The sequence below is a fragment of the Rhopalosiphum maidis genome, chromosome 3 (genome assembly GCF_003676215.2).
Source record: "Rhopalosiphum maidis isolate BTI-1 chromosome 3, ASM367621v3, whole genome shotgun sequence".
NCBI classification, from domain to species: Eukaryota; Metazoa; Arthropoda; class Insecta; order Hemiptera; family Aphididae; genus Rhopalosiphum; species Rhopalosiphum maidis.
This window is the reverse complement of record NC_040879.1, coordinates 49,037,225-49,107,669: the sequence shown is the minus strand read 5'-3', so window position 1 is coordinate 49,107,669 and position 70,445 is coordinate 49,037,225. Positions and strand designations below refer to the sequence as shown.

Sequence of the window (70,445 nt, the reverse complement as noted above, 5' to 3'; positions counted from 1 at the left end):
CAATATTGTCTACAACAATTAGCAGCATTGGTTTCAATTTCTTGTTAAATAGATATATTATTTATTGGGAAATTAAGTGCATGTTTTAATTTAGGTAAAATATTATTACGCATTAATACAAACGATTTTATTTTATTTTCAGAGTTTATTGATATAGAAAAGGCAATTTTTAACCACATATATAAAGACAGCAAAATAAAATACATTTAATATAAACGTATATTCAAACGTAATCATTTACCTTTTAATTAATATAGTATACCTGTGTGGCGGTGTATAATATGTATACTAAATATGCATTAATTATATATTATAGACAATTTTAATAATATTATTGTATTACAAAAAAATTATAATTAAAAGCTTCAATTTCTCCATCTTTTTAAATAGACAAACGCCTTTGTAACATATACTAACTTCTAATATTTTAAATATTCATATTTATGATGATGGTGTGTGTTGTCCTTCACAGTTATGGATTTTGAATTTCAAATTCTGAATTCTGAAACTATAATTCAAAGTACAAATTCATATACCAACGAGTATTTTTATTCGTGTTACAAAAAATTATTTTTTTATAGATAATATAATATTGTTCCAAATTGACATTATAATATAAAAAATATAAGTTATATAATGAAACTAATGAAAGTTATAAAAAAAACACAGACTTAAGTTTGAAATAATAATAATTCAGAAATATTAATGATGATTGATGAAGGATCACTTGTAACATTGTTACTTATTTTTTATATTATATAAAGGTCACTTGATTTAAGAATTTGATGTGCTCCCTTGGCCACTAAAGTTTTGCTTGTTTACGCGACTACGCGTAAGATAAAATGTAATTATTCAAAAAAACTATTGCTACTGAAACAGTGTGCAAACCACAATATCATTACCGCCTACCGTTATATCTACCGTCGTGTATTAGGCGGCTCACCTGGAACAGTGTCATTTGACCATGAGACCCTGGTGGTTCCAGAGGCTAAATTGGACGTCCTAAGTATCTCTTGTCCCCACTCTATACCACAACTGGACTGCTCTGCTGCGTCGAGAGGATTCAACGCACTATATGTTTCTTTTCTTTCTTACTCGCTCACTCTCTCTCTCTCTAGTCCACACGCACATAAGAGTATAGAAAAAAACGTAATAACGCAAAATAATTTATTATAGGTTTTTGAGTAGTCTTACGGTAAAATTACTAAGTAAAAACATTTTAGAGAATATATTTATAGTTTGATTAACTAGAGAACGGATTTTATTGTAACAAAAATTTAATGTATGTACATGTAAATATATATCCAATTTTTCTTAAATATGGAATAAAAATTCCAAAATATGTAAATATGAAGAAATATATTAATATAAAAATTTAAACAAAAAAAATATTTTATAAATTAAATATTAAATAAATTAATACAAATTATGTAAGAAACTCTTTTAAATAATAATTCACCTTCAATTTGATTTCACAGCTTTGGGATTTAAAAAAATATAAATTTAACGTACATGTGATTAGGTAAATGTGACTAGTAATTAGTGACGAATATTACCAAAAACGATTTTCGAGTACCACTTTCTTATTTTATATTTTTATCGTCCGGCAATTTTATACATACTTGTGCGATAATTGAATTAGTCATAAAGCGGTATGTCGGAAATAAGAACTATGTATAAACGGAAATAAGTAAATGCCATTTAAATAACGTAGAATATTAATTTGATGGTCGTCAAAAATTACTTATCTTGTTGTATTAAATGAAGAGGATAATGTTAAACGTCGTCAAAAAACAATGAAAAAATCAGAAATCACTAAAATCAGGGCCGGCGATAGCTTTTGCGAGGCCCTGTGCGAAATCATATATCGTGAGGCCCTTTTATAAGAATGGCGTTTAGGGTACTCTACGAAAATTGATAAAATTATGAGCTATGAATTAACTCTTTTACAAAATTAAATTATTTATAAGGATTTTATAGTGGTAATTAGTTGTTATATTTTATTTATGTTATGTAAAAAGTTAAACAATGAAATCAACCTTAAAAACTAAAAAAATATAATATACATTTTACAATATTATTTTCTTATACATACGTAATCAAATAAAGCGAATAATTAAATGAAATGTATTAGTCCTACTAATATACTATATAAGATATTAAACAAACATAAGCTACTTAAATAACAAGTTGTCAAGTTAATTAATTAATATTTTTTTTTTTTGCAAGACCTCATTAATACAATATAAACAAATCAATAGTCATTATAAATATTAAAAAGTTTTTTTTCTCGATTTTTGTGAAGCGAATGTTTCAATAATACCGTTGTAATCGATAATTGAAAATAATGGATCTGACTAAGAAAAAGAAACTAAATAAAAATGTAAAAAAAAATGAAATTTTACCAATTTTTTTGAAAAAAATATTTAAGTTAAGACTGTATGCAAAGTAAATGAACACCAGTGTATATGCGTGTTAATGCGTAATACGTATAATATATAATGTACATAATTACTATCTAAATTTATTTATAAATGTAAAATGAAAAATCATAATGAATATTGAATAATGTAAATGTTAGACAAATATTACATAACGTAGGTACCCATATTTTCCATTTTTCAGAATAAAATACGTATGAAACTTTTCGGTAATTACTGATTATTAGGGAACGGATTTTATTATAATAAAAAATCAATAAATGTACAAATTTTTCTTAAAATATGGAATAAAAAATCCGAAATATGTAAACATCAAAAAAATATATTAGTATTAAAATTACAAAAAAAATATTTTATTTAAAAAAATGTATTAGTATCATATATATATATATATAACTATTAAGTAAAAGTAATAAAATGATTTAGATATTTAAAACAAGTATTAGTCTGGAACAAAGCAATAGCGGCCTGCTAGAAGTTAGTACGTAATGCCATTTAGATAATACAGTACCTATTTGGAGATCGTCGAAATTTTTTACAAAGCTGATAATATTTATCGTCGTCAAAAATCAATAAAAAAAATCAAAAATTACATAAAATATATACAAAATATGCACTTTTTTACCAAATGTGTAAAACTTTGAATTAATACCAAAATATGTAAAGTAAATTTGAGTTTATTTCAATTTGAATGATCTAAATCGCACACATTTTTTATCAGATTTAAAATATCTCATTCCAATAAAATATGTATTAAAAATTAAAATCCGTTCCCTACTTATAACATACAATAGACAACATTCACAATACACTTGAGATTAAAACATTGTAAAAAATATAATGCGGTCGCTGGTACAAATTACAGGCACCGCAGCGACCGGTCTACTCCTTACCAACCGTCGACACCGTCGACTCTCCACTCACAGCGCAAAGGCACATGGCGGGACGGGAAGACAATTAGTTCCGACGAGGACTCTTGCGCGAACCGTCTTACTGCCAACGGCGACAAGGTATTATCATCGCAAGACCACGTAAACCACAATCAATTGTGTTTTCTTTTTTATGTCGTCAATACCTGACATTTGATAACTAGCTATTGTGTAATTTTATTTATTGTCAATAAGAACACGTTGTACTAATAGTAAAATTCGTGTTGTTCTTTTATTCTGACCGGCTCAACGCGGATTCACCGAGCATGATTTAAAAAAAAAAACTAAGCTTTTACAAATGAAAAAAAAATAAGATTACAAACCAATAGAAACTGCCTACAAACGATTGGTAAAAAAAATTCTAAATTCGAACTTAAGGCATTTTAAACCGGTATCACAGCCGTCGCGGTCAGCTGCCGCGCGAGAGCGTTGATCTAATTACGATATAATTATTGATGTTTATGAATCTAATACTAATTAATTCTAATAATTTAATAATAAATTTAAAAATGTAGCTCTTGAGTTAGGGTTCGTGAAATTGTATCTATGATTAACTTGATTATGTTTAAATCCGTGTATTTAATATTTTTATGGATGGCAGGGAGATAACAAACCTTAGTGGTGGGGCTATAAAGTTTTCACTTGTCGCCGCGGGGTTATAACAAACCAGGAAAGATCGGTAGACGGTATTAATATTGTACGACTATAGCGCACAACAAGGTTCTCGCTACCCGAGTTCGCCGGAACTAGGGCTGAAGACCCTGTTATCTAACGGATATGCTATATATACTTATATAGAAAATACCGAATCCATCTTGGCGCAAGCTCGTGTATACTCAACGGGTTGATGTAGGGCGGTCGAGTCGCAATTAAAAGGAACGGCGGGTAAATGGTATACTTCTATCGAAATACTCAACCTATCCTGATTCCTAAGAAGAATATAGGATGGCATTTTTCGAAAATTTCAATAACTCCGAAATTTAATCTCAATTGCGCGCCGCGTAAATACTGGCCCATCCAAATCGGAATTGGTAGGTATTATAGCCGGGTTAATGTGCAACACATTCCGTACGCCCATTCGTTTACATCTGCCTTTAACGTTCAGCGAATTACGACGCATTGCAAGCGTTTTGGACCAAGTAACGACCGGCACCAACCCATTAACTTTATAATTAAAACCTATTATTAACCGTTATAGGTACCTAACAATTTAACGAATATAATTCAATAATTAATACGTAGCTATTGTATAATAAAATTGAATTAGATTGCTTACAACTCACATTTTTACTAATGTTAAACATAGAGTAATATTAGTAATTATTCTATTATTTAAAAACATATTGTTATAAAAAATAATACCTTTATTAGATTCATTTATTTATAGTAACATGATATTATATTATTATGCAGGTACAATTTTTATTTTATATTTTTTTTTAAATTTCTTTTTGATTTTTGTAAATTACACAATTTAAAAATTATATACGAGCTATTTTTGCAAAAACACTCACACTTTTATATAATTATGCCATATTATATTATTGTTATTAATTTTCAAGTTAATAGTAGTAATAGCATCTTACTGTAAATACCATAGGTTAGACATTATAAATAGTTTTGTACTATATAAATAAATAGTACCTATTTTAAAATTAATCTGCGTATTTAGAAAATTTCATTGCGTAAATTAAATTCATAATATACATACAAATTGTAAGCTTATGTGAATTTGTTTATACATTATAACAAAATAATTAATATTATTATTTATCATCGTTAAGACACATATTAATTAATTTCGTCCAAATCTGAACTACAAATAGGTACCTATAAAAAAATAATTGTGTTTGTGTAATTCTTGGTTTTAATGTAAAATATTTAAGAATAACAATTGTATTAATTTTTCAAACTTAAGCTTTAAAAATTGAATATTTTATAAATATTTCATTAAAAAATACTTTTAGTTATTTTGACGAATTTCATAAAGATTTTAAACTCAAATATATAAAAAGAATTGGCTTATGTACTTTTATAATTTTTATTCAAATATAAAAACAATTTATGTGGGATTTTGAACTGGCAATAAATTATTTTTCACTTTTTATAAACAAATTTTTAGAATTATATCAAAACAAAAAAATCTATTTTCTCGTAAACTGGTTAGCGTAAAAATGCTTACTTAATTGCTTAATTATTAAGAAAAGTAGTGGGAATTTTTACTTTTGGTCGTTAGGCCTTAATTAATACCAATTAGATCCGATTCAGGATCTATTTTCCTAGAGACTACCCCAAAGTTGAAAACCAATGTCCCATAAAGAGATGACAGACAGAAAAATAACATACGTCGTCATATCGACATCATATCATTATGAAATCAATACATTGGAACAATGAGCCCCGTTCAAAATGTATAATGGTTCCATACTGCATTATTTGTCGTCTAGTTTTATAAATATTTTACGTAACCGTAACAAATTATTTATGTTAATTTTGAGTAATATAAAATATATTACATCTGATTATTAATATTGAGCGTAGTCGTCGAATCTCGCGACAGTTGGCATGAATATTATAGTATTTACGTAGATGCCGCGCACGGCGTTCGAAGCGTGCAAACATTTTAGGTTCTATGACGTTTACAGTGATTGCGGTGGCATAGTATTTTTTAACTATAACGTTGAAAACCGCGGAAATGGAGGAAGTCGGTCCCCGGCAGTTGCCGCCATTATTTAGATAGCGTGAACAGCGCGTGCTAATACGTATTGCTGGCATCCGAGGTCATCCCACTGCCACCGCCGCAGCCGCCGCCGTCGGCTGACGAACGTGAATATTATTTTTGTAATACCCATAATAATATAACGACAATTTTTGACGAGCAAATCGGTTTTTAGTTTTTACTATGGATAACTCGCCTTCAACCAATAACTATAACGCTATTTGGAACGAGTGATAACGTCTCGTTCGAATATTATGTTCAACACGAAATCGAAATTAACGCGGCGGACCTGTAGAATTTGTATTATTGATTTACTGTACGTTTTTAAGGAGTTGAACAAAGGCAATTCTCAAAGTGCTTCTGCGCGGCGAACCTGTAGAGTTTATATTATTGATTTACCGTACGTTTTTAAGGAGTTCTATATAGACGATTCTCAGTGCTTCTGCGCGTGGCACGAGGAGGCGAATGATCATTATAGTGTGTGAAATAGAAATAATGAAAAGGCAAGGGATTTAATGTCCAACAATAAATTTACAAAAATTAACTGAAAAATATTTTAATAGACACGAATGTACTCGTACCTCAACAGTTAGTGCTTGAAATAGGGGGGGATACGGAGAAACGACATCCCTCTGCTTATTTTATCTAGAATAACGCATCTCTCCATAGATGTATTTTTTTTTTTATGAAGAAGGTACATTATACGTATTAACATTTTTATATTTTTAAAATTATTTCATTTAAAATTTAAATTATAGTATTGTAATAAAATTATATTTTTTATCAAAGGGAAAATTTTTAATTTTTATGGTTTTCATTGTTGTATAACATATTAATTAGGCTCGGTTTATTGTGTTGTTTAGTATAGGTTATTTCACTATTATATTATCTATAGCCTTGTTTAGAGCCAATAATATAAAATAATAAATAAATATATTCAAACTAAAGCTAATTAGTGTTTAAAATGATCTATCAATGTTTTGTTGATAATATTGATAAATAGACGTGTATGGTATATAGTATATCCATGTGTGAGTCGATTAATTGCTAAATTTAAATATGAAGAATTTTATGATGAAATGAGGAAATCTGAATTGTAAGACATACCTCCACTTATTTCGAGCCATTTCGACCACTGTGGACAGTTGTACAATATTAATCGTTCATAATGACATCAGGGGAGTATGAAAAATAGGTCATATGATGTAATAACCGTAGTTGTAACAACCAAAATTTAAAAATATTACCACAAAATGGACAATGGTACACATTTTATTATATTTAAATTTTAAATCACAAATGTCATTCCACGTATACCAATTCTTAAATAGTAATTATAAAAAAAAAGTATTATTAAGTATTTTCATATCTTTTATTTCCAAGTTTTTTCTTTTGATCTAATATTATTAATAAACATATAATATGACACTGTTTGTGTATTATTTTTATTTAAATTGAAATTTACTATTGTCATAAATCCTGTCCATATTGACATGTATAAATATTACATAATGTACAAAATATATTATAGTATCCAAAAATAAATTGATACTTAGGAAATATTTTAGTTGAAAATATATTATAATAATAAATCCGACCGTATTTTATTCGAAAAATTGATGAACCTAACATTTTCCGGTACGCTGGAGCATAATATTGCACACGCCTTATTTTTTTTTAAAATTATTGTTCCGATGGTTAATATGAATGATAACTTTCCAATTTGTCTATCTTTATTATCTATATAATTATATTATTTACAGCGTGCATTACTTGATGTATAAGTGCTTATAAATACCAAGAAAAAAAAAGGCAATAATACACACATAAATAAAAAAGCCTACGACATCCACATAATAAGATATTAATTTAGCATAATGAATATTATTTTATTTTTATTAAGTACCTACATATATTTTTTTTCAATGCACCATTATTAACTTGTCAAGCAATTGATTATAAACAACTTTCTATACTTTCAAAGTACTCTGAAACCTTTAAAATAGTTCAATAAAAATTAACACTCACTTCAAAGGTAGCATTTTTATTTTTTTTATGATAGTATGTAAAAATAGTCTTGTAAAAATTCTGATAATAACTGTATTTATTAACAAAATATTAAATCAACTAATCCACTATTGCAATTATGCATGTGATGAGTTAATCTAATGAGTTACCGATGTCACACATAATATGTAACATTAGGCTGTAAAAACGTGTTAATAGTACCAAATATAATTAAGAATTAAAAAATTATACGTTGAAAATTGGTTGCTAAAGTCACAGGAACATTGATAATGTATAAAATACAAAGTGTTGATTATAGGTAAATAAATAAAGATCAGAGACGGGTTAAAGTAAGCAACAATAGTTAAAGCAAGACTAATAAAAATAACTGAAAATATTTATATTAATAATTATTTATATCTTTAATATTGTAAACATATTTTGTTAAAACTTAATATATTTATGTTTTACAATATTAAATAACACGCAAAAAGATAGATATAAACTCAAAATATAATATTAGATAATAAAAAAATATATATTATAAACACACATCAATAACATACGATAAGGACAAGTAAAGTTAACACCACTTAAAAGAGGGGGAAAAAATTTTTTTTTTAATTATTTAATTAATAATATCAAATGAAAATATATCGTGTTGTAATATAAGTATTTTTTAAGATATAGTTTACTTCATTATCTGTAGTATAGAATATTAATAAGCTAAAAAAAAAATAAATAATTTTTTTATTTAGATAATATTATGAAATACAATAATATATGAGCTTTAAATACCACCACACGCTACTGATATAAATATTTAACTATTTATGTGTATAGTTATAATATATAAATAAGTGACAAATGTTCTTAATTGAACGCTAATTGCAATAGAAAATAATAAGGCTTAAAATCAAGTTCAAAATCGATTTAAAATATTTTTAAAAATCTTTTAAAAATAAAGTTAAACAAAATCGAAAATGTTTAATTTTATTCAATATAAATATTGAAATTGAAAATGTTTATTTATAATATTCAAAAATTATAACGATATTGGGAAAGTTTAATTCGATAATTTATTTCAAAATAATAACCGTATTATAAATAGATCAATAAAAAATTTTAAAAATTTTAAATTCAACATTAATCAACGCAAACAGATATATAAAATATAAATATAATATAAATATTATAATAATAATCATTGGTAAAAAGATTAATAAGTTTATACCTAGTAATAACTAAAGAAATAGGTACTTCATAGCGCGTAATTAGTTTTCTTAGAATTGATATATTGATTATTGGAACGAAAAATAATATTCCACTCGTTCAAAATCGTTTTGAGCCTAGAAATTTTATTTTTACACACGATTAAAATGCTTGGAAAAATATTTTTTTCCATTATTGTTCTTGTCATTGTATTCCGTATATATATATAGAAATTTTGTATCATACTGCAAAAGTGCAAAGCGAGTAATAGTTATACGTATGGAGTGTATCACTAAGTTCTGACATCTTTACATTGGAAATTAGAATTATGTATAACAAATGTGATACACCGGACATTCTGTATAATAATTAATATGTATAAAAATGTCTTACAATAAGTAAATAATATTAAAAAAAATTATATTTTCCCATAATAATATGTTATATGTAAAATAATTTTAAATCAAAATTAAAATTGTTTAAATGTTTTCAGAAATATGTCATTATATATTTATATCATTATATCAAACCAAATTTTAAAAAATTGAAAATAATATCTATAACAATATTGAAATCATAAAAATGTCAAAGCATTTTAAAAAGTAAATTAAAACTAAAGTCGTAAAAGGAAAAATAATATTTAATTTCAAGCTCTGCAATTATTTATCTGTATGACCATTCTTAGTATTCTGTTTTGATTCGTCTGCTGGAATAAGTTCACTCATACGATTTAAATGAATGTTTACAGGTTCGAATTTCATATGAGAATATTCTAATTCGTTTGGCATTGTGGCTATACCTATACGAAATAAAATCATTTTAACAAATTATAAAACATCAAATATTATAAAGATGTAACTTACTTTTAAATCTTATAAAACCGTATGTATGATCAATTAAAGCTTCTATGCGTTTTTCAGATATCATTCTTCCTACTATTAACTTGGCTATTTCTGGTTCCATTTTCAATAAATGACCAAGTGACTCAATTCCTATATTTTTATAAATTTTTTTGATTGCTTGAATATTGTTTTCTGCTATAGCTTCAGTCAATATGGATGTACCTACAAAACGTTCAAATATGTACAATTATACAATGTTTTTAATGTACCTACCTATTCTATTGTAAAAAATTACCATAACTTGTTTTCATCTTCTGATGTGGCAACAACAATGTATCTATGTGATCAATTTCGCATGGTTTAATAAGACGAACCATTCTCAGTTTTTCAAGGATTGATAATTTTATGAATATTTTACTTCTTTCATCTTTGAACAACGATTTCAACAATTGCATTCGAATATCACCTACCAAAAATATAGATAAATATATAGATTAAAAAATCAGAGTACAGTAACCAGTATTGAGATATGCGTATTACAAAACATTCATAAAATTTAAAATGATATTCTACAATCATTGTTGAAATACTACTGTTATAAAGAAAATTTTTTAAATAAATTAAAAATGAGTGAACATCAACTAAATAAAAATTCATTTAAATATTTATAATAATTATTATTTATATAGAAATTATTATTTCTATACCATGAAACATTCATTAACATGTATGTATAAACAAAAGAATATTACAAGTTGCCTCCGAAATTTTTTTTCAGTTACAACCTTGAAGTTGACTCTTGATTTCGAAAAAAGAAATTTCATCAAAATGAAAGAGTGGTTGGCTTGTTAAAGATACAGCAATAAACATTTAAAATGTAAATGGATTATAAAATAAAATAAAAGCATAAATAAATACATTTATGATCAATTTAAAAATAAATGGATAATAATATATAATAAAATAAATTAAGATGTATGAAAAATATTATAAAAATTTGGTTATATATACCATTATGTACAACAGAAGAATGAATTAGTAATAAATTATCTAAGAATAAGCCACATACATTTTACCCACAGACATTCAATGAAAAAAAAAATGTACAACTAGTGGTGATCTACTGCTCTAGATACTAAAACATAGGTATCCGAATTGAACATTCACCTCATGAGTATGACCATGGATCATACTCAACAAATTAAGTATACAAAGGCCGTCTTCATATACTCAATTTGTTAGTTTAGCAAACTTCCGACTTTCGGCTAATACTGTTTTTCTGCAGAAACTTCTCTCCAATGAAATTGATTTTTTATTATTATGAAAATTTCACTTTAATATTCCACTTCGGGTAACCTGTCCAACTAGAACGTTTTCTATTCCTTTCCGATCAACTAATTATGAACTCAATGACCCTGTTTCTATCAATTTTCAATACTATTTCCTAGTTTTTTTTTTTGTTATTAATATCCTTTTTTGTATTTAATGAATTAAAATTTTGCATTTCATTTCTTTATTTATTTTTATTTATATTATTTTTTTATAAAATTACTACCAAAACTTATTATAATACGGCAACTTATTTAACTATGGACGTAAGTGTTTTATATATTTAAATAAATAAACTATTTTTTACAAAAAAATTATTTATATGATTTTATTTAAAAAAAAATGAAATAAATAATATAAATAATATCACTAGCCCAAAAAACTGCTAAGACTGTCCCAATAAAAGAAAAGCAAGAATAAATTGAATAAATTGAATAACTTATTAATATATTTTAAGTTATCTCATAAAGTCATATAAAGTCATTATAATACGTAGGTATATATGATTTTTAATAACATTAGTAACAGATTATAGGTTCTATCAAAATTATTTATTTATACTTTACCAGTTACTGATAAAATTGTACAGACAATCGTATTCTTCAATGATGTCAAACGTTCATTCTCTTTAAATAATAAACAGTGCGATAGTTCATAATATTGCTGTGCAGCCTCGATAAATTTAAAACGAAAATCCATCATTCGTGCCAAACAGACTTTAAAACTCAAATGAAGACCTTTGTTTGATGTTAGATTCTGAAAAAAAATAATTTAATATATTATTATTTGTTTAGGTCATCTTCCTTTTGCGTTCCAGTAATGAAACATGTTGCATGTGTAGATATAAGATATGATAATATAACATATTATTCAGTAAAGTACTACCTACATCATATATCATAAAGTAATAATAAAAATGAAATGTTATTATAATCTTAATTTATAGTTTTAACTATTATCTTTAAAACATAATTCCATCACTTAGTATGAAAATATAATTTTTATTTAAAAAAAATAAGTTTTAATTGACAGACGTCATATTACTAAATAGATTCCAAATATTAGTTATTAATCTTTAGTTATATTTTTATCGAATATAAGCCATACTTGCGTCAATGAAGCTTTTTTTACGAAAGGCTCTGCCATCCACGGATCACCAGCTTCCATGAACAGGCGTGCAATTTTCATGTATAAATCCAATTCATAATCAATAGAAAATCTTTTAAAACATTTAAAAATTGTAATATATGTCATAACAATAAATATACCTACTAAGATAAAACAATAAAAAAAAAAAAAAAAAAAATATAGTCACCTGTAATACGATTCCACTGGGATGCTGGCGAGCAAATATGCTGCTTCCTTCCAATTTCCCTCTTTCTCGTAAATGTACGATAAATGGTGACAGACAATGGACATGTGGTATTCAAAATCAACTTCTCTGGGTTGCATCTAACGAAAAATCAAAGGATAAATAATTTTATTTGTAACTCATATAAATGTATAATAGCAGTCTTCTTCTCACTTTATCTCTCATAAAATGAGCCAACAGTTTCGACTGTTCATTAGGCAACCATGGTAAGACTTTCATACATAAATCGGAAAACATCTGTCGGGATACGAACAAGGTGACATTATTCTTAGCAACTGAAATCAAATGAATAAAATAGTGGTGTTTCATCAAATAATGATTGTATTAATTCGGATATTTTATTAACACATAAAAAATAATATTATGTATAGACGTAAATTACTTACGGAATTCGACGATTGCTTTCAACATTTCTACCATATTGGTCGACCATGTTGAAATGACGCTGTTTAACAAAATTCTGCACCTGCAACAGTCGATCGACAATGTAATCAGCGTGGATCCAGAAATGTTTTTAATATGCTCGAATAGGAGTACTTATATTATTTATATTTTTAGTAAATTAACTATAAATTATATATTAAATTAATATGTGAGTAAAATATATGAATAAAGTTTCAACTTTCCGACTACTATAGGTATAGTATAGTTATTTATTTAGTTTTTAAAATCATATCTATATAATATAAATAAAAAAAACGGCTATTTCAAAAATTGTTTTTAGGCTATTGACAAAATCCGCCACTAAATTGTATTATATTATTATGGACATTGATCGACGTGTTTCCCTAATGGATTTTATGATTTAAACTAGCAAAATTCAAATAACCATAGTACGATCCGTATAAAAAAATTGCATCTCACTTTGTAATTCGTTGAATGTCGGATGGCCACAACTCAAAAATTTGCTTCATATCATAGCGAACTTGGTCGACAGAATTCATGATTTATTCAAACGCGTGTTAAGTGCAATACAAATACGAGATATCAACGACAACGTGATGATTTGTTGTGATGTGATGAGTAGCAAGTAACTTGGTTGGCTGCTGTGTATTTTTGACGGAAAAATCAAAATGCAAAGATGACGATCGGATTGGCAGAATAGAAGCACGTGAACTGTGAACGTGACTGAAAAGTAAACAGGCGATGTCGATTTTAAATTTTATAATGTTAAGCTAATCCGATCAAGTTCAAAAAGAAGAACGGATAGAATGTTCGGTGGGGGGTATCGAATGACGACTATCGGAATCGCGTAATAAGCAACAAGAAATCGACTGGATTTCTACACTCGACCTAGGTTGACCTTTCCAAAATGATAAAATAATATTATATTATACATAATAACAATCAATATGATATTTTATCATGGTACTAAACATTGTGTCAGACTTACATATTAGGTGTGAGACCGATAATCGTTATACTTGTGTTTTAGGTACCTAATATTTATACTATTATAAATTTATAAATTAATCTATGTTGGTAATCAACAGGTAAGAATCCAAAAATCTAACCCAAGCTCGCTGTGAGTCTGTGCACCGACGATGTCCTGATCGCATTTCCATAATTATAAAATATTTAAATTATGCTTATTAAGACTGTGACTTTGTAAAAAAATACATTATTTTTAACTTACTACAGTAAAAAATAGCTCCTTTTTTGTTTGAAAAAGTTTGATTTAGATCATAATGAATTCAGTCTTGAAACTTTTATTTTACCAATTTTTGATTAATTCAATTTTTTATTGCCTTTTATGACGTTTTTAATTTTTTGTTTCTTTTAAAAATATTTCTAATAATTTCCGACAATTTAAACTTAATACTTATATTTAAGAACTGTTTTTTTAATGTTTATCTTTTAGATTTATAACGTTTTGGATGCACGTCGTACTTCATAGATAAATATTATCATAAATTGATCACTTGTTCAATTTTTATATTTAAAAAAAAAATAATTTCTTAATATGCTTGCATATTGTATTCTATGCTGAATTTATGAGATTTTAATGCATTTATAAGGTTTTTCTTTTTTTCATTTTTTTCTTAACATAAAATACAAATTTAAACACTAAATTTTAATGCATTATGATAAGAAACCAAAATCGTAGTTATTTATATATATATTCATAGTTAATCGCTGAATGTATATGAGCACTAGAACGTGTCTTTGAATTTAAATTAATTTTGTTTGTAATCCAAATTGTATATAATAAGATATGCATCTGTTACAAAATTATACAAAGATTTAAACATTTGTAAAAAAAATAAAATCTTATTTAAATGATGAAACTTGACGTAAGGACATAGGATATAATTAGAGATTAAAATTCATACTATATACGTAGTTATATTGAACCATTTTTTGGATGAACAAGAGAACGTACCACAATATTTTTGTTTTTTATTTGCTTTTATTGTCACACTTGAAAGTATTTCCTAATGATAATACAACTTTTAAAGATTGTGCCTTATAATTGACGTTAATCAATAATAACAATGGATGATTAATCATTATACCTTATACGAGATCTGTGAAAATCTTACACTTATTGTAGCCTATTAGTTATTGGTATTTATTTTAGTCATATTGTTGGTAATAAAATAAGTTTCCGAATTCAATTGTATTAGTATTTTCATATCTTTCTATAGAAAGGACGAATATTAACGAGTTAAAAAATTTAAATTAAGTTATACTTTCTATTAATTAAGTTACCTAACAAATTATTAAAAAAAACACTTTATATTTGACATGGTAATTTTTTCTATGAAATGTGGTTACTATAATTAATTATCTAATTTTATAGTTACGTTGAGTTATTTCTAATATATAAAACATTGATTTTGTAAAAATATATTTTGTTTTGCACAAGTTATTGTTTTTGTAGGTATAAGAAAATAAAAAATAATCAAAGATAGATTTGATTAGATATAATATATAATCTTAACATCTATATGAAGTAGGTATTGTTTAGTAGGTATTCAAATACACTTTGGCATTTCAAATTATTTTAAAATAATTTCAAAAATACTTTTTGTTTGTATTTTTATTCAAAATATTTTTTTTTCATTTTGCCATTGTTTTTTAATAATCCATATTTTTGTATCTTAAATTTTATTTTTAAAATAATATTTTATAATGGTTCTAAGAATTTATAATAAGATTACACCAATAATAATTAAAATAGCTATAATTTATATCTACTTAGGTCAAATTTAAATAAATTGATGTGTTTAGTTAATATCTATATTTATATTATTAATATACGTATGTGAATATATGACATTTGGAATTTGTGAAGCTTTTAAAGTAAGTAAATACCTTTAAACTAAATTTAACTAAAACATTTATAATAAAATGTTTTAATATTTAATATGTTTGTCGTTTGTAATTAACACATACAGTTTTGAAATAAATAGAAAAGTACAATATGTAAAGTATTTTAAATATTATTAAGATGATTTATACATTTTGTATTCAAATACTATTGAAAGAAAGTACTTGTAAGCGTACTTCAAATATAAATGACACCATGTATTTAAATACACATATTCTGAATAAAAATAAAAGTATTAACTGTGGGCAAATTGAAGTGTGGAACGAACTTTTTTGGATTTCCTATGGATCGAAATAACGCGAGTATGCAACTAATTTCCATATAAAATAACAATCTCGACCATACACATTAATTTAAAATCGCACGATACCAGTTAATAACCCAGTTCTACGCGTTTAAAGAGATTTGACCCCGTCTGTATTTTCCATTAAAATAGACTTATAACAATATAATATTATGCCAATTAAATATTTTATACTTAAAATTCTATAAAATTATAAGTTTTTGTATAAAACAACCTTACAAAAGAGTGCGTTTTTAACTTAGACTTTACATGTGTGAATTTGTCCCGTATTTTATCTTAAGTGTGTGGTTTTTGGATTTAACCATATAATAACAACTCCGTAGGAAAACCGTTTCGGAATCGTCAAACTACGCCGTAGAATTAAAAATTGTAGATGCATAGAATATTTTTGTCCTGGACAGACTGTTGTGGTCTGGTCAAGCTATAGTCATTGGTAGAGACAAATACCTACACAGGTAATTGTCGTAACATTAAATTACATTTGCTTAATATCGTAAAATAATTACATTATAATATTATGTATTCTTCATAGGTCGAATAAAATCCATTATATCAAACATGTAAGACAGTTTCTTTGTTTGATAAAAAACCTCGAATTCTGTAAAACGTAACTTTTATTGCAGTTTGAAGCACACAAAACACATACGAGAGAGCATCTATATCTATATTCTGTAAAATATAATAGGTATATAATATTATATATTTTTTATATAATTTATATATATTGCGTACTGACTACTTTAATTTGACATTTCGAACCTTGTTTTATCGTTTTTTTCAAATGCATTATGCGTATCCTGAACTGCGGCTCGTGTCTTATCGTAAGAAGCAAAACATTTTTACTAATGAATTTTTTTTTTTTTATATATATATATTAAACGAATATAAAAATATATAATTGAAGAAATATAATATTTATTTAATTACAATTTCTATAAAAAATGTACAGAAAACATAAAGCGTTTTTGATTTTATAAAATATTATGTTTTTAATATAATATTTAAATATGTAGTTATTTTTTAAACTTTGACATATTTTTAATTATTGATTAATATCTTGTTTAACCGCAAGTATTTGTCGTGAGTTCATTTTTTTATGTCTGGATTATGTGTATTTAGAGAAATCCCCATGAAAAAGAACTCTTCTCCCCAGTCTAATTTGAATTCTCTGTGGTCCTTTTCATACTCTCGTTTCTTAGACATGATAATACTATTATTATTATGATATAGTTGTATATAGTTACACGGGTACAATGTCGAACAGCAAAATGAAGGCATATTCGCGTCTCGCGTGTATAGGTTATTAATGTATTATTTGAATACAAAATTATCATGTACAAAATTTAAATTATTATTATTGTGCATTATTATATTCTACACGTTTTATTACGCGTTTTTATTTAAATACCTTATCTTAGGTTAAGGTAGGTTAACTGAAAACCTTTTTTTCCCTGTTCTTGATTCTCATATATTTTTCATTAATCATTAATTTGCGCGTCTAACGACTCTCTTATCGCTAAACTCCTGGCTAAATATATAATATCCGTATAGACCAAATTACAATATAATATACATGTATATATATTATTTAGGCACTATTACAATAATTAATAATTATCGTTAATTCTTCGTCCGACTATATTTTACGAATATGATCTGACAGCGATGGTAATATAACATTATCTTAAAAATGTAAGTAAACTATTATACTTCTCTTAAAAGTGTGTAATGTGTGTTAACCTATTATATATTATTAATTTACATTAAATAACAAGCCAACATTTTGATTTCATGTTTGACGATCTGAGTAATAGATCAACGCATTTTGCAGAGTACCTACTCTATAGTGCAGGGCTTGTACCTAAGAACCACTCCAAGTGCGCCCGCAGGATAAAATTCCACTCGGGGCAAGATCAAAATTCTAAAATCAAATCAAAAAATTATTTTAAATTTTAATATATTTCTAGTGTCTTCATTCTAAAATAGCATAACCTACATAGAAAATAAACAACATTATGTCATACTCCGTAAATGAATCTCAATAAAATTATGTTATAATTAATATGCGTGCCATTTAATTTATAATAGTTTTAAAAATTCTCAGTAGGGGCAATGGCCCCTTTGGTCCCCCACTCCGGACGTCCTTGTACTACTCTACTTCAATCATCTAAACTTATATCATTCACAAACTACTAGTCCAGATTACGATTTTTGTGTTTGAAAATACTTCGAAAAATATTCTGCTTCATAAAATAAAATTAGAAATGTTTGTTCAAAAGAGTAAAAAATTATATTTTTTTATATTTATTACTAATTTGTTTTATTTAAACTGGAAATTATACAAAAAAAAATATTTTTCAAAGCAATAAATAATAATAGATTCTGAAATAATGCATGTTGCCTGATAAAAGAATCACACTGTATAAAGAATCACTCTGTATAAACAACATTATATATTGCACATGACTCGAACGATAACACAGCTGCATCACGGCGTTATGGCAGTATGGCAGTTTATAGTTTGGATTCGTATGAATATAGTAGAGGTGGCATACGCGTGTTAAAGTTAACCTTATTTTAACAGCACCTAAAAATATTTTTATTTTATTATTCCAAGTTTGATACCTAGGTACTTGAATTTAAAAAAATTAATTCTCCTTATACTCGATATTCGCGTTAACATACAGTTGTGAAAATGTATTTTCTTCGACCAATGAATTCTATCAAATTATATCGGAGGAATAATACATTGATTGATGACGGATGAAATTAATTGTAATTGCGTTTGAATAAAACACGTGTAAAAAATACGATACAAGCATGACATTAAAAAATGTCAGTGAATGTTTTTAAAGCCAATAAAACCTCATCATACCGAGAAAACACGTTAACAGACATTTTTCTTAAGACTGACTGTGAAATGTTAACAAATTACTACATAAAGGTTCACCACCCCTGGCACATGAATAGTATATAATATTAAAGTATTATAGTAGGTAATATTTTAGACGCAAGCAAATATGGTACACCGACAATATTAGTAAAAAAAACAATTATATGCAATGGCTGTGTACCGGTTCTAAAGTTTATCTGCAATATACCTAACTGATTTTTATGTCGTATTAGCTTATATTTTCATTACAACCTGTCTACTTTACACTTAAAAATATACGATATTTTGCAGACAAATTTTATTTAAAATTAATGTCGTTTTACTCCGATATACTGTGTCGCTGTGGATGATGCCGACTACAATAATAACCGGTCATGCGGGTGTGTGACACGAGCGTCCGGACTACTTCAGAGTACCAGGGGCACGAAAATTGTACGGTCAGTCGCTACTCGTTCGTCGGTTTCTGTGTCGTCGTAGGCGGCGGTTAAAAATGCGACCACTTCATGAATTCCTGTTACATTATTTTCCTTCTCAATACATTTTCCGAATATTTTACCTAACCTAGAATCCACACACTAACATTATAATTTAATGAGATACACAAATAAATGAAAACGAACATTTTGATAATATTTTGATAAACATAAAATATCAGATTAAAAGAAATATCAAATTATATTAGGCATAATATAAGCTAACCGTTTTAAGGAGTTTAGTATAAACAATTCTGCGTGCACGAGTGCAGGATGTGTAAACGTGCGCCTGAAGGTACGGTTTCCCTGCGGCGTCCAGACGCCGTGCTGTTCCACTCTTTGACGCTGCAAGGAAACCGTACCTTGAAGTAAAGTGATCACTATAGTGCGATTAAAATAATCAAACATTTAGATTGAAATTCTTGAGGCATCCAAAATTTAAACATCGAATTTTCATGGTCAATTTTTATGAAAATTGAAGAATTCGTTTTCAATTAACTCTACCAATAATTTAATAATTCAATTATTATATTTCAAGAGTTTAGGATATAGTCGATACAAACCACCTATAAAACCCATTAGTCTTAGGGTTCCTGTTCGTTATATTAACCTCTTTCGTTTATTTATCTGCATAATATTACTAATTGACACTAATGCAAATTACGAAGAGTTGATTTATTGTTGTAAAAAATGTATAATTTCATATTTTCATCACTATTGTCATCTGTTTTACAATACTGTGTTCGAGTGATCGACATTCAAACACTCGAGTCTTATTGTTTATATGAATATTTATTGTACAACTAGATGATTAATAGCTGCCGTGTTCACCATTACCAGTTACCACGCCACACCCAACATTGTCAAAGTCTTACAATGTTATTTCAAAAACCTGTCATCGATTTTATACTACGAACTGGCCGGCTATATAGTGTGTATGACATCGGAGTAGATGTGCGCACGTATTTTGAAACATTGTACATCGATAACATGGTCAGAGATGTTGCGCACCAGGTCAATTATGACAGACGACAGACGTACACACAAACCGAGCGTTAAGAGGCAATAATCATTGGAAACTGGAAAGTACTCCTGTACAAAATAATACTAAATAGATATTATACATTCTGTGTCAACGCCAATCGGTGGCTGGGCCGTCAATACGCGTATTACAACTTAAGCGTTACCGATACTACGAACTGTGTCGACGGGCGTAACACGATTACGCACTTTTTTGTAGTTTTTTTTTTTTTTTTTTTTACACTCATTCACCTTTTTACGTGAAAAAACACAACACGTTTCCACCCTTTTTATCTTTTTATTTATCTTTAAGAAAATACAACACGATTGCGTATCTTTTACATTTTTTCTTTGAGCAAACGCAAATAAATATAAATTCAAAAAATTTACCAACATCAATAATAATTAATAACGTGATGCGTATAGTAAAAAAATCTTATAATACATCATAGTAATTACACGTTAAAAAAAGGAATGGTATGTCTATAAAAATAAAGAACTAAAATATACTCACAACGACGACGGTAATAATAATTAATAACGTAATAGGTACGAAAAAAATAAAAAATAAAATAAAAATAATATATCAAAGTAATTTATTAATACGAAAAAAAAATTATAACAAAAATCAAGTTCTTTTAACATTTTAGCACAAAAACGTAGTCCTACATTAGGACGATTAGGTTGCAATTAAATATTATCTGATGCCGCTTTTCTACCGATTTTATGGGCACCTGAATCTTCAACAGAAGCAAGGACGACCAATGGGCCAGAATCTTTCCATAGCCACTACAACGCTCAGTTATATACATCTCAATATCTCATCCATCTATTTAGTATTTACCTATTTATACATATTTTATTATTGGATATTTAAAGTGAATCTTATTTAAAAATGTATAGTATAAAACAGCAAATGATTAACAAACCTCGTAAAGAGCAAGAAGAAAATATTGCATTTATAATAAATACTCGGAAAAATATAAAAATAATGAGGTATCTTTAAATAATTATTTGCTGACATTAAGACCACGTTTTTGTGCTAATAAGTCATAAGAACTGGATTTTTGTTATATATTTATTTTTTTTGACTACATATTACATTATTATTAATGTTAATACATTTTTTGAATTCATATTTATTTAAATTTTTGTATTTGCTTAAAGAAAAAAGGTAAAAAGTACGCAATCATAGTGCACCGGTGTAGACAAAGAGTACCCAAAGCCGGCAAACAATATGTAATGGGTACGAATATCGGTCCCACTTAAAACAATGGATGTTTGACAATACATTTTCTACATACTGATAAACACCTCGTAATCGTGCAATAGAAAACAAAATGTGATTGGTCTAGGCGGCGACGAGGGTTACTACGATGGCGATTGCGACGAATACGACGAACCTGGATTATATACGCTGCAAGTATGCGCTACTGTTCATGTGTACTAATTGTACGATGTCAAGACGTCGAGTATTTCAATATCAGCGAGGTGTTGACCATACGGAAAAGTAGTATAAACTACAGTTGGTTTTCAATACAAACGAATTCGACATTGTCATGTACCTACTAACTACTAAGGCGCATATACATATATAGTTTCAATATATTAATAAGCATTATTGTAAATCGACTTGTTTTCCGCTCTAATAGACAATAGTTAACTGTGATCATATAGTTTTTAACCTATTGAAAAATAATTTATGTATAATTATAATAGATAGGTTTTTTCGTTTGTTTATTTGAACATTACATTTTTATAAATAAAATAGTTAACTGTAATTTATTGGCGTCATTCAGCCTAATATTATGATGTAAAAATTATTCAATAGTGCCGACAACGCCAAATGGGAAAATGATAAAATATTAAGAAACTTTTTGTATTTATTATAATATTATACGTGTTAACATTTTTAATTTATGTAATTTAATACTTAATACTCATCTATTGAATAGGCATAATTAATAATCAGAGCCCATGTATTATTAATGTGATAATATTGCTTTAATAACCATTATAATATTAATATGAAATTTATAATTATAACCACAGTATTATATAAAATTAAGTAAATTACCAAGTGTTTAAGTGTACACAAAAATACAAAAATTACATTTTTAATAATCTATAATCGTTAATATGATGATGTAAACTTAAAAATAAATCTAGATTTCGTAGAGCACAGTAGGTACCTAAATATTTTAATTTCAATATAGTTTTATACATGTTAAGAAATAATTTTTATTAATACAAATGCGTATTAAATTGGTTATTTTACATAATATAACCAGATGTCTTAATATCAATGTTTTATTTAAAATATAATATTAATATAACATTTATAACCATAGTATTAAGTATTATATAAATTTAAGTAAACTATCCAGTGTTGAAATTGTACATAAAAATACAAAAATTATAATTTTAATAATACATAATAGTTAATTTGAAATTAAACAAAATGTAATTAAATTTAAATTAAAAATTAAAAAATAATAGTTTTATGTAATAAAAAAATATTTTATAATTTGTTCGAACGCGGTATGTTTCCCGCCACCTGGTCAACCGGTCCCACTAAGGTGGTGCGACTGTTAGACGAAAGTTTGTGAAGTTGCCAATGCCGCCGCTCCGTTGCAGCCGACACCATCGCTGACCGGTTCGTCGTTGTCCTGTTCTTTTTCGGCGTTCGGAGTGTTCGGACTTGCGGAGCCTTTCCGCGCGTCCTTCCTCGCCACACGGCTACACAGCGTGTGTACGCCATTTTTACGCGAACGTTTCGAGTGCCAGTGTCGCGCCTCGACGAACGATTTCGTTTGGCTCACCGTTTTTCGCGTCATTCGCGATAGCACAGCGTGATCGTTGTTTTGTTAGTTCGAACGACACATTTGTCTCGCCAATGACAAGTCGTACAAACCGCGTGGTTTCGAGTGCCCGTCGTCGTCGTTGTGTCGTCGTATATTCGTGTGGTCCGACGACAATCTTATACCATTGATTATGAATAGGTACTTACTCAGAGACGGATTTACACAATTGCCGCTCCTAGGCAAATTTTGTTTTGCCGCCCCATTAAACTTATTAACGAGGAAACACATTTTTAAGCACTTATTTAGCATAATTACAAAAAAAAAAAATCAGAAATACTGATACAAAACAATAACTATTGCTTATGTTAATAAACTGTTCTAATCAGTAAATTGTACCAATACAATATTTTTATTCAAATATAATATATCACCACGTTTTTGAATAATTTTGCTCTACCAATTAAATATAATTAAGTTCCTTCAACGCTATACTAATGTTATAGTGTTTACTGTTTACTTATCAGTAATTTAAGTACTAATATCTGAATATTAAGTCTATCCGCCTTGAATGTTGTGTTGAAAATTACCGAATGTCTAGTCAGAATAAATCTATTTTCTACTTGGCCGCCCTCTATTTCATAGTCGTGAAGAAAAATGAACACTCATAATAGTTTTATCTTTCGGATAGAAAAAGTTTTATTTTTGTACACACAGTGTGTATGTAGTATGTACGAATATATTATATAAAAATATTCACAGTGACTGGTTTATAATTATTAGATTATCGTTCCAATGCGAACCGATCGTCACCCGTATTCGTATAAAATATATCATTTATGTATGTATTGTACGTGTAATGTGTACGCCGTACGATCGAACGCAACCAACGACCGATTTTTAATAATTTCTACGAATTGTTAAAAAAACAAAATAACGAAATATGTTATCTATGATTAGTATATAGATAATCGATATACTTTCTGGCAGTCGTTCGATAATTTACTTGGACGTTTATTGTTATGTATTATAAAATAAAGAAGAAATGTTAATTATATTAACAAGAATAATATGTTATATGTTATTATTAAACATTTTTATTCGCCATCCTTCAGAGTTCTAACTATTATAGATTATTAAAATTGTAATTTTTGTATTTTTATGTATAATTTCTACACTTGATAATTTACTTTAATTTTAATAATATTAATATACTATGGTTATAAATATTATAATAATATTATATAGGTTGATTGATGATAATTATATTTTAAATAAAACATTGACATCAAGGCATTTGGTTATATTATGTAAAATAATCAATTTAATATTCATTTGTATTAATATAAAATAAAACTAACAGTATGTAATATCATTGATTATAAATACTAGTATTATAGTAGATAATATATAGGTACGTTAAAACTACCTATAAAACATTTATAACTAATTTAATAAGACAAGGATTAACACGGAATAATTTGCATCGATATAAAAAAATACAGGATAAAACATGGTCACCTTAACCTGTTAACTTGAATGGGCACACATGAAAAAAAAATATTAACTACCTAAATAATCTTAGGTAGAAATATTAACATATTTTAGTTGTATGTAGTATGTGCTATAATTATTATACTAAATAAATTAGTAAAACGAACTAACTATAATTAGTTGAAATATTTTTACTATATTTACGTTTATATAATAGGATATTAAATAGTAAACATTATATTACCGGATAAAAATGGTTAATACAACCAAATCATATAGTACGAGTAACTATATCTAAAATTGTTCACGTATAGGACCCGTATACGTATACGAATATTACCGTTATTTTGGTTTTTCCAAATACCGAGTATTATTGTTTGTTTGTGTCTTGATTATTTACGCGATAACATCTATAATAATAGTGGCATAATCAGTGCCGGATTAAGTGTTTCACGGGCCTTAAGAAAATAAATAAACGGGCTTACTTAAGGCTATAAGGAGAAAAATAAAGGTGCTAACTACAAATTAAAAAAAATTTCATTTTTTAAACTATATAGTTGAATACTAAAATAAATGTATAGTTATTAAATTATATTTTGTTATATAGAAATAAATGTGTGTATAAACTGTATAATTTTGGCGAATTCAATTGAAATCTGGATGTAGTCTGACCATTTATGTCGGCCGAATTTTGTCCCCAATAAACAATCTAATAATTTGGTAAAATATTGAGTCGATGTCAGGTCCATGACAATCGACTTAATGTGCAAATCTACACATTTTAAATTTTTTCAATACAAAAAAAAAATTATGCGCCGAATTTTTTCGAGTGTCCTAAGCAGTGCTTAATTTGCTTGTAGGTTAATCCGGTACTGGGCATAATGCATTCATTCAGCAGCGAGTCCACGACTAGTCAGAAACTCAAAAGTCAGTAAACTATACTGCACTATTTCATTTTGATTTTAACTTTTTTTTCTATACAATTAATTTTTAGTAAGATTTACGAATTTACCGAATATTTGATGAAAGAATTGGGAATCCATGATAATATAATAAATATTTTCAAAGGTAACGTAGAACAAGTTAATTATACATTTATACAAAATATTTGTAATGTCTGATAGATAAGTACACCAGACATTATTATTTACTAATATTATACAACTTCGCTTATTAAAAATTGTTTCTAAAATCTGATATATTAACATTACCTACGTGGCGTGAATAACTATTTTATGAAGCTTTTATTTTTTCGTATTTTGTAAAAGTGGAGTTATAATGACCATATCCTTGTTTATAATTTACAAATAATCTATGTTCTTTTGTGAATTTGAATTGTGCGTGGGTTAGCCCTTTCAATTAACACCGGGACAATTTGTGAGTACTGAGTAGGTACTTGTTTTAGGTAATTTTTAATATTTTTATATTATAATTATATTCAGACACAATAAAAGAATTTATATCAAAAATTGGAAAAAGATCTAAATTTTTCAAAAAATTAACAAGTATGAAAAACAAGTTAAGTGTGTTAAATACTTTTGGTTTATTATAGTTAATATTGTTGATTTAATTGTGATTTTAATGCAAACCAGTTCCCACATTTACAAATTATGAAATTCTTAAAAAATATACATATCGTTTATTTTCCTAGATTAGGACGCTTTTCAAGAAAATAAATAGTCTGTATTACAACCACTTATTTACCTAACCAATTGCTGTATGATAAATAAAATAAATTTTACCGATAGTAGATACAAATACTAAGAATAGTATTATCTTTTATTTAAAAAAATGGGCTGATTATGCTTGTACAACCTTATATTTGTATGTTTAGAATCTGATAAATTCAATAATATTTAATTGTCTGATATGTTGATTGAAACTAAATCTCTTCCCCATAACCATAATACTCAAGACTTATTTTCAGATGAAATGTTTTTTGAATCCGAAACATCAGTTGTAATAGATTCTTTTAGTTTTACTAGTTTGGGTATAAGTAGGTAGTATTGGTTCTTCTACATTCTGTATCTATTCTATATTTTAACTGTTTTATAACAATCTTCAAAAAATGATTTCTGTACTTCTCAGATTGAATTCTACTTTGCAGAATGAGAAAAGCATGGTGATGGTAGCATTGGCATTGATATATTGTGTTTATAAAAATTTCAATTATTCTATGAATTTATGTATTTTTTTTTTTTGGATTTTAATGTTAATATAAAATGTATACACTATAGGTACATACATTTTGTAAATTAAAGTATCTATACATACCAATTGTTTTATAATCATCCACTTAAGGCCCTCAACACACGAGGCGATTGTAACGCGACACGATTCTTGCGCGATTTATGCGATATATACGATACAAGCAATTTGTGCGATTACGGGGGCGCACACGATGCGATTGTTGTGCGATTATTATTATCGTTGTTTACGTATTTATTCGCTTGTAATCAGTCGATAAAAAAAAAATTATTTATAATTCTTTTTTTTTGTGCTTTGGTGAAATGGGCCCAAATCTTTACTACTACTATTTAAAGTACTTACCGGGATTTTCAAGTAAGAAATTGGAATGTATCGATACGCAGTTAACGGTTCCATTTTGAAAGGCATACCATTAAAACATACCGTTATTACATCGTTATAACCATAATATGATTTCTGGAACTCGGTATATGCGTGATATAATGTAGCCATCTTGTTCTTAGTAAAGTCGCTTTGAAAATCTTCATATGGGAATATTTCAGAGTTTAAATAGACCTTTACGTTTTTAATTTTACAATGATCAAAAAATGACATTGCTTTACTCGAGCTATTTTTCCTATCGGTTTGAAAACCGATTATGACATATCGAGTATTGTTAGATGTCTTTACTTTCCATGAATGCGAAGTGTTTTGAGGTAAAAACGGATATTCACACAGTTCCCACGATCTAAACGCACATGTTAGAGGTTTCTGATTGTTGATTACTTTCAACAGTCGTATTTTTTCTCTATCACTCACTTTCACTATAGGCATTCTCCACAATATTTTTGTTATATTTATTTTAACGTCTTTTAGTTTAGGAGCGTCTACTATTTCATTATTTTTAAACTGTTTAACAGCATTCATATCGATCGATGATCTATTTAATATAAGTTGTTGATTACAGTTTATTAAAATACGTTTATAATCTTCACAAAAACCAAACAAACCTTTAAGATTAATACAACCGTTAAAATTACCGCTGTCGATAAAATCTTTATTACCATTTTTAATATCACTATCCCAGGAAGCGTTATGATGCGATATAATATTTGATTTATTATACGAGCAATATCCTTTTAATGTAGTCGAAATACCTGGGTTAACAAGTTTTTGAATTTGAGTACCGTTTATTTCATATTTCATTTCAGAGAAAAGAAATGACAGTCCATTGTTTATAAATCTAATTTCTTCAGTTATTTCTGTAGGTTTGGTTATTGTACCCTCGATGTAAATATAACTCTCACATGGTAAAGTATAAGACTCTGTGTTATGTAAAGCAATACGTACTTCATCGTTATTGGAGAGGGCAGATGTTGAATAAGGTAAAAAAGAATGATATTCAATTTGAGTTATTTTACAATCATCGGTGTATTCAGCCGTGACATCTAAATACATATCATCCATATTAAATAGCGTTTAGCAAGCGTAGAAAAGCCAAATTTTCTGGTGTTAAACTATGTTCAATTAGTTTACGTTTAGAATATTTCTTCATAGGAGTTGTTACCATGATAGTGTTTCTAACACGACTAACAGGTTTTACATATGCATTCGTATTTATATTATAAAATTGTAAGCCCATCAAGAGTCTTGACAAAAGTAGCTAATGATTGAAAAGATTCTAGATTATAAAATAATAATAATAATAACGATTATGTGTTTCTAAATCCATAACTTGTTAAATTATAATTTGGTAATATTACCTCTCTGATCCTTGTAACGACTTGTTTGTTGAAATCATAGTTCGCGTTCAAGATGTAATATGAGGTGATCGATTTATGTTTTAAAATAATTAGACCTTATTTTCTTTGAACCACTATTGTAATTTTATTTAACTTTTTTTTAATATTTTTTAATACACGTATTTTAATTTCTTATTACAAACGTTTATAACTGACTTATTATTATGTCTTATTGCATGAACGATCTGCATGTTGCCTGTGTGTGTGTGTGTGTGTAATATCTTATCGTTATTAACTAACAATTATTATAATTATTTTATTGTATATTTTAAATTTAAAAAATATATGATAGCTTAGGCGCACATCATTACAAATATCAATCGTACGATCATATCATCATCATACCTAACATCAATTTGATATTCCGCATTTGGTGCGACACGAACGCAATCGGTTTATTAGCCGGTTTAGGAGATTGCGCTTTATACTTTTTAACTGTAACTGATTTCGTCTGACTTATGCTCTTGATTTTTAATGATATTGATCTCACAAATAAAACGATTGATGATTGGGTCTTGAAGACAAGCTGGTTATAAATAAAACTAACATAAGTATTTTTTTTACCTGCAAGGTCTTGTGTAAGAACATACATTTACCCATTATAATATACTATAGTTATAAGTATGATCACGACTATTATACGTTTAAATATATCTGTTCTTAAAATTGTACGCATTTGACGTATACTGTAACAAATATACCAAACGACACGAAGATAACGATACAATAATACGAATAATTTGTACAACCAATTTCGTACGTTTTATCGACGTATATTCACAGTTAAATTGACAAAACTTTTTTAAATATTTATGATACTTAGACATATATACCATCTACAGAATTCTAAAATATTATTTATTTCTAATTAAAATATAAAAATGTACTACCAAACAAAACATTCCTTAAACTTTTGCTATCAGGAGTAACCTATTCATATACTACTGAATTATCCATAATACGTCAACTATATACTTCTAATATATCTCATATTCAATTATAAAATACCTATTTTTTTTTGGTTTTATGAGGTTTTAAAACCTCATTTTAATATCGGGTATTTATTATTTTATATTAAAAAAAAATCATTTAAATTTAAATAATAATATATTTATATTTTTATATAAATATAATATCAGCCACATATTAAACATGTTGTCATATGTAGAATGTATCTTAGTGTAATAAAATAAAAATTATTTACAACATATTGATGCAAGTCTTAAAAAATACTAGTCTTGACGACCAGAGGGCTTGGGAAACATCGGTTTTATGTCACTCCGCTTTTGAGGTGACAACAACACAGTTGATTTTGCATATTGCACTTTATGCTTTGCAACAGTAACAAATTCTACCTGTTGTTTGCTAGTATTTTTTTTATTATCTTTATCTTGTGAAGAAGATGATTGGCTGCTATTGGGTCTTGATGACATGTTGTTTGTCTAAAACAAATTGATAAATAATAACAATATTTATTTTTTTTTAACTTGAGAATATTGTATACGAGTATACGACAATCAGAAATACGATCAGAAATCTTATCCAACGATATACCTATTTGGTTTTTTTTTTACAAATCAAAAAGTTTTTTCTCATGGTTAGTATAGTTTCGCCTAAGATATTATAATATTTGGATATTGTTGGTTGTGACTTGTGATCCTCGAAGAGTTTTTAATAACATTCGACACCAACCAGTATAAATATTCTCGGATGGTTTTTTGGTAGCATAAAATAATGAAAAATCGTTATACTGAATAATAAGGATATTATATACAAAAAATAATTAAATTTATATTATTTACGATTTGAGTGACCAATAAAACGTATACGGGCAATTTAAACTACAGTTTTTTATTCGGAATTGAAAAAAATAATTCGAAAATATAAATTAATTAATAGTTGTCTAATTATATATATATCTCGCGTAATAGACATATTTTCGTCGGATATTGTATTTTAATAATTAATTATAATATATTATAACAGAAAGTAAACTTACAGATTGAAACGAGTGTTGACTGTTGACTGCAAAAGGGACACGAACGCAAGCTGCTGGTCGACACTCCAAAAATCCAATTCTGCTAAAACATTAAACAATATTAATAATACTAAAATAATATAATCGTAAAATAAGTAGTATATTTCATCTAAATATTTAGATGATATACCTAGAATACGTCGCGTTGCTGCTTTCGTCGAAAAAGAAACTGAAAAATACTTAACACAATATGATTGTTTCAGACAAACGTTTCAGCTGTCGGGTAACACACTTTAACATCAATCGCACGGTCATATCGAGGTTTATATAAAACCTATTTAAATGTCAATAATAATTACTTGATTGAAGATTGACTAGTATTTGAAGAAACGATTAGACATTTGAGCATGTATTAGTCAATCATCATGGAAATAATTTTTTGATAATAATCAGTGCCCAATACGTTAATAGTTTCATTACAAATTTATACTAATTTAATAAAATAAATAAAATCAAATTAATATTGCCATAAAATTATTAGTCATAAAATACTAATATTATAATAGCTAATTGAATGTAAAATATATATACAGTAGTAAGTGTGGCTATAACATTTCGACAACAATTATAATTAGGGTTCAATTTAATTACATTTTTCGTTATTTTAATCAACGTAAATAATATGTTATAAAACGCATACTGTGTCAATTTACTTATTGGAGTATTACTAATTAAAATAATAATTATAATAGTATTATTAATTTTTAATAAAAATTTAAATAAGTTTTGGAATTACTTAATAATAAATGTTAATGAATGTAAATCTATCATTATAATATTAAAAATTATTAAATAAAACTATAATGAAAGCATAATATATTCGCCTTTAATATCGACAGTGATATGATATGAATTATCTATGTCTTACTAAAAGTACACCATAACGAATTTGCCTTCTGCAGAACATAGGTATTTTGTGATGTTAACTTTAATATTAGAGTAAATTTACCTACTATTATGTTTAATGGTAAGTATATTATCTAGAAAAATACATACATACATACAAGACTGTGTAAATACACTGTAATTATTAATTGGACACAGGCGTACAGCGTACAGGAATTAAAGTTATAATAATCTATAAATATATCTGGTTTATATAATATTCAGATTGTATTGATTTATATTTTTTCATCAATAAGTTAAAAAAAAAAGACAGTTATCTTAAGAACAAATCAACGAAAAAATATTACAAAATATGTAATTAGATAAATATAATGTATATGTAAGAGTTAAATCGCCTGCTGTGTTTACCAAATAATTGATACTTAAAGTACACTTATCATGATGGTATTTTAACCAATTATTACAAAAATTAAAATGTTTAAACTAATTGTTTTACTTTAAAATCAATGTTTATGATTTTATATTAAAATCGTATATTCCACGTCTATTATATAAATTTAAGAAATTTATCAAGACCCCTAATGACATAGTTATTAGTTATTAATGTTTAACACATAATACATTGTTGTTTTAAAAAGACTTACCAAAAAACTAACAATGTTCTATTTAATATCAATATACTGTGATATTTGTTCTGTATTTTAGATTTTGTCAATAACTATTTTATAAAAATCTGTGCAGTAACATTTTACTTATAACCCATAGGTAATATATATAAGAAGGCACGTAAATACACAGTATTTAGAGTGTTAAGTCATGGTTTTCATCGGAATATGCATGTATAATTACAAAAAAAAATAAAATATTATTATAAATATTCGATCAAAATAAATCATAGATTCTAATATTCTATCCCGAAATCCCTGTATTGCTTATATTTCCAAGGTAAAACAATATATTTACTTTGACGTTACAGTTATGAAAAATAATATTAGTTTTGATTAAAAATATTTAAAAAATATGTATAATAAAAATAGTAGTTTTCGTATGATTTAACACTGTAATATTTTTTTATGTCACTAATATTAAAAATATAAATTTAAAATGTAGGTATTGTCGATTAATGAAATATCAAATGTCAAGTACATCAAAACCACAACATATTTTGATATCACTCATGTCACTATTAACATAAGAAAATGTTCAGAATGCCAAAGTTCAAAAACTTTGTTGTAATCTTGTAAATAATATAGCCAATGAGGCATTGAAGGTAACAATGAATATTTATAAAAAAAGTGTAATAAATTATCCTCGCATTTAATACAATGTAATTATTTTTTTTATTAACAATAAAGATTTATAATATCGTTTTGAATTTAAAATCCATAACTATTGGTTAAAACTTATACATTTTAAATATTTGATTACCTACGTATTTTGGATAAACCCGTATGGGTGAAATTATATTTTATCACAAGAAATTTATGTTATCTGAATGCCTAGAAACAATAAAATTGTTATGAATTAAATAATTAGATTTTTTATTTATATTATTGAAATGTATTTTCAAGACTGATATTTTTAGAGAAAATTGTTTATACAGAAACCTGTTCGGCAAAACCATTAATTCTTTATAGTTGGAAACTGAGGAGCTTTTTAAGTCATGCTTATTTACACAGATTCTCACTACTTAATTCTATTGTGTTATTAAAGACTAAAGGCCTCTTGCATTGTAATCGATCTCCGTTTGCTATAACAAAATCACTGTATTAGAATATTTTTTTTAATATTTATTCTTAGTATCTATACTTTTAAATAGTGTTACAAAGAGTAAACAAAAATGTTTTAGATTTTAGCTATCATATTTTTTTCTGAACATTAACTATAACGAAAAAAATATGATAACGACTGTTGTACATGAATATATATATCCACTTTAAAATTAATAATCGAGTTGAAAATGAATGTCATTCATAACTAATTAACATAAACTTTGTATGTATGTGACGTGTACTGTAACTAGTAAACCAAACTACATAACGACACACAAATAACAATACAAAGATTTGAACAAAATTATTAAAATTATTTATTTAATTATTATTTGTATATAAAATATAAAAAGGTACTACTAAACAAAACACACTCTAAAGTCTTATACGTTAACTATATAGTTCTAATATGTCTAATATAATATTTATAAAATAAATATTTTATCTTGGTATTAGGAGGTTTTAAAATATAGGTATTTATTATTTTATATTAAAATAAATCAACTAAATTTAGATAATAATATTTTTATTTTTATTATTTTTTACATTATATTAGCCACAATTTTATAATGTTATCATATTTGGTGAAAATATGAAGAACTTATCTTAGTATAATAAAATAAAAAATATTTACAGCATGGTGATGGAAGTCTTAAATACTAGTCTTGACGACTAGACGGTTTGGGAAACATCGGTATTATGTCACTGCGCTTTTGAGGTGACACCACCGCAGTTGGTTTTGCATATTGCACTTTATGCTTTGCAACAGTAACAAATTCTACCTGTTGTTTGCTAGTATTTTTTTTATTATCTTTATCCCGTGAGATTAGATTGATTTTGATTGGGTCTTGATGCCATGGATTGACGCTTGCTCATATTTTTTTGATGATCCTGATTTTGCGAAGATGATGGTTGATCGTTATTGGGTCTTGATGACATTCTGATTAACTAAAACAAAATGATAAAATCGTTACAATATTTATTTTTAAATTACATTTATTGTTTACGAGTAAGTTATAGTTAATCAGAAAAAACAGATCGTAACTGATTCTGTTGTACAAATGGACAATGGATATGTTCGGTTTATTTTTCAATAGTTAATTTCTTATAGTTAGTATAATTACGCCTAAGACATTATAATACTTGGATATGACTGGTTGTGACTTGTGATTCTCGAGGAGTTTGTAATAATCAACCAAAAGTGTAAATAGTCTCGGCTGTTTTTTTGGGTAGTATAAAATTATGACGAATACCATTTCATTTTCAATTTGTAATACTGAATAATTAAGATATTATATACAAAAAAAATAAAAATTGATATTATTTACGATTTAAAGAGGACCGAGAAACGTATACGAACAATATAAACTACAGTTTTAATAGGAATAAAAAAAAAATCGTAAATAAAAATTAATTGACAATAGTCTATAAATAGATATCGCATAATAGAAATATTTTTGAAGTACATTGTATTTTAATAACTTATTAAAACATATTAACAGAGTGTAAACTTACAGATTGAAACCAATGTGGACAGCAATACTGACACGAACGTAAGTTGCTGGTCAATATTCCAAAACTCCAATTTTGCTACAACATCATACAATAATAATAATAATAATAAATATAATCCTATAGTGAGTAGTATATTTCATCTAAATATTTAGATGGTATTCCTAAAAAACGTCGGGTCGCTGCTTTCCTCAAAAAAAAAACTGAATAACACTTAACACACTATGATTGTTTCAAACAATCGTTTTAGCTGTCGGCCAACACACTATAAGATCAACCGTATGGTCATATCGAGGTTTATATAAAACTTATTTAAATGTCAATAATCACGACGTGATTGGAGAATGACTAGTATTTGTAGATAACAATTATACATTTAAGCATGTATTAGTCAATTATCATCGAAATAATTTTTTCAATTACATTAAAATTAGATTTTTGAGCTTATAATTTATACCTTAATACAAAATGTTTTTATGATAAAATTTATGTAGTTAATTTCAAAAATCAATGATAAATTATTTAAACTGAATATGTATTTAAAAGTTATAGGGATTATTATTTTTTGTTAATCATGCATTGATCAGCAACTGAGTCCGTACGTATACATATAAATGTCATGTAACATACTTATTTTTAAGTGGTACAGTAATATTTCAGAAAATAATAATATTTTTTAAAGTTCTCATAGTCTGGAAAATATTTTGTAATGAATCTTAATAAATAAAGAAAAAAAATATGATCATTTATAGCATACATTATGATGAACATTGAAAGTCTACCTCAATTAGATTAGCGAAATATTAATGTTTATTAAAATAACTGTCTATAGGATTCATGATAACCACGAAGTTAGGCCGTAACTAACGTACACGTAATATGCGTACAACAAATATAAATTCAATATAACTGTTTTATTAATTGTCTTTGAAAACCAATATTATATCATGTACCTTATTTAATTTATTAGAATATCTTAATATTATATTATGAAATTTAATGGTCAAAGGTGGTATGGGGGCGGGGCATAGCCACACTAGAATGATAGTATAAACTTATATCCCAATCACACTCAAGAACCAATTCCAAATTACGCCACTGATTTGAATAACACACTTTTAAATTTTATACTACACATTTCACTTTTCTACTACATAAAGTACTAAGTCAATTAGTACCTATACATATACGGCTATAGGCATGATAAAGAAAAAGTTCCTTTTTAATGAATAAAGGTATAATGTAGAAAATATATTCTTATTTAATAAATATATTTCAAATTACTGGTTGTATATGAATATTATTAATAATTTATAGTATTGGAGCTTGCAATATTATTTTAATACCTAAAAAAATCATAATAATAGTACACAATAAATCTTGCATAATAATTATAGTCTTGACAAAATTAAAGTTTGTTTAAGATGTCCGATTTTGATTCTGAAAAAAATTCTGAACTCAGCAAAAAATTGTCTATAGATCTCATGAAATACATTGTAAATCTTATATTCTAATGAAGTGGTAACAAAAACTTGTAATAAGAAATTTTTCAAATTATAATATTACATTAAAAATTAAAATTAAAAGCGGAATGTTTCGTACGATTTACAGACATTATTCTGCTGAATTTAAATATTTATTGAGAATTAAGAACAGACCCTGTTAACTAATTTAATTTTGTCAATTCAATAAGTAAGTTGTCGTAGAATTCGTATAGTGAATTTTTTTTTATTGCCAAGTGCATGCGAGTACGAGAGTGCAACTGTTGATGATCCCAACCGGAACACGCTTGAATTTCACTAACATTAATAATTATTTACAAATACCACATAGAGCTCGGGCGGCTAACACGCGATTATGAATTGCTTAAATGTTGTCCCTTAAATAAAAACCGTATCGAGGCCACTTAATGATTTTATTCATTTTTCATCACAGCGAATTAAAATAATATTTATAAATACATTTAATATGATATAATCGTCATATATATTTATTATATATTATTTTTAGTAATCATATTATATTATGTGTGAAACAGTAATTAGTAACTAATATATAGAGCCTACCCCACATTGGGACTTGCTAAATATTTCATTTTTAAATAATAATCATTGATCATGAGATTTAAATATTATATCATACAAACTAATTAAAAAAAAAAAACAATTAGTTCGAGAACTATAATTTTTGTTATAATCGGTTAAAATACCATTGCGATACATGTACATTAAGTGTTAATTAATTGTTTAATATTGAGGGCGATTAAATTGTCTACACAAATTATATTTATGTAATTATTATTTATATATTTTGTAGTATTTTTTCGTTTATTTGATGTTACGATAATTTTTTTTTCTAAATTATCGAAGAGGAAATATAAATTAATTCAATCTCAGTATAATATTATAAAGGTCATGGATTATTATAACATTAATTCGATTAATGCATTTGTACTTATTTAAGTATAATTATCTAGAATCCTAATAGTAGCTCAAATTGAAATATCACTGTAGATATTTAAAGGGCGAATATATTAAGCTTTTATTATATTTTTTTATTATTATAAGATAGACATACATTCGTTAACATTTATTATTAAGTATTTCAAAAACTTATTTGAATTTTGATTAAAAATTAATAATACTATTATAATTATTATTTTAATTAATCATACTCTAATAAGTAAATCGAAACAGCATTTTCTTTTTTTCATTTCTAAGATAATAATTTATTATTAATTTTAGTAGGTAACAAGATACACGTATTTTTAAATATTAGGTAACATACAATAACAGAATATCTTAGGAACAACAATATCAAAATATATTTTGATCAAAGACTTAAATGCTAGTCTACGACCAGGCGGTTTGGGAAGCATCAGTTTGATACATTTACCCATTATAATATACCATAGTTATAAGTATGATCACGACTATTATACATTTATATATATCTGTTCTTAAAATTGTACGCATTTGACGTATACTATAACAAATATACCAAACGACACGAAGATAATGATACAACAATACGAATAATTTTACGAATAATTTGTACTACCAATTTCATACGTTTTATCGACGTATATTCACAGTTAAATTCACAAAGTTTATTTATAATACTTAGAGATATATACCATCTACAGAATTCTAAAATATTATTTATTTCTAATTAAAATATAAAAATGTGCTACCAAACAAAACATTCCTTAAACTTTTGCTATCAGGAGTAACCTATTCATACACTACTGAATTATCCATAATACGTCAACTATATACATCTAATATATCTCATAATTAATTATAAAATACCTATTTTTTCTTGGATTTATGAGGTTTTAAAATATCGGGTATTTATTATTTTATATTAAAGAAAAATCATTTAAATTTAAATAATAATATATTTATATTTTTATATATATATATATAAATAATATCAGTTACACATTTTACATATTGTCAATTAATGAACTTATCTTAGTATAATACAATAAAAATTATTTACAACATATTGATGGAAGTCTTAAATACTAGTCTTGACGACTAGATGGTTTGGGAAACATTGGTTTTATGTCACTCCGCTTTTGAGGTGACACCAGCGCAGTCGGTTTTGCATGTTGCACTTTATGCTTTGCAACAGTAACAAATTCTACCTGTTGTTTGCTAGTATTTTTTTGCTTATCTTTATCTCGTGAGGAAGATGCTTGTTTTTTATTGGGTCTTGATGCCATGCTGGATTGACGCTTTTGACTATTATTTTGATGATCCTGATTTTGCGAAGATGATGGTTGATCGTTATTGGGTCTTGATGACATTCTGATTATCTAAAACAATATGATAAAATCGTTACAATACTAATTTCAACTTACGTATATTTTTTACGAGTAAGTTATAATTAATCACAAAAAACAGATTGTAACTGATTCTGTTGTACAAATAGACAATGGATATTTTTGGTTTATTTTTCAATAGTTAATTTCTTATAGTTAATATAATTACGCCTAAGACATTATAATACTTGGATATGACTGCTTGCGGTTTATGATTCTCAAGGAGTTTGTAATAACCAACCAAAAGTGTAAACATTCTCGGCTGTTTTTTTGGGTAGTATAATTTTATACTAATACGAATACTATTTCATTTTCAATTTGTAATATTGAATAATTAAGATATTATATACAAAAAAAAAAAATTGACATTATTTATGATTTGAAGGGGACCGAGAAACGAATACGAACAATATAAACTACAGTTTTAATCGGAATAAAAATTAATTGACAATTGTGTATAAATAGATATCGCATAATAGAAATATTTTTGAAGTACATTGTATTTTAATAACTTATTAAAACATATTAACAGAGTGTAAACTTACAGATTGAAACGTGTTGACTGCAATACAAACAGGAACGTAAGCTGCTGGTCGATATTCCAAAGTCCAATTCTGCTAAAACATCATACAATAATAATAATTATAAATATAATCCTATAGTGAGTAGTATATTTAATCTAAATATTTAGATGATAAACCTAAAAAACGTCGGGACGCTGCTTTCCTCGAAAAAAAAACTGAATAACACTTAACACACTATGATTGTTTCAAACAAACGTTTCAGCTGTCGGCTAAAACACTATAAGATCAATCGTATGGTCATATTGAGGTTTATATAAAACTTATTTAAATGTCAATAATCATGACGTGATTGGAGATTGACTATTATTTGAAAATAACAATTACACATTTGTGCATGTATTAGTTAAACATTATCGAAATAATTTTTCTGATTACATGAAAATTAAATTTTTTTTAAATTATCAGTGTGCAATATTTGTAGTTATTACTGTTCTGTGACAATATCATTACAAATTTATACTAATTTGATGAAATAAATAAGATCATATTAATCATGGCCATAAAATGATGAGTCATACAATAAATATATCATAGTGGCTATTTGAATGTCAATTAAATATATAGTAGTAAATGTAACTAACATTTCGATAAAAATTATCCTTTGGGTTAAGATAATTATATTGAATTACATACAAAATTCATTATTCTTTTTTTTATTTAACGAACATAATATGTTATAAAACGAATGTTGTAGATGTGTAACGTCATAGGATGACGTGTTTCAGAATATTATCCACGTTTTTAATGTAACTTAATAGTATAATACATGAGCTCATATTTTATTCATAAATAAAAATTTATTTCATAATAAAATATAAGTAGTTAAATTCAAAAATAAATAATAAATGATTTACACTGAATATACACATAACCACTCTTCGACAAAATCGATTTTTTGATTTTAATATACTTAATTTAAGTTAATTGTTTACTTTATTGGCTTTGAAAATTATTATTATAGAATATACCTCATTTAATTTATAATAATAAATTAATATAATATTGTAATTTATGAGATTTAATGGTCAATGGTGGTGTTGTGAACCCCTGTGTTTATGCTATACCCAGAATAGGATATAGTTATAATATAATATAATATAGTATAGTGTGTAAGCATATTAACATGTGAACCGATAGAGTGACACGGTTTTAGGGAATTCGCTGTGTGGACAGATTTGAGCCCGAGCGAGCCCCTACCGTGTCTCGCCGTCTGTGTAATATTTAGTGTAGTCCTGGCAGACCATCGAGCAGAGCCTCTTTTATTTTCTTAAGTCTAACAATTATTCTGTGTAACTAATTTCTTTTAAAATTGATTATATTAATAAAGTATTAGTGATAACTTAAACACTGCGTATTTATTACTAACGAACAAACTCGGTTGTGGAGACGTCCATAACATTTTTGGTGGCAGCGGTGGGATCCGTAGATTCCAGTTCGTTAAATAATAAGTTAGTCAATGCCGTGTAATTTTGAGTTAAAGTAAATCTATGCTTATAATATAATTAAATATAAGAAGAAATTCTGAAGAAGAAAGTCCGAAGTGTCCAGAAAATCCAAAACATCGAAGTATACAGAAACTCCAGTTTACAAGACGACAAGGAAGGGAGGCCGCAGTACCGCTGTACTCGTAGCGCCGCCCAAACTAATGGTTAGTAGCGCACGCACTCACACGAACACGAATCCGTAATACGAGCATCACAGCCGCCGCGTCCGTTGTTCGTGGTACCGCTGAAATTCATAAGCGCGCACACACACACGCAAACGACGCATAATACACGCGCCGCCGCCGCTGTGTCGATAGTGCCGCCCGAACCGAACGACACTCACTTACGCACGCACGCAATTGCCGTGTATGCTAGTTACTAAACCGGACGTCTGTGCCGCCGCCGAATATACATATATATATTATAATATAGTACCAGCAGCTGATAACCGCTGAAAACACTGATATCCAGTGCACGACGCTCGTAATCAGCGCCGCCGCGAAGTGTAAACAAACAACACGACTCGCGTTAGCGGTTCGTATTCGTGATAAGCGTTAAATTTAAAAAATACGCGATCGTTGTAATCGGTGTAAATACGCGATCGTCGTTATCAAATAAATACGCGACCGTTGTTTATTAACGACAAGTCGTAAGCAAGCAGAGAAACCCACTACAGGGTGTAGTGGTCCCCGCGCCAGCAATTTCGGGGCTAGCGAACGTCGATTCCACAAGCGCAGTCGAAGAGGAAAGTCGATGTTAACATCCAAGGAATTCGAGCCAAGCCAAGCAGAACATCAGTGCAGATCATTTGAGCATCCAGTAGCAGTGTTAAAAAAAATCAGTAAATATAAAAAAAAAAAACATGGCAAGGATCATTTTAACTGCACTACTGTAAGTAAAAAAAAAAAAAAATAATAAAGAAATAATAATAATAATAATAATAAAAAAAAAAATTTTGAAACCATATCTCGACTACACTCCGTACTGATCAATAAGTACGTTTTTCTTTCTTATCTATTTTTTATTTTTTTTTATCATTATTATTTCTTTCTGTATAATTTAGAATCGTAAATCTGTAGTATTATTGTATTAATATAATATTAATATCGTAGTTAACATTAGAATTAATTTATAATTGCATGTAAACATACACACATATATATAAATATAGGTTAGCAATTCGTTGAGTATCAGCCAAGTAGATAAGTAGTTAATGAGCGGAAAACGGGAAAACGGGTCGGATAGATCGTTTCCAAATCCAGATAACGAATCGAGTGATCCAATAACACCGCCAAGTCCTACCCCTCGTGTAAGTTTACCAGTACGATTCTCAAATTCAGAAAATCCGACATCCGAACGTTCTATTGGGAATATCATTACTGATAACATCTTCATCAGAACTGGCGTACTAATAGACCATAATTCGGAGTTAATACATAACGTCTCCGTAACTTTGGGGGAAGTAGATACTGTTTTGGGGGAAGCAGAAAATCAACTCAACCTTAATATCCTAGACTAAACCATTGAAGAAAATCTTTTAAATCAGACTATACCCTCCTCTCCTCTTAACTCCAGCTACCAAAACATGAATCAAGACACTCAGGAAGCAGTTCAGACAACGGGTATTAGCATCATGGTAAATTCTGAAGGACAATCGAATACAGATACACAAGCAATATCAAATCCTCCAATAACTGAAGGAAACCTGAATCAATCAGGTGTCCGATATTCATTCGGACCCAGAGAAGAGACAATAGGATTGGAGGCTGCTCTAAAACTCTTGCCAGGCTCGTTCAGTGGAGACAAGCAGGAGGAGTTAGAGATATTTTTGGAAAAATGCGAGTTTGCATTGGCATGCACACATGACCATGTACACGCTTGACTACTCCAAGGAATACAAGTTAGACTGACAGGGAAAGCCCATCAGGCAGTCAAGTTTAAGGAGATAAGACACTGGGCTGAACTAAAGGAAGCGTTAAAGTCTGCATTGGAACCGCAGAGGACGACCACATATCTATTTTCGGAGTTGTATTCGACGAGACAGAAAATCGGAGAAGACGTAACAAACTACGCCAACAGAATTGAGCAACTCCAAACACTCATCATAGAGCAAGAGACAAGTGGGCACAGTTGGGAGGTAGCCCAAGCGCTAGGAACAAGCATCAAGAAGCAAAGCATCCAAGTCTTTGTAGAGGGACTAGGACCTTTAAAGGATTTTATAAAGGCGAGGAATCCATTAACATTAGACAGGGCCATACAAGCAGCAAGGGAAAAAGAACGGGTCAGAAATTCGCAAGAGGCAACAAAGAAGTTATATGGAGCGCCTCACCAATCCACGAAGAAACCCACTTCTTTTTACTGCAATACAGCCGGTCATATGGCGAAGGACTGTAAAAGCAAACCGACGACGACAAACTCAAAACCTTTTTCCGCAACGGCACCAGTTAGAAATATTCAATGTAACTACTGTAAAAAACCAGGGCACATGTTGAAAGATTGCCGTAAAAGGAATTATGTGAACTCCAAAAAGGAAGGCAACCAGCAGGAAAACCAGCAGCAACCGGGCGCCAGCGGTGGGCGCCCGGTGAGCGAGTTAAAAAACACCGGCAACGACAGATCCTCTACTTCAAAGCAGAATTAGATGAAGATCATCTAACCTGCCACATTCAACAGACCATCAGCAAAAAATCGAAGCTACTCTTAGATTCTGGGAGTGAGCTTAATTTAATAAAAATATCTTCCCTCGCACATCAGACTATCGTGTATGAAGACGTCATATATCAGCTGAAGGGCATTAATGACCAGATAGTACACACAATGGGACAAACACAATTGGAACTATTTATCGAGGATAAAACTATAGTTGCAATGTTCCAAGTAGTTCATTCTGCATTCCCAATCCCAAACGATGGTATCCTTGGACGGCCATTTATAGTGGAAAACAAAATCATTCTGAATTACCAGACTAATGAAGTCATTATTCCTGACGGGGCTGAAATAGTGCTACAACCTCGCACTGAAACCCTTGTAGGAATAGAAGCAGGGAATCACACGGAAGACAAAATCATCATCATTGAATGTCAAGAAATCACGAAATCAGTCTTGTGCAGTAACGCTGTAACCAGAGTACAAAACAAAAGGGTGTTAGCCACACTCATCAACCCAACCGAAGAAACGATAAGGCTAAAGACGCCCAATTTAAAGGAATTGGTCCACGAGGAGTTCAGGGAAGCTCTGATCCATTCGGTACAAGTCATGGATGAAGAAGAAGAACCTCATGCAAACAGTAGTCGACTAAAACGATTGGAAGAAGCACTTAGAACCGATCATCTAAATTCAGAGGAAAAGGGATCATTAGTGGCCATCTGTAAAGATTACTCTGACATATTCTTCTTAGAAAGAGATCGGGTGACAGCAACTACAGCAGTGACACACGGAATCAAAACCCCAGAAGCGGTATCGCCAATTCACGTGAAGCCCTACCGTTTACCACAAAGGCATAGACAGGAAATTACGGACCAAATGGAGACCCTTGAACGGGAAGGTGTGATTACAGCTAGTGAATCGCCTTGGTACGCTCCACTCCTAGTATTCCCGAAGAAACCCGACGTCAATGGTCAGGTTAAATACCGTGTCTGCGTGGATTTTCGCCGACTTAATGAGGTTACGATAGGGGATGCTTTTCCACTTCCGAACATCGTGGATATTTTGGACCAACTAGGGAGGTCAAAATATTACAGTACCTTGGATTTAGCCCATGGGTACACCAAATCCCGATGGATCCCTCTGACCGTAGCAAAACGGCGTTTTCTACAGACCGGGGACATTTCGAATTTCAGCGAATTCCATTTGGTTTGAAGGGAGCTCCAGGGACATTCCAGAGGCTCGTGAATAAAGTACTAATCGGTATAAATGGAATCAAAGCATTCGTATATCTAGATGACATAATCATCTATGCAAAAGATCTAAATGATCATTCACAGAAAATCACAGAGATTTTTCAGAGACTCCGCAAATACAATCTCAAACTTCAACCACTGAAATGCGAATTTCTCCGAAAAGAAGTCAGTTATCTCGGACATCAAATCACTGACGAAGGAGTCAAGCCAGATCCTCAGAAGATAAGTTGTGTGAAACAATTTCCAATTCCAAGAAATGTGAAAGAGGTTAAGTCATTTTTAGGATTTTCAGGCTACTACAGAAGATTTATTAGAAACTATGGGCAGATCGCTAAGCCACTGACCTCATTGTTAAAAAAGGACGCAACGTTCAGATGGAGTGACCTTTGCCAAAAATCTTTTGAACAGTTAAAAGACCTCTTGACACAGGCACCAATATTACAATATCCGGACTTCTCTAAACCATTTAACTTGACTTGTGATGCAAGTGACTACGCGATCGGATGTGTACTGTCGCAAGCACCGATAGGAAAGGATTTGCCGATAGCGTTTGCATCGCGTACTCTAAATAAGGCAGAAATCAACTACAACACAACCGAGAAGGAGCTAACCAGCATAGTATGGGAAATTAATATATAGACCTTATCTATTCGGGCAAAAGTTTAATATAATTACCGATCATCGAGCACTAGTATGGTTGTTTAATATTACCGATCCAGGATCAAGACTCACTCGTTGGCGCGTCAAGCTGGAAGAGTACCAGTACACTATCCATTTCAAACCAGGAGTGAACAACACAAATGCTGACGCACTGAGTCGTATTCAAACGGTAACTACGAGAGCTCAGACCTCATCGAGTCATTACAACCAGTCAGAATCTCCAGAAACTCAAGGAACCTCTTTAAAATCAGTAGACAACGAACACCTAGACCTAGAATCGAAAAGGGAAGGTGATACTGGTTATCGAGCATTTCTGGAAGCTGATGAAATTAAACTGGGTTCTACGAAGAAAATTGCCGAGCTAAAAGGAGATCTGTTTTCCGTAGAGGCTGGAATCTCATTAGCACATTGTGTATCAGCAGATTTTAAAGCAAGGAAAGGAATTGCATTTGAATTCCGAACCCGATTTGGAAAAGTTAATGAACTTCGTCGACAAAAATGCCAAATAACAGAGATTGCAACAATCAATGTGAACAATCATCAGATGTTTTATATAATCACAAAAGAATTTTTCTGGCAAAAATCAAGTTATGAAATTCTCTTCCAAAGTCTACAGAGCCTCTCAAGTCAATCTGCGTCAAGTATAAAGTTACGCAGCTCGCTTGTCCACGTCTAGGCTGCGACCTAGATGGACTGAAGTGGGAAGTCTTACGAAATATGTTAAGGTATACCTTCCGTGACTGTCCTGTGTATATTCAGATATACACTCGCGATGAGTTAACGACAGATAACAAACTACAGATCATAAAGGAATTTCACGAAAATCCACTTGGTGGACATCAAGGTGTAACGCGCACATATAATACAATTTCACAGCAGTACCAATGGCAGGGTATGAGGGCACAAATCCGGAAATACATCAAGAAATGTCCTGCATGTCAAATCAATAAAACTCCAAACCGGACCATCAAAGAACCTATGGTAATAACAACTACTGCTTCGAAACCATTCGAAAAAGTATTCATGGACATCGTAGGGCCACTCAACAAGTCCTACCACGGGAATTCGTATATTTTAACTCTAATCGATGGTTTTTCGAAATTCACTTGGGCGTGTGCCATGAAGGATCATGAAGCAAACACCGTCGCACAGCATTTTGTCACTCAATTTGTATGTCTGCATGGGCAACCTGAATCTCTAGTGACGGACTATGGAACTGAATTCCTTAGTAAGGTTTTCAAGGAAGTATGCAAACTCTTAAATATCTCTCAAACATCGACCACCCCGTATCATCCGCAGAGTAACGGTAGCTTGGAGAGGAGTCACCGCACCTTAGGTGAATATTTAAGGAACTACTCTGGAAAAAATCCGTAAAACTGGGATGTACATGTCCCTTATGCAATGTACTGTCATAATTCTTCAGTACACACAGCCACAGGGTTTCAACCACATGAAATCGTGTACGGATATCCATTATCAATACCAAATTCGTTAAGTCGTAAGCCAGAACCTCAGTATAATTATCAAGATTATCAATACGAAATGAAACGTCTTATGCAAGAAACGCACCAGATGGTAACAGAGCAACAGATGAAATCAAAACAGAAATCGCAGGAACGATATGATCGTACAGCTATGCCTTTGCAAATCAATGAAGGTGATAAAGTCATAGTGCAAGAAAAAACAAGTAAAGGAAACTTATCAACTAAGTAGTTAGGACCATTCACAGTGGTGGAAACTATTGCGGACTCTCCGAATGTAACCATCTTAAAAAAAAAATAAACATAACCTCAATAGTATGTCGTGGGCTTTCAAACTCTCAGAGCGGAAGTTTCCAAGTTACTTTATTTCAGAACTCATCGGGCTTATACTTTGAAGCAATGGGACCTCTTCGCATTTCCTACACCAATTGGGATTTCATCACTTACGTGAATCTGACAACTTATTACATGAAGTACCAAATACTCCAGAAATTCCTTGATCAAACGGGTGACATTTGTATTCAATTGAAAAAAAAGAGAGGATTCGATCTTAACTAGTGCGTGTACGGATTTCATACAATCCACGGTTCCGTTCATGCAAGAAATTGAATCAAATCTCAATTCTGTCATACGAATCCTTGGGTCAGACCACAGAACCTCTGAACATCCGAACCGACAATCTCGTGGGTTGATAAATGCAGTAGGAAGGCTAGCAAACATTCTTTTTGGAGTTTGCTCCGATCAGGATGCAGAATTCTTTTACAAAAACATTGAACATCTTGCTCGTTCCGAGGATAAACATGTTCATCTATCACAGGAACAGATACGCATTGTCTCTACAGTCATAAATAACGTAAATTCCACCATGCATGAACTGCTAACAGATGATCAGAAATTGCAGCAGAATATAAACAGAATAGAAGAACAATCAAGGCGTTCTGAGGCAACAATCAATGAATTGGAAATACAAAACACCTTCCTGGAGCACACTGCAATATTGACAGTTTTCCTAAACCAATTCGCTTGGGAAACTCAAAACCTCCAATCCATTGTCAACTCAACATTAAATGAATTGATGCATACAAATGTCTACCCCCCTTCTCAATTGATTCACGAACTTAAACAAGTACAACTGACATTACCTTCTACACTAGAGCTGCCTATAACTGAATCTCATTTATCTATCCCGGAATTATTCCGTACATCCAAGTTAAGCGTAGTGTACATCCAACAGAATCTCGTATTTGTAACCCGTATACCCTTATTTTCAAACCTTCGGTTTAACCTGTTTCATAATATTCCACTTCCGATACTTACAAATAAAGGTAATATATTAATTATTGAACCACAAGCTCAGTACTTGGCAACAAGCGATACTAACGAATATCATTTCAGTCTAACCGACGATCAGTATGAAAAATGTGAAACATTGTTCTCTTTTAAGTTATGTGTAAATCCTGAGGCTATTAGTAAATCTAAACACCAGGATAATTGTGAGGTATCTTTGTACAATTCCCCGTATCAAACGATAGGAGCTTGTAATTTCAAATATCTGAACCTAAATACTACAATCTGGCATAAGCTTTATCTACAAAACGCGTGGTTATATTAAAGCATTTCGCAGGCAGTTACAGTAACATGCGCACAAAACTCTAGCAGAATCCTACTCAACGGTACAGGAAAAATTAAAATTTCCGATAATTGTGTTATATATACAGAAAATCTGATTTTAACACCATCAAGAACCCTATCATCAGAAATTCATAGAGATTTCGTCCCAGAAAATCCGAATGTGCACGCAATATTAAAAATGCCAGAAATAATTAACAGCCGTGTTCCCGAGCAAATAGATACAAATAAATATTTTAAAAATTTTAATCAGTTAGCTGAAGATGCTAAAAAACTGAAAGAATTATCTAAAATGTACAACGATACCAACATATTTGTAAATCCAGATCATCATTTTATTAAAGTTTATTGTATTGTCTTTTTAATAATAGTAATAATTCTGTACATGTTGATCAAATATAAGTGTAATCTACCTCGACTCTACAGACCGGAAATAGCAGAACCCCAGAATGTAGCAGAGTATGTGCAATTCACACACTCCCTTACAAAATTCTAAAACTTCAGAGCATCAGAACTCACGGATGAAGTGAAACATGGTGATCATTAGACCCCCATGTCACATGTAGTCCGGGGGGTGTTGTGAACCCCTGTCTGTATGCTATACCCAGAATAGGATATAGTTATAATATAATATAATATAGTATAGTGTGTAAGCATATTAGCATGTGAACCGATAGAGTCACACGGTTTTAGGGAATTCGCTGTGTGGACAGTTTTGAGCCCGAGCGAATCCCTACCGTATCTCGCCGTCTGTGTAATATTTAGTGTAGTCCTGGCAGACCATCGAGCAGAGCCTCTTTTATTTTCTTAAGTCTAACAATTATTCTGTGTAACTAATTTCTTTTAAAATTGATTATATTAATAAAGTATTAGTGATAACTTAAACACTGCGTATTTATTACTAACGAACAAACTCGGTTGTGGAGACGTCCATAACAACGGTATAGGGGCGGGGCATAGCCACACTAGAATGATAATATAAACTTATACCTAATCCCACTCACAGAACCAATTCCAAATTACGCTACTGATTTGAAAAACACACTTTTAAATTTTGTACTACTCACTTTACTTTTGTACTACACAAAGTATTAAGTCAATTTATATGGCTTTGAAGTCATATATATACGGCCATAGGCATGATAAAGAAAATGTTCTTTTTTAATGACTAAAGGTACTCGTATAATGTAGAAGATATATTCATATTTTATATATTTATTGTAATATATATTACAATTAAATGGTTATTTATGAATATTGTTAATAATTTATAATCATTTCCACCTTTGTGCTTCTTCAGGGATGTGAAAAAATGGTAATCTGAAGGCGGCTGGTCGGGGAATATGGAGAGCGGTTCAAAACATCCCATCCAAATGAGTCCAATAAATACATTTATACATTTACAATATTCGTTTTATAACATAATATAACTGAATATATATTTTACATTCAAATAGCAACTATAATATTTTTATTTTATGACTCATAATTTTATGGCCATGGTTAATTTTATCTTATTAATTTTATCAAATTAGTATAAATTTGTAATAATATTGTCACAGTACAGTTATAACTACGTATATTGGGCATTGATTATTATCAAAAATCTAATATTTATGTAATCAGAAAAATTATGTTGATGATGATTGACTAATACATGCTCAAATTTGTAATTGTTATCTTCAAATACTAGTCAATCTCTAATCACGTCGTTATTATTGATATTTAAATAAGTTTAATATAAACCTCGTTGATAATACGATTGATGTTATAATATGTTAGCCGAAAAATTAAAACGTTTAGAGACAATAAGAGTGTAATAATATTTATTATGTTTTAAACATTAATAACTAATAAATATGTTATTATGGGTCTTGATAAATTTCTTAAATTCATATAATAGGCATTAAATATACAATTTAAAAATTGAATCGTAAAAATAAAATATAATGTAAAACAATTAGTTTGAGCATTTAAATTTTTGTTATAATTGGTTAAAATACCATCATGATACATGTATTTTCAGTATCAATTATTTGGTAAATACAGCAGGCGATTTAATTACTACATATAAATTATATTTATCTAATTATATACTTTGTAGTATTGGTTCGTAACAATAATACAGCTTATTATAGTCAGCCATGATCCATACTGTAAATGTTTCAAATAAGGTAGTGGTTATTCAAAAATCAATGATAAATTATTTAAACTGAATATGTATTTAGAAGTTATAGGGATTTTTATTTTTTGTTAATAATGCATTGATCAGCAATTGAGTCCGTACGTATACATATAAATGTCATGTAACATACTTATTTTTAAGTGGTACAGTAATATTTCAGGAAATAATAATATTTTTTAAAGTTCTCATAGTCTGGAAAATATTTTGTAAATGAATCTAAATAAATAAAGAAAAAAAATATGATCATTTATAGCATACATTATGATGAACATTGAAAGTCTACCACAATTAGATTAGCGAAATATTAATGTTTATTTAAATAACTGTCTATAGGAATCATGATAACCACGAAGTTAGGCCGTAACTAACGTACACGTAATATGTGTACAACAAATATAAATTCAATATAACTGTTTTATTTATTGTCTTTGAAAACCATTATTATATCATGTACCTCATTTAATTTATAAGAATATCTTAATATTATATAATGAAATTTAATGATCAAAGGTGGTATGGGGGCGGGGCATAGCCACACTAGAATGATAGTATAAACTTATATCCCAATCCCACCCAAGAACCAATTCCAAATTACGCCACTGATTTGAAAAACACACTTTTCAATTTTATACTACACACTTCACTTTTCTACTACATAAAGTACTAAGTCAATTAGTACCTATACATATACGGCTATAGGCATGATAAAGAAAAAGTTCCTTTTTAATGAATAAAGGTATAATGTAGAAAATATATTCTTATTTAATAAATATATTTCAAATTACTGGTTGTATATGAATATTATTAATAATTTATAGTATTGGAGCTTGCAATATTATTTTAATACCTAAAAAAATCATAATAATAGTACACAATAAATCTTGCATAATAATTATAGTCTTGACAAAATTAAAGTTTGTTTAAGATGTCCGATTTTGATTCTGAAAAAAATTCTGAACTCAGCAAAAAATTGTCTATAGATCTTAAGGAATACATTGTAAATCTTGTAATCTAATGAAGTGGTAACAAAAATTTGTAATAAGAAATTTTTCAAATTATAATATTACATTAAAAATTAAAATTAAAACCGGAATGTTTTGTACGATTTACAGACATTATTCTGCTGAATTTAAATATTTATTGAGAATTAAGAACAGACCCTGTTAACTAATTTAATTTTGTCAAATCAATAAGTAAGTTGTCCTAGAATTCGTAAAGTGAATTTTAAATTTATTGACATTTGCATGCGCGTACGAGAGTGCAACCGTCGATGATCCCAACCGGAACACGCTTAAATTTCACTAACATTAATAATTATTTACAAATACCACATAGAGCTCGGGCGGCTAACACGCGATTATAAATTGCTTAAATGTTGTCCCTTAAATAAAAACCGTATCGAGGCCACTTAATGATTTTATTCATTTTTCATCACAGCGAATTAAAATAATATTTATAAATACATTTAATATGATATAATCGTCATATATATTTATTATATATTATTTTTAGTAATCATATTATATTATGTGTGAAACAGTAATTAGTAACTAATATATAGAGCCTACCCCACATTGGGACTTGCTAAATATTTCATTTTTAAATAATAATCATTGATCATGAGATTTAAATATTATATCATACAAACTAATTTAAAAAAAAAAACAATTAGTTCGAGAACTATAATTTTTGTTATAATCGGTTAAAATACCATTGCGATACATGTACATTAAGTGTCAATTAATTGTTTAATATTGAGGGCGATTAAATTGTCTACACAAATTATATTTATGTAATTATTAATTACATATTTCGTAGTAATTTTTCGTTGATTTGATCTTAAGATAATTTTTTTGTTCTAATTCATCGACGAGGAAATATAAATTAATTCAATCTCAGTATAATATTATAAAGGTCATGGATTATTATAACATTAATTTGATTAATGAATTTGTACATATTTAAGTATAATTATCTAGAATCCTAATAGTAGCTCAAATTGAAATATCACTGTAGATATTTAAAGGGCGACATTCGGTAACAATTATTATTAAGTATTTCCAAAACTTATTTAAATTTTGATTAAAAATTAATAATACTATTATAATTATTATTTTAATTAATCATACTCCAATAAGTAAATCGGAACAGCATTTTCTTTTTTTCATTTCTAACATAATAATTTATTATCAATTTTAGTAAGTAACAAGATACACGTATTTTTAAATATTAGGTAACATACAATAACAGAATATCTTAGGAACAACAATATCAAAATATATTTTGATTAAAGACTTAAATGCTAGTCTACGACAGGCGGTTTGGGAAGCATCGGTTTGATACATTTACCCATTATAATATACCATAGTTATAAGTATGATCACGACTATTATACATTTATATATATCTGTTCTTAAAATTGTACGCATTTGACGTATACTGTAACAAATATACCAAACGACACGAAGATAACGATACAACAATATGAATAATTTTACGAATAATTTGTACTACCAATTTCATACGTTTTATCGACATATATTCACAGTTAAATTCACAAAGTTTATTTATAATACTTAGAGATATATACCATCTACAGAGTTCTAAAATATTATTTATTTCTAATTAAAATATAAAAATGTACTACCAAACAAAACATTCCTTAAACTTTTGCTATCAGGAGTAACCTATTCATACACTACTGAATTATCCATAATACGTCAACTATATACTTCTAATATATCTCATATTTAATTATAAAATACCTATTTTTTCTTGGATTTATGAGGTTTTAAAATATCCGGTATTTGTTTATTTATATTAAAGAAAAATCATTTAAATTTAAATAATAATATATTTATATTTTTATATAAATATATATATTTATATAATATCAGCCACACATTTTACATATTGTCATATAAAGAACTTATCTTAGTATAATAAAATAAAAAAATATTTACAACATGGTGATGGAAGTCTTAAATACTAGTCTTGACGACTAGACGGTTTGGGAAACATCGGTTTTATGTCACTCCGCTTTTGAGGTGACACCAGTGCAGTCGGTTTTGCATATTGCACTTTATGCGGTGGAACAGTAACAAATTCTACCTGTTGTTTGCTAGTATTTTTTTGCTTATCTTTATCTCGTGAGGAAGATGCTTGATTTTTATTGGGTCTTGATGCCATGCTGGATTGACGCTTTTGACTATTATTTTGATGATCCTGATTTTGCGAAGATGATGGTTGATCGTTATTGGGTCTTGATGACATTCTGATTATCTAAAACAATATGATAAAATCGTTACAATATTTATTTTCAAATTACGTATATTGTTTACGAGTAAGTTATAGTTAATCAGAAAAAAGAGATTGTAAGTGATTCTGTTGTACAAATAGACAATGGATATGTTTGGTTTATTTTTCAATAGTTAATTTCTTATAGTTAATATAATTACGCCTGAGACATTATAATACTTGGATATGACTGCTTGCGATTTATGATTCTCAAGGAGTTTGTAATAACCAACCAAAAGTGTAAACATTCTCGGCTGTTTTTTTGGGTAGTATAAAATTATGACTAATACCATTTCATTTTCAATTTGTAATACTGAATAATTAAGATATGATATACAAAAAAAATAATTGATATTATTTACGATTTTAAGAGGACCGAGAAACGTATACGAATAATATAAACTAAAGTTTTAACCGGAATAAAAAAAAAAAATGGTAAATAAAAATTAATTAACCATAGTCTATAAATAGATATCGCATAATAGAAATATTTTTTTAATACATTGTATTTTAATAACTTATTAAAACATATTAACAGAGTGTAAACTTACAGATTGAAACGTGTTGACTGCAATACAAACAGGAACGTAAGCTGCTGGTCGATATTCCAAAAATCCAATTCTGCTAAAACATCATACAATATTAATAATACTTAAATAATATAATCATAAAATGAGTAGTATATTTGATCTAAATATTTAGATGATATACCTAGAAAACGCCGCGTTGCTGCTTTCGTCCAAAAAAGAACTGAATAACACTTAACACACTATGATTGTTTCAGACAAACGTTTCAGCTGTCGGCTAACACACTATAAGATCAATCGTACGATGAGCGAAGTTTTTATAAAATTTATTTAAATGTCAATAATAACGACGTGATTGTAGATTGACTAGTATTTAAAGATAACAATTACATATTTGTACATGTATTAGTCAATCATCATCGAAATAATTTTTCTGATTACACGAAAATTAGATTTTTGATAATAATCAATGTCCAATAGACGTAGTTATAACTGTACTATGATAATATCATTAAACATTAATACTAATTTAATAAAATTAATAAGATCAAATTAATCATGTCCATAAAACTATGAGTCATAAAATAAACATATAAATATTAACATATAATATTGGCTATTTGAATGTCAATTAAATATACAGTAGTAAATGTAACTAACATTTCGATAAAAATTATACTTTGGGTTCAAGATAATTATATTGAATTACATACAAAATTCATTATTTGTTATTTTATTCAACGAAAATAATATGTTATAAAACGAATTTTGTAGATGTGTAACGTCATAGGATGATGTGTTTCAGAATATTATCCATGTTATTAATGTAACCTAATAGTAGAATACATGAGCTCATAATTCATTCATAAATAAAAATAATTTTTAATAAACCCCTCCTATTCTTTTGAATAGCTCTCCTCAATTTTTTTAAGGTTTCACAATACCTTGCTGTTTTGATGGTCTCCCCCCGAGGTAAATATTCAATCCAGCTAGTGTTCGGACTATCTCTTGGTTTCAGATGTATAGTGTGCAACCCAAGTTTCATCTCCATTAATAATAGACTTGAGAAAATTATAACACTCCAGTTTATAGCGTGGATTTCGTACTTGGTAGCAGACTCGATCAACATGTTTAACAAGGAATATTCTTCTGACCACAGTTTTAAACGTACTGAACTTGTTATGGTCTTGTTATAAAATTATACGGCAGTGTAGCGAACATAGTAAAAAAATATTTGCTGTGGTCGTGAGAGCCTCAGTTATCTTACTTTTTGGATATGCATCGTATAATTTTGCATTAAAAACGTGGATAATATTCTGAAACACGTCGTCATAAAACGTTATACATTTACACTATTCGTTTTATAACATATGATTTACGTTGATTAAAATAACGAAAAATCAATTTTGTATGAAATTAAATATAATTATCTTGAACCTCGAGTATAATTATTATCGAAATGTTACAGCTACACTTACTACTGTATATATAATTAAAATTCAAATAGCCAAAATAATATGTTTATTTTATGATTCATAATTTTATGGACATGATTAATTTGATCTTATTAATTTTATTAAATTAGTATTAATGTAGAATGATATTGTCATAGTACAGTTATAACTACGTATATTGGGCACTGATTATTATCAAAAATCTAATACTCATGTAATCAGAAAAATTATTTCGATGATGATTTATTAATACATGCTCAAATGTGTAATTGTTATCATCAAATACTATTCAATCTTCAATTAAGTAAGTATTGTTAACATTTAAATAAAATTTTATAAACCTCGATATGACCGTACGATTTATGTTATAATATGTTAGCCGACAAATTAAAACGTTTGTTTGAGACAATAATTGTTTAATAATATTTATTATATGTTAAACATTAATAACTAATAACTATGTCATTACGGGTGTTGATAAATTTCTTAAATTCATATAATTGGTATTGAATATACTATTTAAAAATTAAATTTAATGTAATACAATTAGTTTGAGCATTTTAATTTTTGATATAATTGGTTAAAATACCGTCATGATACGTGTACTTTAAGTATCAATTATTTGGTAAATACAGCAGGCGATTTAACTACTACATATACATTATATTTATTTAATTATATACTTTGTAGTATTGGTTCGTAACAATAATACAGCTTATTATAGTCACCCATGACCCATACTGTAAATGATTCAAATAAGGTAGTGGTTATTCCAACTCGTAATTGAAATAAAGGTATCTACTAATCATATATTTAAAATAAATGTCATGATCAACATTTTATTATTGTTATATTGACAAATTAGGAATGGCTGGAAAACGGAGTGCAGTTGTACATACCATTGACACTTTATACAGTTAAATCAACTACACTTTTCTATGTGTGAAAACGCGTACAGAAATTTAAGTTATAATAATCTATGACCTATATAATATTAGTATTTCTAGTTTATATTGTATTCAGATTGTATTGATTCATATTTCTTCATCGATTAATTAAAAAAAAAAAAATAATTATCTTAAGAAAAAATCAACGAAAAAATACAACAAAGTATATAATTAGATAAATATAATTTATATGTAAGAGTTAAGTCGACTGCTGTATTTACCAAATAATTGATACTTAAAGTACACGTATCATGATGGTATTTTAACCAATTATTACAAAAATTAAAATGTTTAAACTAATTGTTTTACTTTAAAATCAATGTTTATGATTTTATATTAAAATCGTATATTCCACGTCTATTATATGAATTAAGGAAATTTATCAAGACCCCTAATGACATAGTTATTAGTTATTAATGTTTAACATATAATACATTGTTGTTTTAAAAAGACTTACCAAAAAACTAACAATGTTCTATTTAATATCAATATACTGTGATATTTGTTCTGTATTTTAGATTTTGTCAATAACTATTTTATAAAAATCTGTGCAGTAACATTTTACTTATAACCCATAGGTAATATATATAAGAAGGCACGTAAATACACAGTATTTAGAGTGTTAAGTCATGGTTTTCATCGGAATATGCATGTATAATTACAAAAAAAAATAAAATATTATTATAAATATTCGATCAAAATAAATCATAGATTCTAATATTCTATCCTGAAATCCCTGTATTGCTTGTAAAACAATATATCTAATTTGACGTTACAGCTATGAAAAATAATATTAGTTTTGATTAAAAATATTTAAAAAATATGTATAATAAAAATAGTAGTTTTCGTATGATTTAACACTGTGATATTTGTTTATGTCACTAATATTAAAAATATAAATTTAAAATAAAATTATTGTCGATTAATTAAAATCAAATGTCAAGTACATCAAAAGCACAACATATTTTGATATCACTCATGTCACTATTAACATAAGAATATGTTCAGATTACCAAAGTTCAAAAATTTGTCGTAATCTTGTAAATAATATAGCCAATGAGGCAATGAAGGTATCAATGAATATTTATAAAAAAAGTGTAATAAATTATTCTCGCATTTAATATAATGTAATTATTTTTATTATTAACAATAAAAATTGATAATATTGTTTTGAATTTTAAATCCATAACTATTGGTTAAAACTTATTAAACATTTAAAAGATTCGATTACATACGTATTTTGGATTAACCTGTACGGGTGAAATTATATTTTATTACAAGAAATTAATATTAACTGAATGCCTAGGAACAATAGAATTTTTATGAATAAAATAATTAGATTTTTTATTTACATTATTGAAATGTATTTTCAAGACTGATATTTTTAGAGAAAATTGTTTACACAGAAACCTGTTCGGCAAAACCATTAATTCTTTATAGTTGGAAACCGAGGAGCTTTTTAAGTCATGCTTATTTACACAGATTCTCACTACTTGATTCTATTGTGTTATTAAAGACTAAAGGCCTCATTGTATTGTAATCGATCTCCGTTTGCTATAATAAAATCACTGTATTAGACTATTTTTTTAAATATTTATTCTTAGTATCTATACTTCTAAATAGTGTTACAAAGAGTAAACAAAAATGATTCAGATTTTAGCTATTATAATTTTTTCTGAACGTTAACTATAAAGAAATAAATATGATTACGACTGTTGTACATTAATATATATATCCGTTTTAAAATTAATTATCGAGTTGAAAATGAAAGCCATTCATAACTAATTGACATAAACTTTGTATGTATATGACGTGTACTGTAACTAGTAAACCAAACTACATAACGACACACAAAAACAATACAAAGATTTGAACAAAATTATTAAAATTATTTATTTAATTATTATTTGTATATAAAATATAAAAAGGTACTACTAAACAAAATACACCTTAAAGTTTTATACGTTAACTATATAGTTCTAATATATCTAATATAATATTAATAAAATAAATATATTTTCTTGGTATTATGAGGTTTTAAAATATAGATATATCTTATTTTATATTAAAATAAATCAACTAAATTGAAATAGTAATATTTTTATTTTTTTTTTTTTCCATTATATTAGCCACATTTTATAATGTAATCATATGTAGTGAAAATATGAAGAACTTATCTCAGTATTATAAAATAAAAAATATTTACAACATATTGATGGAAGTCTTAAATACTAATCTTGACGACTAGACGGTTTGGGAAACATCGGTTTTATGTCACTCCGCTTTTGAGGTGACACCAGCGCAGTCGGTTTTGCATATTGAACTTTATGCTTTGCAACAGTAACAAATTCTACCTGTTGTTTGCTAGTATTTTTTTGCTTATCTTTATCTCGTGAGGAAGATGCTTGATGTTGATTGGGTCTTGATGACATTCTGATGATCTAAAACAATATGTTAAAATCGTTACAATATTTATTTTCAAATTACGTATATTGTTTACGAGTAAGTTATAGTTAATCAGAAAAAACAGATTGTAACTGATTCTGTTGTACAAATAGACAATGGATATGTTTGGTTTATTTTTCAATAGTTAATTTCTTATAGTTAGTATAATTACCTCTAAGACATTATAATACTTCGATATGACTGCTTGCGACTTGTGATTCTCGAGGAGTTTGTATTAACCAACCAAAAGAGTAAATATACTCGGCTGTATTTTTGGGTAGTATAAAATTATGACGAACACCGTTTCATTTTCAATTTGTAATACTGAATAATTAAGATATTATATACAAAAAAAATAATTGATATTATTTAAGATTTTAAGGGGACCGAGAAACGAATACGAACAATATAAACTACAGTTTTAATCGGAATAAAAAAAAAAATCGTAAATAAAAATTGATTGACTATAGTCTATAAATAGTTATCGGATAATTGAAATATTTTTGAAGTACATGGTATTTAAATAACTTTTTAAAACATATTAACAGAGTGTAAACTTACAGATTGAAACCAATTTGGATAGCAATACTGACACGAACGTAAGCTGCTGGTCGATATTCCAAAAATCCAATTCTGCTAAAACATCATTCAATAATAATAATAATAATAAATTTAATCCTATAGTGAGTAGTATATTTCATCTAAATATTTAGGTATATCATACCTAAAAAACGTCGGGTCGCTGCTTTCCTCGAAAAAAAAACTGAAAAACACTTAACACACTATGATTGTTTCAAACAAACGTTTTAGCTGTTGGCTAACACACTATAAGATCAATCGTATGGTCATATCGAGGTTTATATATAACTTGTTTAAATGTCAATAATAACGACGTGATTGGAGATTAACTAGTATTTGAAGATAACAATTACACATTGGTGCATTTATTAGTTAATTATTATCGAAATAATTTTTCTGATTACATGAAAATTAGATTTTTGATAATAATCAGTGCCCAATAAGTTTATAGTTTCATTACAAATATGTACTATTTTGATAAAATAAATAAGATCAAATTAGTCATAGCTATACAATTATGAATCACAAAATAAATATATTATAGTGGCTATTTGAATGTAAATTATATACAGTAGTAAGTGTGACTATCATTTCGATTAGAATTAAACTTTTAGTTTAAAAAAATTATATTTAATTACATACAAAATTAGTTTATCGTTATTTTAATCAAAGAAAATAATATGTTATAAAACGAATGATGTAGATGTATAATGTTTTAGGAGGACGTGTTTCAAAATATTAGATATACGAGCGCACTCTGTTTTGCATATTGCACTTTATGCTTTTCAACAGTAACAAATACTACCTGTTGATTGCTTGTATTTCTTGGATTATTTTATCTTGTGAAGAAGATGATAAATAATAACAATATTTGTTTTTTATTATCTTGAGCATATTATATACGAGTATACGACAATCAGAAATACGATCAGAAATCTTAGCCAACGATATATCTATTTGGTTTATGTTTTACAAATCAAAAAATTTTTTCTCATGGTTAGTACAGTTTTGCCTAAGATATTATAATATTTGGATATGGCTGGTTGTGACTTGTGATCCTGGAGGAGTTTGTAATAACATTCGACACCAACCAGTATAAATATTCTCGGATGGTTTTTTGGTAGCATAAAATAATGACAAATCGTAAGACTGAATAAAAAGGATATGATATACAAAAAATAATTACAATTTTTATTATTTACGATTTGGGTGACCGATAACGTATACGGGCAATTTAAACTACAGTTTTTTTTCGGAATTGAAAAAAATAATTCGAAAATATAAATAAATTAACGATTGTCTATATAAATCGCGTAATAGAAATATTTTCGTCGGATATTGTATTTTAAATATTAATTATAATATATTATAACAGACAGTAAACTTACACATTGAAACGAGTGTTGACTGTAGACTGTCAAAGGGACATGAACGCAATCTGCTGGTCGATACTCAAAACAACCAATTCTACTAATTCATCATACTATATTATTAATTATGTATAAAAGCTATTCAAAAGTCAGTAACAATTACTTGATTGAAGATTGACTAGTATTAAAAGATAACAATTACACATTTGAGCATGTTTTAGTCAATCATCATTGAAATAATTTTTCTGATTACATGAAATTTAAATTTTTTAAAACTATTCAGTGTGCAATATCTGTAGTTATTACTGTTCTTTGACAATATCATTACAAATGTATACTAATTTGATGAAATAAATAAGATCATATTAATCATGGCCATAAAATGATGAGTCATACAATAAATATATCATAGTGGCTATTTGAATGTAAAATATATTTACAGTAATAAGTGTAACTAACATTTCGATAAAATTTATACTTTGGGTTCAAGATAATTATATTTAATTACATAATATAATATGTTCAATGTTCATTTTATTTTTATTTTATTACCTAAAGTTGTTGACATGTTAAGTGTTAATATTTTTTCTTAGTTATGACCTTACTCAAATCTTGCAAAAATTTGCACTACAGATATTTGTTCTGCTAAATTTTTGATAATTGATGTGTTGATTGCCTTTGATAAATAAGTATTGAATTAATGTCCATTTATTGGTCTATTCACACCAAGATTATTTTGATATAAAATGTAAGTTATACACTACACATACAAAAATAATATTCCAAAATACCTACTTATTATTTAAAATCTATAGTTATAAATGAGAAGTTGGATAAACTCTATATGTACAGAGTATTCAGGGTCAATAGCCTCCCTGAATAAAAATGATGTAAGACAGGGATATGTTCGCCATATTACTTTTTTTTTAAATATTGTAATATCAGTCATCTGATGTTGGTGGTTTGTCTGTCACTTTGAGAGTTGTTCAAACTCTATTATTCCAGTTATTTATTTATATAATTCAAATAACTTACCTATTGTACTCTTTCTTTTAATCTACAAAGATTCACTTTTAGTTATTTATTTTTAAGAAAAGAAAACATTAAACGGGAGGGCTATCATTAAAATTAAAAAAAAAAAAAAAAATGCGTGAATGGACCTTTAATTACTTTAGGAAGTATGTAAGTTTAAGTTTTTATGTAACTTTAAGTCCAGAATCCTAGTTGCGTATCATACATGTCAGCATATTTATGAATCATCTATTAAATTCATAGAAATTGATAATTTAATTTGTTTTAAAATGCATACATGTAAAAATGTTATGTGGTTATTATAATACCTAATGAATTATGGTAAACATTAAATAAAACTATAATGAAAGCTTAAAATATTTACCCTTTAATTATCTACAGTGATATTCCTATTTAAGCAACAATTACGTTTTAGATAATTATAATCAAATATGTACGAAATGCATTAATTGAATTAAAGTTATAATAATCCATGACCTTTAGAATTAATTTATATTTCCTCGTCGATTAATTAGAAAAAAAAATTATCTTAAGAACAAATCAACGATAAATACTACGAAATATGTAATTACTAATTACTTAAATATAATTTATGTAGACTATTTATTGACCCTTTATATTAACCAATTAATTGACACTTCGTGTACATGTATCGCGATGGTATTTTAACCGATTATATTAAAAATTATAGTTCTGCAACTAATCGATTTTTTTTTTAAATTAATTTGTATGATATTATTTTTAAATCTCATGATCAACGATTATTATATAAAATTGACATATTTAGCAAATCCCAATGAGGGATAGGCTCTATATATTATTTACTAATCACTGTTTAACACATAATATAATATGATGAATATAAATAATATATAATTAATATATATGACGATTATATCATATTAAATGTATTTATAAATATTATTTTAAGTAGCTGTGATGAAAAATTAATTAAATCATTAAGCGGCCTCGATACGGTTTTTATTTAAGGGACAACATTTTAGCAATTCATAACCACGTTTTAGTCGCCCGAGATCTGTGTGGTATTTGTAAATAATTATTAATGTTAGTGAAATTTAAGCGTGTTCCGGTTGGGATCATCGACGGTTGCACTCTCGTACGCGCATGCAAATGTCAATAACTTCATAACAATAAAAATTCACTATATGAATTTTACGAAATCTTACTTATTGATTTGACAAAATTAAAGTTAGTTAATAGGGTCCGACCTTATTCTGAAAAATATTTAAATTCAGTAGAAAAATATCAGTTGATCGTACGAAACATTCCGGTTGTAATTTTAAATTTATTATGATTTGAAAAAATTTATATTTTCAAGTTTTTATTACCACTTATTTAGAATATAAGATTTAATATTATAAGTTGTACTTATCGTGGTAATAAAAAATCAAAAAACGTTAGTCACAATTTTAGTTTATAAGTATTTTATGTTCAAATGTTTACGAAATATATCAAAATCTCGATCTTTTGCAACGAATTTTGAACTTGAAAATTTATAAAACTTTTGTAATTTATACTTTAATTTATTATGTACAAAATGCATTCATCGAAATTGTAATTAATGAAAAAAATATGCTATAAAACAAACAACTTAAAACATTAGACGTCGATTAATTCAGACTATTCAGAGAATCAAATTTATGAAAATAGCATAATACGTTTACAACATGAGCTCATAAATTACTAAATTGCACGATAGACTTTTCAAATCAGTCTGACCCTGGTTATAATTTATTTATGTATCCAATGTACAAGTCATCAATATATTTAAAGCATAAAATACTTAGTCGATTTAAGAAAAACCATATGCAATATGAATATACTCTGCATTTATAAGATTATTAGTTTCTGATACATTTTGGTTTCTTTGAAGTTTAGTTTCGGGAAAAACACTTTCATATTGTACTTTTTGTGTGGCCTTAGTATGTTTTTTGGTATGTCTATCTTTTTTAATTAACCATATTATTGATACCAACATTATTATTTATTTTTTTGTGATGTTCGAAAAGGATCTGGAGTAATAGGTAAAATGGATATCCCTTTCTCATAAACATGATCCAAGAAACAATTGTCTGTATTATTTTAAGAGAACGTTATTGTTGGTAACTGTTGATAGTGTTATACCTGCAATACTTTACATTTGGTCAAAATCATACCAATGAATAATTATTGTGTTTATGAAGTATAAGTTTTTTATATTTAATAGAATTTAAGACAGGGTAAATACACTGAACTTATTTCTTCGACACAGGCGTACGTCGTACAGGAATTAAAGTTATAATAATCTATGACCTATATAATATTATTTCAAGTTTATATGCTATTCAGATTGTATTGATTTATATTTCTTCATCGATTAATTAAAAAAAAAAAAAAAACAATTATCTTAAGAAAAAAAACTACAAAGTATATAATTAATAGATAAATATAATTTATATGTAGTAATTAAATCACCTGCTGTATTTGACAAATAATTGATACTTACTTAAAGTATACGTATCATGATGGTGTTTCAACTGATTATAACAAAAATTAAAACGCTCAAACTAATTGATTTCAGTCCCTTAGTGGTATATAAAACTATATATTACTTACTAATTACTGTTTAACAAATTATTTTCGATTTTATGCTATGTACATTTTTTTTATATTAACAATAAAGATTAATAATATTATTTCTAATTTTTAATTGATAACTATTTGTTAAAACTTATTATAATTCATTTAATAGATACAATTACATACGTATTTTGGATTGACCTGTTTGGGTGTAATTCTATTTTCACGAAAGAAATGTATTTTGTCTGTTTAATTTGTAACACCTACTTTCAATTTCAGGTGATCAATTAGATCTACTGGATAACGATATGCAATAACAATTAATATGGTTTTTCGTTGACAATAATATATATTACTATCTTAATTTATTCTGAAAAAGTTGAGAAATTTAAAAAAAAAAACTTACTTTTAAATATATTTTTATTTTAATATTTATATAATTATGGTAGGCACGTTAAAAATAAAAATAATTTTATCCACACAGAACAATTAGGTAAATACTGGTCAGTCCGAGATACATCACGATGTATATATTTTTATAATACTGTGTATTTATTACGTGTACCAAAGTTTGGTATTTTGTTTTTCTATTATTGTTAATTTATTCAAAGTAAAAATGTTAAAAAATATACGAATAAATACAATTAATTGTACAATTTAATGATTTTTTTTGTTGTGAAGAATTTTATTTCTATGACCAACTAAATATAATTCTATAGTATTAGCTTGTTTTATGCAATAAAAATAAAAATTATTAATGTGTGACAGCAATATATTGTACAAGTTCATAATATATATTATGATTACATCACATATGGCATAATATGTTACAGTTCTGATGCTGATTGGACGAATATCCCTCATTTTGAATACTGAAACTCTATGTACCTACATGTTATACAACAATTATATCATATTATATGTATTTATAAATATTATTTTAAGTCTTTGTGATGAAATGTAAATAACACATATATTAATAAACATTAATATTTCGCTAATCTAATTGAGGTAGACTTTTAATGGTAATCATAATGTATGCTATAAATTATCATATTTTTTTTCTTTATTTATTTAGATTCTTTTACAAAATATTTTCCAAACTATGAGAACTTTAAAAAATAATATTATTTTTTGAAATATTACTGTAACAATTTTAAATAAGTTTTTACATGTCACTTATATGTATACGTACGGACTCTGTTGCTGACCAATGCATTATTAACACACACATATATTTGTAAGGCCTATGGCCAAGCCACTGAATGTAAAGGTAGTCAGTCAGATTGTACACCTTAGACATAAAGAATTCCAGGACTCCGTACGACTACGTTAAGGTTATTTTTAGTATTGAAGATAATTACCGTGAGTAGCATTATTTATAAGTATTTAGTATATAATAAAAGTTAATAACACTTAAAACAGAATCCTAGTAATTTATATTACATTTAAGATTCCTATATTCTACCCCTGGCTTCGAAAACTATATCTGTAGAGTCCTACGACTCTCCCTGGACATCTCATATTTAACTGGTCATTCCCCGATCACGTTACAGTACTTAATAAAATAATAAATTTTATTCTTATACTAGATATCGGCTCGCGATGGATTTTTAATGCAATGAAGAAGGTCAAACACCCCAAATGAATAAACTATTTACAATATTTTGGTTGTTCATTTATGGTGTAAGTACGAGTAATCGGCGTATATGTCAATATATGTATTGAAGTTTAGTTAATTACATTTTTTTCGCAACTATTATTTTATTTACATTGACTCTAATCAATGGCAATTATATATAAAAAAGTATTCGATTTCTGTTTGCTGAAACAAAATCACTGTATTAGACTATTTTTTTAAAATTCTTTCTGATAATATACAACTAAATTGTGGTACAAATGGAAAACAAAAATATTTAAGATTTTAGGTATCATAAATAATTTTTCTGTACGGTGATAGATAACTTTTATATATAACCTTTAATATACTATATAGATATAAATACGATAACCACTCTTGTACGATTATATATATCCGATGTTAAATTAATTTTACCATTCATAAGTAATTGTCATAAACTTCCTTCGCAAATGACGTGTATTCTAATTGCGGCTTAACTTAGTGGTAATTATGATTCTTATAGACAATTATTTTAATAAACATTAATACTTCGCAAATCTAATTGAGTTCGACTTTCAAATGTTAATTATAATATATGCTATAAATCATCATTTTTTTTTAATTTAATTATTTAAATTCTTAGTGGTGAATATATTTATTTGTTGTATATATATATATATATTTGATTGTAGGTATATAAGAAAAAATACTTTGATATTCTACATATGGACTGGATTGCGAACAAACAAAGGAAAATATACGAAACAATTTGAATTTTATACAAATTATTTAAAATAAAATCAATTTGTTTTGAAAAATGTTGATAACATTTTATTGTAGCCATGACTAGAACTATCGATTCTTTTTATAGAGATTTGAAGTTAAAATAAAATACATGTATTAGTAGAATATGAAATTTTTACTATTACATGTATTTTATTTTATATTCATTGCACATACATATTTCGTAATTTTCATTTAATCGACGTAAATTCACAATTAAACCGACGCAATTGTTATAAATAGTTTATAATATTTAAAATTATATACTATCTACTATTAAAACAAAAAAAAATAAAACAGCAACAGAGTTTTAAAACATTTTTTTTTGTTTCTATGTAATAATTTATAAAAAGGAAACACACCTTAAATTATTGTTATCAGGAGCTCTCTGTTTGGGAAACATCGGTTTGATATCTTCCCGCTTTCGGGGCGAACCGAATGCAATCGGTTTATTAGCCAGTTTAGGAGATTGCGCTTTATACTCTTTCACTGTATCCAATTCCATCTGACTTTTGCTCTTATATCTTTTTTGATCTTGATCCCGTGAAGAAGACGATTGATCATTGTATTTTGATGACATGGTGGTTTGGTTTTTGGTATTATTATTTTTTTAGAAAATTTAAAATTTTTGTTTGTTAACATTAGACATTGGTAGATGCGTAAAATCCTTAATTGCACAACGACGACGTTCTTTGTATATTATACCTAGGTACAGCCTCTAAAATATTCAATTTTTCGTACTACACACATAGTCTTAAAATTATCAAATTTAAATGAAAAACATTGTTTAAAAAAGAAAAAACTAGCACTTATGCTTATGCTTCTTCAATCATTAGAACTTAATAAAAATTAAATAACAATATATATGAATATATAATTTTATAACTGTTAACGAAATTAAATTATTATGATTATACTCAACAACAAAATGATTTTAATAATTTTGATATATTATTAACATATTGATGTACTATAAATCATATTTCAACCTTTTATTCTTAAAGCAATGACCTTAAAATAGTGTAGTAAAATTTTACCGAAATAAAGTAACTTTCAAAAACAAATATTTTGAAATATACTGTTTTATAAATGGATTTGATTATATTCTTAGGTAATAAGAATCTACTTTTCTAGAATTTAAAACTTTAAGTAATACAATTTTTTATCATAAAAAACATACAAACAAGTAAACATGATATAACTTCTTATTGAAATTTAGGGGATAAAATAAAGTTGTGTTTTAGAACATTTAAAAAATTCTTATGCTGCCTTGTAGTAGAGTCCATGATATTTTTAGACAGAAAAAATCCAATGAGTTGTGCCTTTTTCATAGTTCTCATACGTAATATTGTTTGTGTTTTCAACAATTTAAAAATAGCAGACTGATACAACAAGGTTGTTTATATAACAATGGGCTTATATCATAAAGAACAATTATAATTACATTACTTAAAAAAATATTCAAATGAATGTCAATAATATTAACACAATAGATACCTACAATATATATGTAATAGGTTTATTATATAAAAAATTTAAAAAATTAGATGGTAAAGTAAAAGTTATTAAAACTACGAAAATTGATGTTTATAATGTATTTATAAATTATGGTTAAAAAGGAGTAAATAACGTAATTGAATAATATTCTATAAAAAAATATTAAATTTATAGGAAATCCTTTTTTTAATCGTTAAAGTGTTGCTATCAGGATCAACCTATTCATTCAATACTGAAATATCTATTATACATTGTATGACAACTATATAACTCTAATATATTTCATATTTATTCATAGAATAAATATTTGTTCTTGGTGTTTTGTGGTTTTAAAATTTACAATTTGTATTATAATATATTAAAATAAATTTAAAAATCAATTAAATTCAAATAATAATATATTTATTTATATATTTTTAACATGTTATTAGCCACAATTCATATGTGTTGGCATATCTAGTGAAAGTATGATGAACTCCTCTGAGTTCCTATAATAAAATATAAAGTATTTCTTATTTTTAATGTAATTTTATCTGATTATGACTAATATTTAACAAATTTACAACATCGTATAATAATTTATAAATCTCAATGATCAGTTCTAATTTAAAAACAATAATTTGTTTTTTAATATCTAATTAAATGTTTGAAGTCATAAAAAATAGTTGAGATTATTGAAATGAACACGGTTATCAAAGACTTAAATGCTAGTCTACGACCAGGCGGTATGGGAAACATCGGTTTGATATTCCGCATTTGATGCAACAAGAACGCAATCGGTTTATTAGCCGGTTTAAGGGATCGCGTTTTATACTTTTTAACTGAAACTGATTTCGTCTGACTTATGGTCTTGATTTTTTAATGATATAGATCTCACGAATAAATTGATTGATGATTGGGTCTTGAAGACAAGCTGGTTATAAATAAAACTAAAATAAGTATTTTTTTTACCTGCAAGGTCTTGTGTAAGAACATACATTTACCCATTATAATATACTATAGATTAAAGTATGATCTCGATTATTGTACATTTAAATATATCTGTTCTTAAAATTGTACGCATTTGACGTGTACTGTAACCAATAAACTAAACGACACGAAGATAACGATACAACAATACGACAACCAATTTCGTACGTATTATTGACGTATATTCACAGTTAAAATGACGAACTTTTTTAAATATTTATAATCCTTATACATTTATACTTTTTACTGAATTCTAAAATAATTTT

The 70,445-nt window shown here is 27.5% G+C and overlaps 3 protein-coding genes across 3 annotated transcripts; 1 reads left to right on the top strand and 2 right to left on the bottom strand.

Annotated features, from left to right (window-relative positions):
• Positions 1-9,967: 9,967 nt before the first annotated feature.
• LOC113558235 (COP9 signalosome complex subunit 4-like) lies at positions 9,968-13,844 on the bottom strand. The gene is made up of 9 exons (XM_026963723.1): positions 13,716-13,844; positions 13,238-13,317; positions 13,005-13,126; positions 12,795-12,931; positions 12,587-12,698; positions 12,046-12,235; positions 10,446-10,616; positions 10,172-10,372; positions 9,968-10,107 (listed from the first exon to the last, which is right to left on the bottom strand). Exons 1-9 carry the CDS (start codon positions 13,793-13,795, stop codon positions 9,968-9,970), a joined length of 1,233 nt encoding a protein of 410 aa, XP_026819524.1. The 5' UTR covers positions 13,796-13,844.
• Positions 13,845-19,789: 5,945 nt separating this feature from the next.
• Positions 19,790-28,824, bottom strand: LOC113558234. Its single transcript, XM_026963722.1, has 3 exons — positions 28,364-28,824; positions 27,721-28,297; positions 19,790-19,957 (listed from the first exon to the last, which is right to left on the bottom strand). The coding sequence occupies exons 1-3, from the start codon at positions 28,822-28,824 to the stop codon at positions 19,790-19,792; spliced, it is 1,206 nt and encodes a 401-aa protein (XP_026819523.1).
• Positions 28,825-47,859: 19,035 nt separating this feature from the next.
• On the top strand, positions 47,860-48,876 carry LOC114253679. The gene has a single exon (XM_028188660.1). It carries the CDS (start codon positions 47,860-47,862, stop codon positions 48,874-48,876), a length of 1,017 nt encoding a protein of 338 aa, XP_028044461.1.
• Positions 48,877-70,445: the final 21,569 nt, after the last annotated feature.

Bases quoted from the DNA above. Each gene is read 5' to 3' on its own strand.
- LOC113558234 (XM_026963722.1), bottom strand. From the start codon at position 28,824: ATGGATGATATGTATTTAGATGTCACGGCTGAATACACCGATGATTGT. The intron at 28,298-28,363 runs GTTTGGTTTTTG...TATATTAAATAG, and splicing joins TGTATTAATCTTAAAGGTTT to ATCATCGATCGATATGAATG. The intron at 19,958-27,720 runs GTAAGTACTTTA...TTATAATGTTAG, and splicing joins TTTCTTACTTGAAAATCCCG to TGTGTGGATTCTAGGTTAGG.
- LOC113558235 (XM_026963723.1), bottom strand. From the start codon at position 13,795: ATGAATTCTGTCGACCAAGTTCGCTATGATATGAAGCAAATTTTTGAG. The intron at 12,932-13,004 runs GTGAGAAGAAGA...ATTTTTCGTTAG, and splicing joins CTCATTTTATGAGAGATAAA to ATGCAACCCAGAGAAGTTGA. The intron at 10,617-12,045 runs GTAAAGTATAAA...TATTTTTGGTAG, and splicing joins TACAATTTTATCAGTAACTG to GTGATATTCGAATGCAATTG.
- LOC114253679 (XM_028188660.1), top strand. From the start codon at position 47,860: ATGCAAGAAATTGAATCAAATCTCAATTCTGTCATACGAATCCTTGGG.